Source organism: Mangifera indica, chromosome 2 (genome assembly GCF_011075055.1).
Source record: "Mangifera indica cultivar Alphonso chromosome 2, CATAS_Mindica_2.1, whole genome shotgun sequence".
NCBI lineage: Eukaryota > Viridiplantae > Streptophyta > Magnoliopsida > Sapindales > Anacardiaceae > Mangifera > Mangifera indica.
The window spans coordinates 14,411,705-14,475,976 of NC_058138.1; the positions used below are offsets into that span (position 1 = coordinate 14,411,705).

General features: G+C 31.7%; 4 protein-coding genes across 11 annotated transcripts in view; 2 read left to right on the top strand and 2 right to left on the bottom strand.

The window, feature by feature from the left end:
• LOC123208579 (putative disease resistance RPP13-like protein 2) overlaps window positions 1-2,899 on the top strand; it is a 4,421-nt gene extending 1,522 nt beyond the window's left edge. Inside the window, exons 1-2 of the mRNA XM_044626115.1 lie at window positions 1-1,033; window positions 2,428-2,899. The exon at window positions 1-1,033 is cut by the window's left edge and continues 1,522 nt beyond it. Of these exons, the coding sequence (XP_044482050.1) occupies window positions 1-1,033; window positions 2,428-2,899 (1,505 nt within the window). The remainder of the gene's footprint in view (window positions 1,034-2,427) is intronic.
• A 32,796-nt stretch (window positions 2,900-35,695) lies between these two features.
• On the top strand, window positions 35,696-44,233 carry LOC123209080 (NAD(H) kinase 1-like). 4 transcript variants are annotated; one of them, XM_044626828.1, is made up of 13 exons: window positions 35,696-35,911; window positions 37,374-37,542; window positions 37,648-37,767; window positions 38,787-38,924; window positions 40,307-40,506; window positions 40,963-41,076; window positions 41,244-41,338; window positions 41,766-41,872; window positions 42,567-42,640; window positions 43,050-43,128; window positions 43,254-43,561; window positions 43,692-44,014; window positions 44,147-44,233. In XM_044626828.1, exons 1-12 carry the CDS (start codon window positions 35,885-35,887, stop codon window positions 43,998-44,000), a joined length of 1,740 nt encoding a protein of 579 aa, XP_044482763.1. In that variant the 5' UTR covers window positions 35,696-35,884; the 3' UTR covers window positions 44,001-44,014; window positions 44,147-44,233. The 4 variants fall into 4 exon arrangements, with proteins under 4 accessions (XP_044482763.1, XP_044482762.1, XP_044482764.1 ...); XM_044626827.1 differs by having other exon boundaries at window positions 35,697-35,911; window positions 43,692-44,233; XM_044626829.1 differs by lacking the exon at window positions 38,787-38,924 and having other exon boundaries at window positions 35,698-35,911; window positions 43,692-44,233.
• A 575-nt stretch (window positions 44,234-44,808) lies between these two features.
• Window positions 44,809-47,735, bottom strand: LOC123208580. The gene is given in 5 exon segments (XM_044626116.1): window positions 44,809-44,907; window positions 45,274-45,405; window positions 45,837-46,244; window positions 46,896-47,526; window positions 47,662-47,735. Coding segments are annotated over 5 exon segments (1,344 nt in total).
• A 7,515-nt stretch (window positions 47,736-55,250) lies between these two features.
• On the bottom strand, window positions 55,251-60,571 carry LOC123209469 (protein RETICULATA-RELATED 4, chloroplastic-like). 5 transcript variants are annotated; one of them, XR_006501071.1, is made up of 10 exons: window positions 59,884-60,571; window positions 58,845-58,913; window positions 57,962-58,093; window positions 57,833-57,886; window positions 57,688-57,732; window positions 56,771-56,910; window positions 56,140-56,265; window positions 55,936-56,051; window positions 55,632-55,728; window positions 55,251-55,548 (listed from the first exon to the last, which is right to left on the bottom strand). XR_006501071.1 is itself a non-coding variant. In XM_044627543.1 (9 exons), the coding sequence occupies exons 1-8, from the start codon at window positions 60,403-60,405 to the stop codon at window positions 55,967-55,969; spliced, it is 1,173 nt and encodes a 390-aa protein (XP_044483478.1). In that variant the 5' UTR covers window positions 60,406-60,571; the 3' UTR covers window positions 55,251-55,548; window positions 55,936-55,966. The 5 variants fall into 5 exon arrangements, 4 of the variants coding, with proteins under 4 accessions (XP_044483478.1, XP_044483479.1, XP_044483477.1 ...); XM_044627543.1 differs by lacking the exon at window positions 55,632-55,728; XM_044627544.1 differs by having other exon boundaries at window positions 55,251-55,648.
• Window positions 60,572-64,272: the final 3,701 nt, after the last annotated feature.

Consider the following 64,272-nt stretch of genomic DNA (forward strand, 5'->3'; position numbering starts at 1 on the left):
TTGTTTACAATTGCAATGAAATTGCTCATTCAAATGGCTTTTCAACCAGTCCATCATGCCGGCGACTCTCTTGTAAAAATTTGCCGCTTTTGTTTAATCGACTCTCCAATGTGCGTTCAATTTTTCTGTCAGATGGAGGATTTGATTTTCTCACTGGAGCAAATTGCAGAGGTTTTAGGTTGCTAAGAGTGCTGTCAATTCAGTATTACGAAGCAACGCCAATAGATGACGATAGCTTTCCTGAAGAGACAACAAAATTGATTCACCTTAAGTATTTGGGCATCAGGAATGCTAGTGTCACTTGTCTTCCACCTTCAATCTCGCATTTGCAGAGCCTACAAACCCTGGATTTTTCCAGTTTTAAATCTTCTGTCGACCTACCAATTGAACTTTCTAAATTACAAGATTTGAGACATCTGATCGGAAGATTCCAAGGCCCTTTACCGATTGAGAATTTGACAAACCTTCAGACTCTGAAGTTCGCAAGTATTCAGAGCTGGGCTAAAGTTAATCCTGAAAAGTTAATTAAACTTCGAGAGCTGCGCATTTATTCTCATTCGCCTGAATATGAAGACGAGTTCAACTTCGATTCTATTGCCAAACTTAAAAGCATACGAATTTTATGCGTTAGATTGTTCGATGGAGAATTTTTTGATTCCCTAGAGCCACTATCTCATTGTCCATCTCTGTTGGACCTGAAATTAAATGGGAAGATGAAGAGATTACCAAGAGACATGCATGAAGTTGTGCCAAATCTTGAATGCCTTTGTTTAAAGAATACAGGCTTAGAGGATGATCCAATGCCTAAGTTGGAGAAGTTGCGGAGTCTCGTATTTCTTGAATTACTATCCAAATCTTATGGTGGAAATAAGATGGTATGCACATCAAAGGGTTTTCCTCGGCTTGCACATTTAGAGATTGATTTGGACGGATTGGAGGAGTTGCAAGTAGAACAAGGAGCTATGAAGATGCTTGTAAGTGTGAAGATAAGTGAAGCAATGACTTCGAACCTGAGAATTCCAGAGAGATTGAGGTCAGTCTGCGTCACAACCAAGTTCTTTTGAGATGTCATTATGGATTATTGTCGTATTTGTTTGTTTCATTAATTTGATACTAAAAGCAACTGAATTCACTATTGTTTGCAATTTACTGATTCTTACTGTTGGATTAAAGTTTTCATTAACTATCAAATTGGCGAGAAAAGCTTACCTAAACAGCAGTTTCACTATCTTACTCTATGATCCCAGTGAAGTGTTCCAATAAAACAATACAAGTACCTCCTATTTTGAGGTTAATTGGGAGAATATATAATAAGAACAAAACATATGTCGTTTACGCAATTTGGTGTGTTTAAATCAATCAAAGTCCGTTATTTGAAATACGTCCAAAATTTACTATATTAATTAAGAGAGGTTTTAGTGACATGCCTTCAATAAATTAGAGAAATCCCATTTTAAAAATATTTTATATAATCACAAATTTATTTTTTATACTTTATATGTAATGTCTTCCTTTGTATAAACACTTATGACATCCCATATTTTACATAAATCCTAAATCCTTTTATTAGTAATTCAAATTATACCTTCATATAAAATCATTTTGGAAATTAAATAAAAATTAAGAAAACATAATACGCGTTTTGAACAATATTATAAAACTATAAATTTTGTAATTGTTGCTTCTTTTTAAAATATATATATATATATATATATAAAATCTGCATATTACAGTTGCCTATTCTTATAATTTTAGTTAAATTTATGTAATGTGCATGTAAAATTATTTATAAAAATGTTTTGTTTTTCGATTCACAATTTTAGTGATTAAAATTGTGACACAAATTTAGAAACAAATATTCCAAATGAAAAATGAAAGTTTCAATATCAGAACGTAAGTTTTGGTGAGCGGATATTCCACTTAAAATATCAATTTTGTATAGAACTCTAAAATAAGTTATTTCATTAAATTAAACAGCTGTTTCATCTAGAATGAGTTTTCTATCAAATGGATTGATTGTTTTATCATAATATAAATATGTTTTATTCGTGGATTTAAGTTTTTTAAGAAAGAGGGTTTAGCAAGTAGCTACCAATATATCGTTTTCTCTTCGTAAATAAACTCCGCTAAGGTGAATTTTCCCATAATCTCTTTGTAAATATATCGTTTTCACGTATTTTTTTATATTATTTATAGTTTATCTTACAAAAACTTGAGGAAATGTAATAAAATTTTAATTTTTTAATATTTTTTCATATAACATTTTTATCTTTAATAATAAAATTTAACAAAATTTGAATGATGAGTGAGTAAATTGGATGGGAGTTTGGGAATGGAATAAGCCTTAGGTGGGAATAAGTATGTTGGAATAAAGAAATAGATCAGAGGGACAGTCAATATCTTGAAATTCTTGCATTTTCATTTCAGCTTCGATTCTATTGCCAAACTTAAAAGCATAAGAATGTTACGCGTTCAATTGTTCAATCAAGGCTTTTTTGGTTCGCTGGAGCCACTCTCTCATTGTCCATCTCTGTTGGACCTGAGGTTAGATGGGAAGATGAAGAGATTACCAAGAGATATGCATGAAGTTGTGCCAAATCTTGAAAGCCTTTGTTTAAAGAATACAGGCTTAGAGGATGATCCAATGCCTAAGTTGGAGAAGTTGCGGAGTCTAGTATTTCTTGAATTACTATACAAATCTTATGGTGGAAAGAAGATGGTATGCACATCAAAGGGTTTTCCTCGGCTTGAAAATTTAGAGATTAATTTGGATGGATTGAAGGAGTTGCAAGTAGATGAAGGAGCTATGAAGAAGCTTAAAAGTGTGGAGATAGGCAAGGCAATGAATTCCAAGCTCAGAATTCCAGAGAGATTGAGATCAGTCGCGTCAGCATATTGACTTTGAATGTTGTGAGCAAGGTTCCGAGAAGTCAAGTCTATTTTTGTACGCAATAAAAAAATAGACCTCTCACACGCTATATTTTTGTTAAGTAAAAAAGTAGTAGACCTCTCGCCTGCTCTCGGATGACATGAATATTTGTGTGAATGCCGCATAGCACTTAAAAAAAAAATCGTATTAATGAAAAAATAATTAACGGATAGATAATATCTGTTCATTATAAATATTTTTATATAATTTTATCAATCAATTATTTATATTCTTATTAAAACAAAATAAATTTTTTATTTTAATCATCTAAATATAGTAATTAAAAATCTATTTTTTGTAATTAAAAAATTAGAATTAAAGAATCCCTTTGTATTTTCCATAAAAATCCCCTTATTAAAAAAATTATTTTTTTAGTGTAGTGGTCAATGATAAAATTCAATGAATATTGACGGCTTCTTTCATTCTAAACTCGCAGCAATTTCCCAGTGGAAACATTATCTATTTAATTTACTCTAAAATTCAGAAGTCAGTATCTTGAAATCCTTGCAATTTCACTTCACATTATCTATTGCTCAAAATTCGGTTCACTCCTTCTCAAAGATCAGATCCATTATTATCAAAGAAAAAAATTGTGAAGCATGGTTGATGCGGTAATTTCATTTGTGCTACAAAAGCTTGGAGCTTATATCATCCAAGAACCAGCGTTCTTACGAGAAGAGATGAAGTGCAGTTGCTAAAGAATGAGTTGGAATGGATGCAGTGTTTCATCATGGATGCTGAAGAAAACAAGTTGAAGATGCTGTGATTAGCAAGTGGGTGTCTGATATCAGAGACATTGCTTATGATACCGAGGAAGTCTTGGATAAATTTATGCTCAAGATCCATAAGGAAAAGACGCTGAATCAAAAGCCCTAAAAATGAGTGTTAAATTGAGTATTAAAATGATATATATAATTATATGATTAAATATTATTTTATTTTTTAAATACAATTATTTAAAAAATACAGATTTAAAGAATAATCCCATGTTGAAGAAATTGTGAGAGTCCGATAACATGTAAATATTATCCAAATCTTATGAGAAAAAGAAAATGGTATACACGTCAAGGGTTTTTCTCCGCTTTGAAAATTTAGAATTTGAATTTGAGGAATTGCAGGAATGGTAAGAGGAAAAAAAGCTATGAGATGATCTTCTTCAATTTTTCCATTATATTTTAGAGGACTTGAAAAGTACAGGGTCCAAAAATATTTCAACGTTTCATACTGCTTTGACTATAAAATTATTGGATCCGGTCCACCCATCTCTGTCGGACCTGAAGTTAGATGGGAAGATGAAGAGATTACCAAGAGACATGCATGAAGTTGTGCCAAATCTTGAATGCCTTTCTTTACAGAATACAGGTTTAGAGGATGATCCAATGCCTAAGTTGGAGAAGTTGCAGAATCTCGTATTTCTTGAATTACTATGGTGGAAAGAAGATGGTATGCACATCAAAGGGTTTTCCTCGGCTTGAAAATTTAGAGATTGATTTGGATGGATTGGAGGAGTTGCAAGTAGAAGAAGGAGCTATAAAGATGCTTAAACGTTTCGAGATAAGCAAGGCAATGACTTCGAACCAGAGAATTCCAGAGAGATTGAGATCAGTCTCTGTCACTGTTGAATGAATACACCGACTACAAATTTCTCTCTCCAGAAATTTCTCCACAAGCAAAAGCACCGCCTCCCACATGCAAGTTGTTGCCACCTCTCCAAGAAACATGCAACCACCTCTCTGGATTCTTCCAAGCAGAAATTGTTTCAGCCACAACTTGGGACAAGCCAACCAAGCATCCAATATTTTCCGCCATTCAAGAGAATTGTAGAAGTATTAAAGGCGGTTAATCAACCGCCATCAAACTAGTATACATAGGCTTATGTGTTTGTCATTTGTGTGTGCAATTAGGAAGCAACGAAGTGAGTGCGTGCAAAGGTTAGAGAGCTGGGAGTGTCCAGCAAACAAAGTGTGAGTGTGTGGGTGCTGTGTGTAGAAGTGTGAGCGTGAGTTTATTAAGTAAAGTTGTATTTTAAGCACCACTTTTGTTCAACAGGCACAAACCACGGGATAATTGATTCACAAACCAGGAAATAATTGATTCAATGCTTGCAACGCTCTTTTGAGATGTCATTATGGATTATTGTTGTATTTGTTTGTTTGTTTCATTAATTTGATACTAAAAACAATTGAATTCATAATTGTTTGCAATTTACTGACTCTTACTGTTGGATTAAAGTTTTCATCAGCTATCAAATTGGCGACAAAAACTTACCTAAGACAACAGACTCACTGTTTTACTTTATCGACCCAGTGAAGTAGCCCAAGAAAACAATACTAGTACCTTCTATTTTGAGGTTAATTGAGAGAATATTTAATAAGAATAAAACATATTTCGTTTACGCAATCTGGTGTGTTTTTTTATCCAAAGTCTGTTATTTGAAACATGTCTAAAATTTACTATATTAATTAAGAGAGGTAATTATTGACATGCCTTTAACAAATTAGAGAAATCCCATTTTTAAAATATTTTTTTATAATCACAAATTTATTGTTTATACTTTATATTTAATTTCATCTTTTTGATAAACACTTATGGCATCTTATATTTAACATAAATCCTAAATCCTTCAATTAGTAATTCGAATTATAACTTCATATAAAATCATTTTGGAAATTAAATAAAACATAATAGGTTTTGAACAATATTATAAAACTATAAATTTTGTAATTGTTTCTCTATTTTCTTAAAAAAAAAAAAAAATCTGCATACTACAGTTGCTTATTCTTATAATTTCAGTTAAATTTAAGTAATGTGCATATAAAATTATTTATAAAAATTTTCTTCTTTTCGATTCACAATTTTAGTGATTAAAATTGTGACCCAAATTTAGAGACAAACTTTCCAAATGAAAAATGAAAGTTTCAATATCAGAAAGCTTTGAGATTATATTATCCAAGAAGCAGTGTTCTTACAAGAATTAAGAGATGAAGTGCAGTTGCCAAAGAATGGGTTGGAATGGATGCAATGTTTTATCAATGATGCTGAGCAAAAACAAGTTGAAGATGCTATGATTAGCAAGTGGGTGCCTAATGTTAGAGACATTGCTCACGATATCGAGGTTGTCTTGGATAAACTTATGCTCAAAATCAATAATGGAAAGACTTGAAATCGAAAGCGATCGGCTCTCTTTGCTTCGATCAGGAAGAGTTTTTGCATATTTGATATAGGCAAGAAAATCCATTTGTATGGCATAGGCAAAGAGTTTGAATCACTTCAAAAGAGGATCATAAACGGGAATTGTATCGCCCTGAAGATATTGGTAATAGGAGGGGAGGAAAGAGAAAGAATCTTGAGTGGTTGAAAGATTTAAGAAGAGTCACTTCCTTTGCTGTTGATGAGAACATTGTTGGCTTTGAGGATGATGCTAAACTGTTGTTGGGTAAACTTCTTCAAGATGAGCCACAACTGTTGGTAGTTACTATCTTTGGCATGGGAGGTTTGGGCAAAACCACTCTCACAAAAAATCTTTACCATAACATTGATGTCTTGAATAAATTCAAATTTTGAGCTTCAGTGTTTGTCTCTCAAGATTACAAAACTGAAGATCTTCTCCGATGAATTGTAAAGTCTTTTGAAATCAAAATTAATGGAATGGAATTAGAGAAGATGAGTGAAAAAGCCTTCCGAACAAGAAAATTAGGGCCTGATGAGTCTTAGAAGCTATTTTGCAAGAAAGCCTTCCGAAAATCATATGCGAACAAAGAATTGGGGAAGCTAGGAAGAGAAATGGTGGAAAAACGCAGCGGTCTACCACTTGCCATCGTTGTATTAGGTGAGCTTTTGTTTACAAAGAAACCACGAAAGTGGCAGGTGGTGAAGTTGTATGCAAGGTGGAAACAAGCTGAGGTGGTAGCTATTTTTGAAGTAAAAAAGGTTTAGTTGGATGGTCAGTTTCAACTATAATACTGGTGGCAAATCTTGCTAAATTTTAGTTTGTTTTGTTTATGTAATGCTATGATAATGTAAGCCATGCTTTGGTTAGTTGTCAAGAAAGAATTAGGGATGGCCTTAATGTAATGTAATAGTGCCTATTATGTTTCTGTCATAGATCCACTTTTTATGCAAAAAGAATGGATTAAAGTTGTTATGTAATATATATTATTGTTGAATGAAAGAAGTAATTAGTTTATGGCAATCTCAAAAAACTTCTTCCGAAAAACTTCTTTTTATGTTTTCTTTCTGAATTCTATTCTAAACATAAGTAGCTTGGTTGCAAAATAACAAAGGTGGTATCAGAGCCTTCATCCTTGCAAGGCCTATGAATTAAAGAGAAGCAGAATCAAAGTAGAGAAGTGAGAAAAAGAAGGAAAAACTTAGCTAGAGGAGATGACCTCGAGCAATTTTAATGGAAGACAGGTACTAGTCTTTAATGGTGAGAACTATGCTTCATGGTCAGTGACGATGAGACCATATTTGAGAGCCTTTGATTTATGGGAGGTTGTTGATCCAGGAAAGGATCCAACACCTTTACTTGATAACCCTACAATCAATCAAATCAAGTATCACTCGAAAGAGGTGGCTAAGAGGTATAAAGGACTATCTTGTATTCATTCAATAGTAATTGAGGTCATTTTTAGCAAAATTATGGCCTCTGAAACTGCTAAACAAGCATGGGACAAACTGAGACTTGAGTTCCATGGCAGTAAGAAATCCAGACAGTTGCAAGTGTTCAATCTCAAGAGAGAATTTGCTCTATTGAGAATGAAAGAAACAAAACTATTTAAAGACTATATAGATAAACTTATGAAGATTGCAAATCAGCTCACATTATTTGGAGAAGAATTTACTGAAACCAAAATCATTGAACAGGTTCTGATAAGTTTACTAGAAAAGTCTAAGGCAAAAATCTCCTTACATAAAGACTCAAAGGCTTGTAAAAAATGACATTTCAAGAGCTCTCTAGTTCCCTACAAGTTGTAAAGCAAAGGAAAGCATACAGAGATAAAGTTGGAAATAATAGTGAAAAAGCATTTGTTACCAATCAAAAAGGGAAGAGCTATGTTGCTGGAAACTCAAATAAGCAACAATACTGCAAGAAGGAAAAGAGAGAAGGTGGTGACAACAAGCAAAAATCCAGAAAAGGAAAATTTCCTTAATGTAGTCATTACAAGAAATCTAGTCATGTAGAAAAGTATTGTTAATTTAGGCTTGACATACAATGCAGATCATGCAAGGAATTTAGACACATGGAGAAGGTGTGTAAGAATAAAAGCAACTAGAATCAACCATAAGCTCAAGTAGTGGAATAACAACAACAAGACACTCAACAATAGGAAAAACAAATTTTTACTGCAAACTGTCATGTTTTACTTGTTGATGATCAGGAGTGGTTACTTGATAGTAGGTGCTCGAATCACATGTAAACAAATAGGAGATTATTTGTTAGCATGAAAAAGAGTGATGTTGCTAAGGTGAGGATTGGCAATTGACAACTAATACTAGTCAAAGGAATAGGCATAGTTGTAGTGCATACACCAATCTCATCAAGAAACTTTCATATACTAAGAGAATTATGCAAGAGAAATACTTAACAAGTTTGGCATGCAAAATTCAAAAGGTCTAGATAATCCATTAGCATAGATTGAGAAGTTATGTAAAGAAGACGAAGTTGAATCAATTGATGTTTCAATGTATATAAGTCTGATAGGTTGTCTACTTTACTTAACAACAACAACACCAGATATAATGTATGCAACAAGTCTCCTTTCTAGGTTCATGCAGAAACCTAGTGAAGTTCATTTTAAAGAAACAAAGAGGGTTCTTAGATACGTCAAGCAAATATAGAGTTTGGAGTAATGAATAAGCAGAAAAAGGAAGCTAACTTGATTAGCTGTGTTGATAGTAATTGGGGAGGTTCAGTGGATGACCTTAGGATCATTACAAGTTATGTCTTTACACTAGGATCAAGTGCAATCTACTAAAACTCCATGAAATAGGAAGTGGTTGCTCAATCTACTGTAGAGGTTGAATATGTTGCAACAACCTCTGTAGTGAACCAAGCCATTTGGCTAAGAAAAATTCTTGGTGATTTGCTTCAAATTTAGACTAAAGCCACCACCATATATTGTGATAACAAGTCAGCTGTTGCAATTGCCAAGAATCATGTCTTTCATGGCAGGACAAAGCACATAAAAATTAAATTTCATTCCCTAAGGCAAGCTGAAAAAGAAGGTGAGACGTTGCTAGTTCACTATTCTTTAGAGCATCAATTGGCAGACATATTTACTAAACCTTTGAATCCAAAAAGGTTTGTGACGCTAAGAAAAATGCTTGGGGTAATTAGTAAGAGAGTGAAGTTGTATGCAAGGTGGAAATAAGCTAAGGTGGCAGCTGTTTTTGGAAGTCAAAGAAGTTTAGTTGGATGGTCAACTTCAACTATAATACTAGTGACAAATCTTGCTAAATTTTAGTATGTTTTGTTTATGTAATGTTTTGATAATATAAGCCATGTTTTGGTTAGTTTTTAGGTAAGAATTAAATTGCAATGTATGGCATTAATGTAATGTAATGTAACAATGCCTGTTATAGGGTTGTTTTAATGTTTCTATCATAGATCCACTTTTTATGCAAAAAATATGGATTAAAGTTGTTTATGTAATAAATATTGTTGTTGAATGAAAGAAGTAATTAGTTTATAGCAACCTCAAAATACTCTTTCTTTCTATGTTTTCTTTCTGAATCCTATTCCAAACATAAGCAACTTGATTGCAAAATAACAACAAGCAGTATGTGATCACATTTGGCAACATTTGAGGAATGATTCAATTCATGTATCTTATTTAATAATTTTAAGATTCAATAATTTGTCTTATCAATTGAAGTTATGCTTTTTTAATCTTGGAATCTTCCCCTAGGATTTTGAGTTTTTTATAAAGAAATAAATTCGATTATTAGTAGCTAAACACATCAATGTGCTAGGTCAGACCCTAGGTTCATACAATAATGCGCTTTTGGGCCGAGCTGACCCACGGATTTTTAAAGGCCCAAGACTTAACCTTATATATATAGGGTCAGGTTGGGCCTTAAACGGGTTGGCCCATAGGCTTTAATTTGGTCGGCCGATTTAAACAATTTTTTAAAAATTTTAATTAAAACTTTTAAACATAAATTATTTTTCAATTATTAAAACCGAAGATAATACCTTAAACATTTTATTTATAATTTTTCACTTGTGAAGGAGGAATACTGTAGTTATATGATCAAAAATATTATAAGTTTATAAAATAGTACAAATAAATTAATTTACATATTGTATAATTACAAACATAAATAAAATATATATATCATACCATTTATTTACTTGTTCTCAACATCCAAATTTCTGAATTTATTGGACATTGAATCTATTTGTAATATTTTGTAATAATAAAATTGAAATGAAAAATGAAATCATAAACACAAAGAATTATTATTTACAAATTCAGACAGTTTCCAAAAGAGAGTTGATAAGAGAAAATGAGATTGAGAATATAATAAAAGAATTAAGATTAAGAGATTTGTAAATAAAATTGGAAATAAAAAGAATTTGACTTAGTTTATATAGAAAAACTAAAAAAAAGAATAACTACTACAAGCACAAGCCAGAACAGAAGCAATGAAAGCTTTTACTTTTTTTTTTTATATTTTGTAAAGAATATTGGATCGGATCAGACCAACCCATGAGCCTAATATTAAAGTTTACAGTCTAATTGGGAAGACCCATAGGATGGGCCCATGGTGTTATCGTGCTAGGTCGAGCCTTCATTTTGTGCGACCCAATTGACATGTCTATTAATAGCAGAAGGTTTTATACAAGAAAATGATGATCAAGTAATGGAAGAAGTGGCGAAAAGTAACCTGGAAGAGTTATTCCGTAGGAGCTTGATTCAAATAGAAAGCATATATCGGGGGAGAGTTGAAACTTGCCGAATCCGTAATCTTTTGCGCGATCTGGCAATTCAAAAAGCAGATCAGGTGAATTTCCTTGACATTTACGATGGAATTCACCATCCAACTTGCTCTCCAACTCCATCGGCATCTCGCCGACTTGCTTTTTATCCTAAAGCAAGTTTCAGGTTCCCACATTGTAATTTTCTCTCACGTTCCTTCTTGTTATGCCATCGAGACTGTGACTCGTTCAATAAAATTTCAATGGCTGTTTGCACAAAACTCAGGGTTGCTAAGAGCTCTTCATGTGGAAAACTATGAAGGATCAGTTGTACTTTTTAGCTTACCGGAAGAGATAAGGCTGTTTGTCCACTTTAAGTACTTGACTATATGGATTACAAGGATAGGCAGTCTTCCACCATCCGTTGTTAACTTGCGGAGATTGCGAATCTGGATTTATACACTCATTATTGCTCCCTCAGTTTACCGAATGGAATGGGCAAATTGCAAGACTTAAGGCATCTAATTGGAAACTCTGGAGGGCCTCTGCCAATAGACAGTTTGACAAATATTCATACTCTTAAAATTCATAAGCTATGAAATGTGGATTAAAGTTCATCTTGAAAAGCTGGTTAATCTTCGAGACCAACACATTCATCATTATCTCTGAACGGCGTGAAGCATTCACATTCGACTCGATTGCCAAGCTGAAAAACATCAGAATTTTATCGGTTGAACTGTCCAGTGTCCATTCTTTCACTTCACTGCAACCACTTTCTCATTGTCCACGTCTCCAAGATTTGACATTGGATGGGAAGATAGAGGAACTACTACTAGAAATGTACACAATGTAGCCAAATCTCGAATCCTTGTCGTCAAGGAATTCAAATCTTGAGGAGGACCCAATGCCTAAGTTAGACAAGTTACCAAACCTGATAAGTCTTGAATCGCTGGTTAATTCTTACCATGGAAAGAAAATGGTATGCAGCAAAATGGGTTTTTCTCAGCTTGAAAATTTAGATATTCTTGAACTGGATGAATTGGCGCAGTGGCAAGTAGAGGAAGGCGCTATGCCTATGCTTAAGAATTTGGTGATCAATCCAGGAACTCCAAGTTGAGAATTCCAGAAAGATTGATGCCAATGTCTGCCCCATGCAGGAGATATCTTACTCGATGCTACATTCCGTGGTGTTTTTGTCTTTAAATTGGCATTAAGTTGTTCAATAAATTTGAGCAATGGTGAACTGTGGATGAGGTATAAAGCACTCTTTCTGCAGTTGTCACACAAATAATACTATCTTTGTTCATGTATTTCTTTGCATCACCAATAGAAATATTAACTTCCAATAGAAATATTCATTGTATATGCACACGAGCAGTGGAATATGTTTCCAATTTTGAGTTCAATTAAATACTCAAATGATTTGTTAGTATTGTTAAACTTCATTCTAATCAAGCATATTTACACATACCATATAAAATACCAAATTATAAATTTAATCAAAATACAAAATCAAAATTAGGAATGTAGAAAATTTTGCGTGAAAACGTGCCTCTAAACCTGTTGAGATTTTGATAATTATTTGAAAATTATAGGTATACAATAACTAGTCTTTTGCTCTTAAAACGACGACTTTCAAAGGGAAATATTTTAACAATAGAGTTTAAAGAGGAGATCTAGTCAATTTATAAGAGATTATTAAACTCTTTCATCAAAATTCTAATAACTCAAAAAGAGTTCACACTAAACCATTTATCCAAATTTTTAGAATATATTTTATTTATCTTTATTGATCGAAACTATTAAATTATTTAGTTTTATTAAACACAAATTATAATTAATATTAATTCATATAAGAAATTTTTTTAACATAAGAAAATTTTCTAACAATTATACGAATGAGAATTATTATATATTTAATTCAAAATTATATCTGCATACATATAAAGTTCTCCTGTATTTTTTTGCTAAAAGATAAGTTTAAAAAACTAATGGATAACGAAATATTTAAATTTATTCCATAATTAACCTATTATTATTCAACTTCTATAAATGCTCAACAGCCACTGGCATATTCCATAATTAAATGGTCGCAGAAAAAGATTGGCACAAATGCAAGTTTTCAATAGGGTTATGCTATAGTTAAAAGTTGTAAGAAATATAGTGTGAATGCATTAATTAGGATGATTTAATTGATAAGAAAGTCAACTACTAATTGAATATTATTTCAACTAAAACTTTTATAAAATTTTACAATCGCACAACTTGAGCATAAAGTTAAATACTTTAAATATTATCGATAAGGAACCAAGTAGATAAACTTTTAAGTTTAGTGGTGAATCCTATCACCACTGAAAATATATTATAAAAAGATATTTGAATTTATACAAATGATAGTTTATTTTATCACTTAAATTATTTTTAGAAAATATATTTTAAATATTGATATTAAACAAAATTATATATACCTAAAAATAAATATTAAATTGAGTATTAAAATAATTTATATTAACATGTAATTAAATATTATTTTATCTTTTAAATATCTTTTTTTAAAGAAAATTGGGTTAAAAAATGAACCCATGTCGGAGAAATTATGAGAGCTTCATGTTGCTTAAATTACTATCCAAATCTTATGGTGAAAAGAAGATGGCAAGCACATCAAAGGGTTTTCCCTGGCTTGAAAATCTAGAATTTGAATGGGATGAATTGGAGGAGTGGTAAGCAGAAGAAGGAGCTATGATGATGTTAAAAGTCAGGTGATAATTAAGGCAATGAATTCCCAAGTTGAGAATTCCAGAAAGATAGATATCAATCTCTATCACTGCCAGGAGGTCAATGACTCAATCCATATTGGCAATTTGTCATGTTTCATTAAGTTTTTTGATTATTTATAATACTATTTACTTCAATGTTGCTATTATTATATTTTAAAAGACTAGAAAAGTACATTGGTCAAAAAATATTCCAACATTTCATACTGCTTGACTACAAAATATTCCAAATCAAAATTCAAGTAGGTTGTTGATGAAAGTGGGATGTAAGTTGCATCAGGGGAGGAAATTTATTTTCCAATAAAATTATATATATATATATATATAATTTTAAGTACATAAATAATATATTATTATATGATTAAATGATTTTAAATTAAAAATAAAATAATACTCAATAACATGATAACATATTATTTGTATATTAAAATTATATACAAAAAAATATATAAACATAATATTACTCTTTATTTTATACATAAATAAAACTAGTTAGAAAAATCTTTTAGGGTCAACAAGATAAAAATTCTTTCTTAATCTCAATTGGATTTATTCTGGTGGATAGACTAAAATTAAAATTTTTAATTATGTGTTGTATTTATTATAGATTATTATAGAATGAGTGGATTTATTGGGTAATTAATTAAAATAAGCAAATATCTTTCCGTTTATACGTTTTTAGGCCAACTAACAAATGCTTTACCAAAATAAGCAAACCAATATTTTTTTTCCACTAATACCCTTTTCTCATTTCACATAACTAATCTACTTGCGCAGCTTTCATCTTATTTCATCGTCGTCTCCTCTCTCAACGTTATTCTTCTATCAACACTTCAACGACAACAAATTTTATGTGTGCTCTCTCTGACATTCATCATCATCATATATCAAGTAAGTTTCTTTTGCATTTCCTTTACATAAATAATAATCTGTATTCCGAAAACTGTCAAACTCAAATATTTAAAGTTTAAAACTGTAATCAGCACCTCTTAACTGCTTAAATCTTTTTGTAAATATTCACATTTTTGCATTCAATAGTTTTATTAGCCAGATCTAAGTAAAAATGGAAATCGTAGTACATTCTTGTTAATTGCGTGGTATGCGTTTTGCATGGTTTGCGGTTTACGCAGATGCGCGGTTTGCGAAGTATGCGCGGTTTGCGTTGCGCGGTTTGCATTTTGCGTGTTTTGCGTTTTGCTTTTAGCGTTTTGTGTTTTGCGTTTTGCATGTCTGCTTATCTCTTTTACAATTTCTTTGGTGCAAAAATATGGGTAATCTAATATATTTGCTTGGATATGGTGGACATTGGGTTAACCAAGGTGATAATAGTTTGAAATACGTTGGTGGAGTTCAAACATTTGTATCAGTTAGTAAAAAATTAAATTTTGATGGATTTGTAGAAGCAGTTTGTTCTCGTTTAGGCATTAATCAAAGTTGCAATATTGTAAAAATTTACATGCAAAATCCGTCCACTTACAGTGATTTACCGTATTTGTTGAAGGATGATTTTGATATACGGATTATGATGAGATTATCAAAGACACATAAAAGGGATTCGTTATTTCTTACAATGTTTACAAGGCCTACAGAAGTCATAACCAATATGCAACAACAGCAAACTGAACCTATGGATGATGTAATTAACTATATGGATAATATATATTGTGAGACAATTTCTTTGGTGCAAAAATATGGGTAATCTAATATATTTGCTTGGATATGGTGGACATTGGGTTAACCAAGGTGATAATAGTTTGAAATACGTTGGTGGAGTTCAAACATTTGTATCAGTTAGTAAAAAATTAAATTTTGATGGATTTGTAGAAGCAGTTTGTTCTCGTTTAAGCATTAATCAAAGTTGCAATATTGTAAAAATTTACATGCAAAATCCGTCCACTTATAGTGATTTACCGTATTTGTTGAAGGATGATTTTGATATACGGATTATGATAAGATTATCAAAGACACATAAAAGGGATCCGTTATTTCTTACAATGTTTACAAGGCCTACAGAAGTCATAACCAATATGCAACAACAGCAAACTGAACCTATAGATGATGTAATTAACTATATGGATAATATATATTGTGAGACACAACCAGAAGGTATGCCTGAAGGTGATGGGGTTGAGGTTATGATACATGATGAAATAAGAAGGCAGCAAGGCCCTTTACGGGGTACAACAGATAGATGTGATGAGATGGGTACTATTCTGATAGAAAATTTTCAATCGAATAAGGAAGAATATGGTGGTTATAATGATTGGGATAATAGGGGTGATGATTTTGGGGATAACAGAAGTGGTAATGATAATGGTGGTGATGAGGAATGTGATGGTGCCGGTGATGATAATGATGAAAATAGAGGTCATAATGGGGGTGGTCATGAAGCAGGAGTTGGTCCAAGTAGATTAGCTGAGGGAAGTTTGTTTCATAACACTTCAACAATGCATGACCAACCCCTTCCTTTAAACGTAAAAGTTACAAATCCTTTTTTCGGTGGTCCTGATCCTTACAGGGATGTAGAAAATGAAGGTATTGCATTACATTCAGTTTTACCACGAGATGGGAGAATCAAAGTGAATGATCAGTTTACATCTAAACAGGTGTTGATAGATACAATGTATAGGGATGCCTTAGAAAAAGGCTATCAGATCAAGATGGCTAGTTCGAACAAAAAAAGATAGGATATCAAATGTGCACACGCTTAATGTAAATGGAAGGCAAGGGGAGTTAAATTACAGAACACAGATATTTTTGTATTACGAAAGTTAGAAACTCACACATGTCCTCAGGATGTGATAATGCCTCACCACAGACAATCAGGTAAACGGACACTTGGAAAAATATTACAATCTGTGTTTACCACTTCTAACCAAATCTATAGGCCGAAAGACATTATAACGGATGTTGCAGATAGGTACAAAATAGATATCTCTTATACTCAAGCTTGGCGTGCTAAGAATTGGGCGTTGAATGAGATTAGAGGTTCTCCTGAAGAGTCATTCAGACAATTACCTGTATATTGTTACAATTTGAAACAAAAAAACCCTGGCACCGTTACACACATTGACACTGATATGGATAATCGGTTTCGTTTTGTCTTTATGGCCTTAGGTTGCTCAATTAGAGCATTTCGAGAATATTGTCGTCCTGTTATTTGTATTGATGAATCTTTTTTAAAAGGACATTATTGGGATACACTGTTTGTTGCTGTGGGTAAAGATGGAAACAACCAAATTTATCCTTTGGCATTTTGTGTGGGGGGAAAGGAAGAAACGATGACTTGGACCCTTTTTCTGAGAGCATTACATAGGTGTATAGGTGATAATCCAAATTTGGCCATTATTTCGGATAGACATCATGCTATCATTCACTTCGTGCGAGAAGTGTTCCTAAATGCACACCACGGTTGGTGTAACTATCATATAAAAGGTAATATGCGAAGCAAGTATAAACAAACAAAGCATATAGATGGGTTGTTTTGGCGAGCAGCGAAAGCTTATTGAATACCAGATTTTGAGGATACAATGCGAATGATTAATGATGAAAATCCTTCAGCAGGTGCATATTTACAGGGTATAGACCATAGACTGTGGGCCTGTGCTTATTTCTCAGGTATTCGCTATAATATAATGACAACAAATATTACTGAGTCATTTAATGCCTTAGCACGGCACACACGAAAATTACCGGTTATGATGCTACTTGAGTTTTTGCGTTCCACCATTCAGAAATGGTTTTACTCTCGGTGCACTATGGCAGGTTTGTATAATTTTTTACTATTTTTGTGTATGATGTTTGAATGTACACTTATAATATATATTTATAATCATGTAGAGACTTCTACTAAAAAACTCACTCCGTGGGCTGAGGAGAAAATAGCAGGTCATATCCTAAAATCAGCTAACATGGTTGTCAAACCAATAAGTATGCACCGATATGAAGTCCATGGTGTGGCCCAATCGATCGCTATAGTGGATCTATGTGCGCAGGAGTGTAGTTGTAAGAAATTTCAATTGTCACATATTCCGTGTACACACGTTGTAGCCGTGGCCAGGTTTCAGAATCTCTCTGATTGTTATCAATGGGTTAGTAAATACTATTCAACCAAATATTGGCAAGCAGTATATAGAAAGTGTTGAACCACTAGGAGATCCTTCTGAATGGTTACGTTCGGAGAATCTTCCCATGATCCAGCCACCTGTAATGTAGAATCGATGTTCAGGTCGACCATCGGAACAAAGAAGGAGACCATCTCAGGGGGAGGAAGTACGTCAACCTGTTTGTAGTCGGTGTCACGAGCGTGGGCATACTAGAATTACTTGTACGAACCCTATATAAAAGGCAACGCGAAGTATCTAATTGCTTGTACGTCCAGGTATCAAATTGCTATATATTACATTTACTAGGGCTGGATTCGAGCCGAGCCGAGCTCGGCTCGCAGCCAGCTCGGGCTCGGCTCGGCTTTTTGAGTGTCGGCTCGAGTTCGGCTCGTTTTCAGTTCGGCTCGGCTCATTTTTTATATCAAAACGACACCGTTTTGTATATATATATGAATCAAAACGACGCCGTTTTGTATAAAAAAATTTTTAAAAAAATATACCGAGCCAGCTCGGGCTCGGCTCGAGCTCGATCGAGCCGAGCTGAGCCCGGCTCGTTTCGGGCTCGAACCGAGCCGAGCCGAGCTCGAGCTCGAGCTGGCTCGGCTCGAATCCAGCCCTAACATTTACATTTCAAGTTTTTTTTTTTATTAACTATAATGTTTTGTATTGTTCTGTTGCAGATGTTTAGGATGTGCAATTTGAGGTGAATGGGCAGTACAATGTATATCTCCAAATGTTTGGAACTGTGGGAAATTGCTTTTTTTTTTGGAACATTCACTTTGTCCATTAAACTATAATGTTATTTTTTCTTAATTCTTTTTTTTAAAACATTCACTTTCTCCAGATGCTATCTTATTTTTGGAACATTCACTTTCTCTGTTTTGTATTAATAGATGGTAATTTCTATAAAGTGTATTATTGCTTAGATGTGTTTTAACATAAGGGATGATAAAAGAATATTAAAAGTATTTTGATATCATGCCTATAATAGGTAAACTATATAAAAGGTAATATTTTAAAAAAATTTTGGCAGAGTCTCCCTTATATTATTGCCATTATCCAAATCTTCTTCGTCCTGTTTACATTTTATCCAAAAATGCACTTCAATATCAATCCAATCAATCCAACCAAACTTCGTACCAAATCATGAATCATATGAAACATCAATAAATTACTATCATGCTAAGCACATAACATAATAATAAATATATATTGACTATTTACACATACAACCCAAAAAATTTATAAATATACATAACTATGAAACAATATCAACAAGTGCGCCCGTGAGCAAAAATCTTAGACGCGATCATCCTGCGCAAAGAAATAGTGTCAGAAGATGTATAGTCAAATGTCCGACCAGTGGCTAAATACTCTATCATCAAAAGTGTGAATACTCCACAATCACCAGAGGCTTTGCCTTGTTGTGGAACATCGGTATATCACATCAACGTGAATGGCTCCAAGTTAGGGTTATCACCCCTAACCTCCCAGTATCTAGTGGCATTAATGATAGCCGGAAGGTGTTGATATCATGCCATCATGTTAATGAATTTATCCGTGGAAGATATGAAGTTAGTTGAAGAGTCGTATACGATAAAAGTTCACGCTTTGAGATCAATTTCCCTACATGCCCAATGTTGACAATCATAATTGATAGGAATGTATACCTGTAAAAGCAATAACAAAAATTTAGTAAATAACAGAACATAATCTTAATTTTAAAACACTCTAATATATAACATTTTAAATACTTTGTCAACTTTCGCCCATGCAACGTATCTCATATCCCTTTCCTGTTGTACAAGCTGTGGACTGATCCCTTCGATAGGATCTAGTAATAGTCGAGGCCATTGAAAGTTGTCAACATCAACCACTTCTCGATCTTGTAAAATACGTGGTATCCAACCATCCCAAAACGTATCAACACATGTCCAATTAGCAGTGGGATACGAATGACGCAACATCACTAAGTAATTATCTATATGCTGAAAAAACATAAATTATTATTACTTTGTTTATAGTAATGAAATCGTATAAATATAAAAATATATTAATAATTAAGCACCTCATCCGTTAACCACTTGTTTTCAGTGCAAATGTCGTCCCACCAGTCAAGCTTCTTACAAGGCCCATGCAAATAAGTCAAAGTTGTATCGTTATTGCCAGCATTATCATACCATTGGTCAAAATCAATATTTATTTGTTGGTTCCCTTCTCGTGATCGGCGTTGTCTCATAGGATCAGTAAAAAGGCTGAGTAGTGCCCGCCCCTTCTTGATAATTCTTCCCCGTAATGTCCTCCGGGTATTCGACAGAGGTTGAAGTGGTGTTTCCGTTGGCCTACACTCAGTAACTATCTCAGAATAATCAGGTGGACAAATATCATCATCCTAGGCCACCTCAAAAATGACCTCAGCTGACTCATCCTGTGTTATCATAAAAGATTATAATTATCATCGTCTCATTTTAAATATAAAACATATGATTTTGACATTTATACTAACCTCATCTCCAGGGGTGGCATAAAACATACGTTGCATATTAGCAACTTTTGTTTCAATTGATGTTTGTCGCTCTTCAAAGTGTCTAAAACGTTCTTCCAATGTTTCCATAAATCCACGTAGCATTTCCTCAATACGAACATATTTAGTAGAAGATGTGGATGCAGTATATGTAACACCAGGGGATCTTCTTATAGTCTAGCAAGGTGACATTGATGTTTGATGTGTGGATTGATGCTCCGACCTAGTAACCGGTGGTGGAGTCCATCCAGACCTTACTAGACTATGTACAGGTGTGCTTTGACGTGTAGGGTGAGGAGATTGGATTGCACCACTAGATTGAATAGGGATACGATCATCATCAGATTCTTCTGTGTACCCCATGTAATCCATAACTTTTTTAAACCAATTAGATTGCTTCTTCTCAACAGATGGAATCAAGACAAGAGTGACAACATCCTAATAAATATTTTAATAGATGTATCAATTTTTTATATATAACAAATTAACTTATTTTTTAATATAAAAAATATATTAATATACCTGAGAAGTTTCAAATAGGCTATTAACAAGATCCTACCCTGGTCGCTCAAGTGACTTCCATCTCAACATATGAGGAATTCTATCTATAGACTTGCAAGCTGTGAAACCCCCCAAGTTACTGAGAGTTTCATATATCCATAACTGCATCCCATATAAAGATAAAATTTTTGAAATAAATAACTTAAGCATCAAAAGAGTAAAAATAATATAAATCATATTTAAAATGAAGGATACCTGAAATGCAACTGTAAATCTCATTAATGCATAACATTGCACTGGAATATCTGGATCGTATGCTTGATGATCATTCATAACTTCTTCATATCGTTTCTCTACTGCTCGACTCATTGATTCTGCAGTCAACTTCCAAACCATAGTCCCCCACGGAAATCTATTGAAACTATCTCAATCATCTACTAACTATAATATATATTCTAATACTACTCTTCGATTATCTGCTCCTAATAATCCATAATGTATCAGATATAATACAGCCATCTTCACAGCATCTTTATCATTGTTTCCCCACGCCTTAGACATGAAACTTTTACCTAGATCCCTATAAGTCACTGATTTATCACTTCAAAAGTATTTGTTTTTAAAATTCAATGAATCTGTAGTTATGTATTCAATCATATCTGATTTTGTACTAAACCTTAACCCAATAATCATAGCAAACTTAATCGAACTAAATCTACAATCAATCACATTTAATCGAAACCAAAACACTTCTCCCAACTCATCCTTATTCACTTGTCGAAATAATACATTATGTAATAAAGTTGAATTATATCCATGCACTTCAAGATCCAAAAAGTGCCCAAAATATGTTTGTCTAAATAATATTTTCTGCTGTGAATTTAATTTTGCTCTTATATGATGTACCATATCCTTGTGACTTCGAATATTAATAGTAACTCTAAAATCATGCGCATTATGAAATCGTCTCTCGCCCACTTGATTATTAATTGGAAATTTATGAAAAAAACACGTTAAAAATGAAATGATATGAGTTTGATTCAATAAATTTTAAATTTAAACAATTGCAAAGGTGATATCGCAGTCCAGAACGTAGTTTGCGCAGCTACAGCAGTTTGTGGCATTGCAAATCGGCGTCGCTTTCGTCTTCCAACGGCTACACTTCCATCTATTACCATTCCAAACATTCTCAAAACGTAGTTCGGCAGATTTAGGGTTTTACTTTGCAAACCCTGGCCACCGTCGTAACCATTATAACTACCATTATATCCACCGTAAACCTCCGTAAATCGACGCACATTTTCATATTCAATCAATAACATCCCAACATTAACATCCCAATATTAAGCAATACCCACAATAAATTATTTACAACCGATCAATGTAGATTACATCAACCAAATAAATAAAATAAATATAAATGGTAACTAACCTGTGAAGCCATTGTTGATATATATTACCACTTCGCCAGATTTTGGCTGTTTTTATTGTTTTTACAATATTCGCCGGTGATTTTTGCTCTGTATTTTCAGATTTCAGATTTCGGCGTTCTCTTTTCCGTTTTTGGCAAAGTAACTTTCAAAATATTTCACTTTTGGATTTTACTAGGGTTTTTAACGTAAGGGTAAAACAGGTAAAAAATTATCGATTTGCTTATATTGGTAAAACATTTGTTCGCTGCCTAAAAACGTATAAATGGAAAATTTTTTGCCTATTTTAATTAATATCCCAGATTTATTGGCATCCTAAAGAAACTTCAGTTTTTAATAAATACAATAACAAAAATTTTATCTATTTATTAAGTTATTAAAATTAATTTTAATTTTTTATTCTTTACAAATACTTTTGGCGTCCCACTATCATCTTTAAAGATGACAATTTTGATCCAAATTTAAAGTTTTTGACTCTTTCTAACTTTAATAGATAAGGAATTCCTTGATAGAAAGAAAAAAGATGATCGAAAATATCCCTGCAATCAGGAATAGAAACACAAATGTCCCCTCTCCAAATTGCTCTCATCCCCATCCCTGTCTCTATCTCTACCATTTTATATTAATATTTTTACTTAAAATACTAACATATCCTTATAAATTTAGATTATTTATGTTTTTCAAATTTATTTATATTTTTATTATGCATATTAAAGTTGTTAATATATGATATTTATGACATTTGAAATAATTTATTGTTTTCAATTTTAGTTAATTTTTGTTATTTAATATATTTATATTATGTTTAAAGAGTACGAAGATAGAGAGTGGATGAGAAGGAGATTTTTTTTACAAGAAGAGGACAATGAATCATTATTATCCCTGTAATAGAGATAGAATAAAGACAAGGATTGAGATCCCCTCCCTACCCCTCCTCGTTGACATCCCTAATAATCTTGTAAAACTTAATTTTTTAATGGTTCTCGCACCTTTCTTAGAATAGAAAGATAATTTTATTAACAAAGAGAATTTGCAAATATATTTACAAGCAATACAAAATTATAAGTTCTTTATCCCTTCACATATAAATTTATCATTATTATTTAAATTTGTATCTATATACTTCATTACTTTTTGATACAAAAATTTAATAATTTAAAAACTCAAATAATCCCTCAATCTAAGAGGATAATGGCAAAACCAGAGATTTGGTGACTTGGGCTACAAGTTACTCATGGCAACTTTCTGAAATAAAATTATTATTTAATATAGATTATGTTGTCACATGAAAGATTAGGTTCTTAACATATTATTATTTTATTTTTTTACATTTATGAAATTAGCCATATTTTTATAGTGGGTCAAATAAGTATTTATTAATCTTTAAAAGTTGAAGAGCTCATTTATTTATCAATAAAAAAATATTTCACCCCATGTGCTAAAGAATATTATGATAGAAAATACTTTATTTTATACTTTCAAAGATTAAAAATTATTTTAAGAATATTAATATTCATTGTTAATCGTTCGTGAATATATTCAAAGCACGATTTCTCTTTTTAATTTATTGGTTTTTGTTCTATTGTGGTCACCATAATTGATTTAATCGATCTCCAGTCACTCTAGCCAAACATGAAGTATTAAATTGTGATTATTCATAAAAGCCTAGTTAATTAAATGTACAAAAAGGCCTTAAATCATTTTGATAGGATTAGATTCAAATTAAGCTGGCTCAAATACGAATTTAAATTTGATTTGAATGATTTTAAAATGAGTTTAATTCAAGTAAGTTTAAGTTTGAATTCGAATTTAAAAGTTTAATATTTTCGAGTTCGAACTTTAGGGATGTTCAGTTCATAAAACTCATAAACTTGAAAATTTTGATACAAATTAATTAAAACAATATTATTTTAACCAATATATATTAAAAAAATGTTATTTTATTATTAAATCAAGTTTTGAGCTTGAACTCAAATCAAACTCTAATTTGACTCCTCTAAAAAGAGATGAGCTTAAATATCTTTGAAGTGAATTTAGGTTTGGCTCTATTGAAATAAACTCAAAGTCAGTTCAGCTTAAATTTAACCCCATATTATGGCTGTGAAGTATGGCCTTAGTAAGTTCTTATCCTTGTCAGGGAATTGTGAATTCTAAATTACCCTTAATCTGTTAATTTTTTTTTCTCATAATTAATGGATTTTTTCTTTATTTTTTACCAGATTGATAACTTTTACAAATGCCATCTTAAAAGAACCTAAATGTTGTTATCAGATTTTACTGGGGTTTAAGTTACTTAGACCGAACCTCAAGGACAAAGAAAAATTAACGCGTATAAAAAGTGAAATTGGAAATCAACTTTAAGCGGCTGTGAAAAATAATGAAATAAAACAAAAAGTAAACAAGAAAAATACAAAAAGAGATTTTGACTTGACATCCATGTGTTAGAATTTCACAACAATCCTCTATTACATAATTGCAGCGGTCACAGCTGACAGCACACCACCGTTTATTCAAGGCTAAATTACTTAACCCCTCATAAGTTTAAAGAAAAGTCTTACACTACGTAAGTTTGAAAAGGATTAAGGCCTTACCAGTAATTTTAGGAATGAAATAAAAAGGATTTCGGACAATTCAAAAGTGCACCTTATAAGAGGCCAAAAGACTTAGTCCCACCCAAGGTTTAGTGAAATTCCATAGTCTCACCCATTAACTTTCAAAAGCCTAAATATTTATTATTCTATTAAAATTTGTTGTTAAGGTTAAGGGTGAAAAAATCGTTTAGCAAAAATATTTTTAAAAACTAAAAATTTATCACATTCTTTCTTTTTTTAGGTTTAAAAATTTAACAATTTTCTGTAATCAAAGTTTGAAAAAAGACTATTTTGCCCTAGGGTTTTTGTTCCTCTTCTTTGATGACAACTCCATTGGCTGACAATTGACCTTCCCACCCATCCTCTTCTCTGGTCGGTAGTCAACAATTCCAAATGAACCAAAGCGCAACGACAACGACGACAATGATGAAGATCAGGGGACTCTCAGGATTGGTGTCTCCATCTGAACATGAATTTTCCTCTTGCTCTCGAGCGACGATGCTTCATCTAGGCTTCTCCCGATGGGTGCTTTAGTTCTCTGGGCGTCTGCCAATGGATGAATCTTCTCTGGCTACTTTTATTTGTATGGAATTGTTGGCTATTGGTTATACAAGAGGATGCGTGGAAAGGTTTATTGTCGACCAACAAAGTTGTTGCTAGAGAAGGAGAACAAAAACCCTAAAGAAAATAATCATTTTTTAAACTTTGAGTGATGATAAATTATTGAACTTTTAAATATAGTGGGAAAATATAATAAATCTTTAATTTTTTAAAATATTTTCACTGAATAACATTTTTATTTTTAATCTTAATAGTAAATTTTAATAAAAAAATAAATTTTTAAATTTTTAAAAAGTTAACGAATAAAACTTTGAGATTTCATGGGTGGGAATAAGTCATTTGGCCTTTTTAACAACTACATATCCTGTCTAATTAAAGCATGGTAGATGGAAGTAGACAAGTCAGTCAAGTGTATTGTTGCAAGTTTTCATTAAAAGTAAATAAGCTGATTTTATACCTGAATTTGTAATTTGACTTATTTCACAAAGAATTTCCCTATTTTAGAATGCTAGCTACCGTTCATCGAGGCTCGGGTACGTGAACAACTTTTCCATAACCACACCATCGGCTTTCTTTCTTGACCTTTCATTTTCAGGATTTACGTGGGTATCAACCTCTATATATGGAATTATAGCTTTGTAAAGAAAAGGGTTTTTTCAGCAAATATTCGCTAATCGCAATAATATTATCACAAGTTCGTATAAATGTGTCTATTGTCTGACAAAGAATTTTGATTAGGTATTACTGTTATATGATCAAGACATTTTGTTTAAAATCAACTCTAAATAGTTGTTTTTGTGGATAAATCTCTCATGACCAATGATATCCAATAACCAACAATTTAAGAGAAACGGCTTCAAAATCTAAAAAGTAAAAAATTTTAAGAGTCACATCAAAGTGATTGGCAATTCAATCTCTGCAAATACATTAGTTTCTTGTGATTATAGACTCACTTTTCTATGAAGTAATAACACCATGCACGTAGGTACATAGAAAAACATTTTAATCAAGCCATGTAAAAATTACTTGTCTCATCTTTCTCAAATTCTATCAATATGCTTAAAGCCAAATTCTAACAATTCTTCTCGTTGATATGATTTTCAAAATCAACAATTTAAAACTAGAAGGAACACCTTCACAAGCTTTCTTTATTCTTTTAATTGTCTTTCTCTTTTCAAGGGTTATTTCAGTCTCAATAGTATCATCAAATAGAAGAATTGCTCAATCAGTGATTACTAGTTAATTGTGCTAATAACGAAGGCTATAGTCATGGCTTACCAACTCCATCACTCTCGAAAAACCAGCTTAACCTTATGATAGGGTGCAAAACTGAGTTCGGAGGATCGAAAGATCTTAAAAATCACACTAAACTTAAAGTACTACAGCCGTTGGAAAGATCACTCCAACTCGTCTTGGAGTGGGAGAGTACTACAGCCGTTGGGCTATGTCAAGCATTGGGCACTTATCTGGATAAAAAGGTGTAAAACTCTCAAGTGTTCACATTATAATGCAATTGGGATTGTTTATTTTCCCTTGTTTTGAAGTCCATCTCAGTGTTCATATGGAAATCTGGTTAATGTGACTTTTGTCTAAGATTTTTTATCCTTGTTTACGGCTTAATGGTGTAGGCTAGACAAAAGCTATATATGATATATTATTAGCTTAGCAATGGTATCTTTAATTGCTTTAGATCTTCCAAGCTCTTTTTAGTATTCATAGATACAGCATCCCTCTTTCAGATTGTTGAGTTTGGAGTCAATACTAACATGCCTTTCGTCTTTCTATTTGAATGCATAATTCCTTGAAGAGTTTAAAACTGTCTTTGAATTCATTTGGAACAATGATACAGTCACTAGTCAGTCTTAGAGCAACAGAGCAAGCCATGTTTCAAAAGCATGCTATTGATGAGAAAATCTTACAAAACGAAGATTACTTTCGGTATCTGAGTGGTTATGGAGAACAGTTTTCTAATATTTCCTTGGCCAAAGCAAAGTTGTAACTTGGTATTTCGTTGAGCTAACCTATTTAATTTTTAAAAAATTGTGGTTTGTCCACTTCTCTTTCTGCACACGTCATTAATTTCCTTTGTCTCATGGACAATCAATAAGATCACTGCTTATGTGTAATTTCCACTAGTTCAAACTTCTTTGGTTGTTACTATTTGAGGAAAATCTAAGAGACAGCAGCATGTGCTTCTAATTTACCTTACATGTTGATGCGTTTCTTATCGTAGTACAGGCCTTCGATGGTCTGTTTCATCATTTCCTGTTTTTTGCAATAGTTAACTAACCAAGTGTCTGTGCTCCTTTGTTGCTGAAATTAAAAGCCGTGGTAATGTTTCTGAATTTCAGACGTTGCTGAACTTTCTCATATGGAATTCATGTCAAGTAAAACTAGAATTTGCTTCTGGACACAAACTAAATCACTTTTAACACCAATTAATTTACCTAAAAGAATTATATCACCCTTAAGAGTGGAAGCCCATAAAAAATTCTTCCATATAATGATCATTATAATGAGCAAAACTGGAAATTTTGTGATTGGCAGGGATCAGGCGGTTTTATATTTTTCTAGTTTATATAAACCTACTGGTTTACCATTATATTCAGCTGATGAAGCTTTCTTTATGGTTGGATACTTTTCTTCAATTCTGCAGTAATGCTAGAGAAATTTAAATCATTACAGTGATTGTGATGTTGCAAAAATTTTGAGTTCTGACTAGCTGCTTTCTTTTACTTTATATTGGCATTTTGTAAGGTTTAACCCGTGGCATTTTTCCTGGTTCTGATGTTAGGTTGCTACCTGCATTTGTCAACCATCACGAGGACTGACCTTTGGAATCAAAGGGGGTGCAGCAGGTGGTGGTTTCAGTCAAGTGATCCCAATGGATGAGTTCAGTCTTTATTTAATAGGAGACATTCATGCTATGACAGCTGCAATCAATGTTCTTGCATCTTCCATTGACACCAGGATCTTGCATGAGTCAGCACAATCAGATAAGGCTCTCTTGAACTGATTGTGCCCACCAAGCAAAGAAGGGAAACGTGGCTTTAGCAATATAATTTTTAGACGACTAAAGAAGCCCAATATCTTCAAGACCAAGCCTGAGGATCATACACCGCAAAAATTTAAAAATTTGCTAGGCTTGATATTGACCTAGATTGCATCACACGGAAGAGAGTCATTGATGTGAATGACAGGTTATTAAGAAAGATTGATGTCAGCCAGGGGGCCAGAAGAAAAGGGGATGACAAGGGAAACAGAATTTGATATTTCAGTGGCTAGTGAGACAACGGCAGTTTTGGCCCTTACAACAGCTCTAGCTGATATGAGAGAGATGCTTGGAAAATGGCGAACAGGCTCGTTTGAGTGAGCTCGAGGCGAGCTTGCGAGTCATTCTGCTCTTGAGTGAGCTGAGTTTGAGTATTAAATTTTTTTGTTTGCCGAGTCTAAGGTCAGAATCGAGCTCGTTTTAACAGTAACCAAGTCTAGTTTAAGTTTGGTTGAGTTTGAATTCAGTTTGATTCAGTTCAAATCTAATCTTATTTTTAAAACTAATTTTTTGCAAAAGGATAAGTTTAAAAAACTAATGAATATCGAAATATTTAAATTTATTCCATAATTAACCTATTATTATTCAATTTTTATAAATGCTCAATAGCCACTAGCATATAAATTATATAATCCCAGAAAAAGATTGGCACGGATGCGAGTTTCCAATTGGGTCATGTTGTAGTAAAAAAGTTGCAAGAAATATAGTGTGAATGCATTAAATTATGATAATTTACTTGGTAGGAAAGTCAACTATCAATTGAATTTTATTTCAACAAAAACTTATATAAAATCTTACAATCACACCATTTCTGGGTAACGGTAAATATTTTAAACATTATTGGTAAGAAACCATATAGCATAAACTTTAATTTAGTGGCCGATTTTATAATTATTAAATTTTAATATATTATCAAATAAGATTTGAATTTATATAAGTTACTTTTTAAAAATATACTTTAAATATTTATATTAAACAAAATTATATATATCTAAAAATGAATGTTAAATTAGTTAATAAAATAATATTAATCTTTTTAATATTTTTTTTCAAAGAATATAAGTTAAAAAATGAACCCATATGGGAGAAATTATGATAGCTTCATATTACTTAAATTACTATCCAAATTTTATGGTGAAAAGAAGATGGTATGCACGTCAATGGGTTTTCCTCAGCTTGAAAATCTAGAATTTGAATGGGAAGAATGGAAGGACCGGCAAGTTGAAGAAGGAGCTACGATGATGCTTAAAAGTCAGGTGATAATTAAGGCAATGTATTCCCAAGTTGAAAATTCCCAAAAGGTAGATATCAATGTCTATCAATCCCTATCCCAATTTACTATCCAAATGACAAGCTTTGTCAGTCAAATCGAAGCTGCCATCGGCATTTTCTGTCAAATATACTCTAGAGAGGACAAGTGACACCATTAACTTCTCGACGAATTCCTTGTTTTTCGTCGATCAACTTCGTGGAAGATGAATCTTGCTAATCAACTCTATTTTTGCCACTTGGATTTTTTATTTTCATCGACAACGCTAATCTCTTTGTGGGTTTACCATAGTAGGCAAGATCAAACTATTTTTCTTTGGTTGGCAATGCTAATCTCTTTGTGGGTTTACCACAGTAGGCAAGATTAAGCTATTTTTCCTTGATTGTCTTCATCGTTTAGAGATGAATGAAGAAGTCGCTGGAGATGAAGAGAAAAAATAGTGAAAGACAGGGATGCAACTATGACATTTCTAAACTTTTGGAGAGGATAAAATAAAAATTTTTCAAAAATGATAACACCCTACGATAGGGGAAAATATCATTTTTCTAAATAATATACTATTTTTAAAATTTTTATTTTTATTTTTATTTTGTATGTATTCATAAATATGAAAGAGAGTAAAATGATAAATTACAATAAAATTGACTTTTTTAATTTATTTTAATACTTAATAGACGGATATTAAAATTTAAAAAAATTAATATGTGAAAAATTGAGATACACTAAACATTGGTGGAAAAAAGTGTTTTGGCCAATTTTTTTAATTTTTTGTCATACTATTTACTTCAATGTTACCATTATATTTTAGAAGACTAGAAAAGTACATTGGTCAAAAAATATTCCAACATTTCATAATGCTTGACTATAAAATATTACAAATCAAAATTCGAGTGGGTTGTTGATGAAAGTGGGATGTAAGTTGCATCAGGGGAGGAAATTTATTTTTCAATAAAATTACACATGCATATTTTTTTATATAATTTTAAATACATAAATAATATATTATTATATAATTAAATGATTTAAATTAAAAGTAAAATAATATTCAATCATACGAGAATAAATTATTTATATATCTAAATTGTATAAAAAAAAGGTAAACATAATATTACTTTTTATTTTATACAAAATTAAAACTAGTTAGAGATATCTTTTAGGGTCCAACAAGATGAAAAATCTTTCTTAATCTCTATTAGATTTATTCCTGTCAATAGACTAAAATTAAAATTTTTAATTATTTGATTTATTATAGATTACTATAGAATGAGGGGATTTATTGGCACCCAAAGAAACTTCACTTTTTAATATATACATTAACAAAAAATTTATCTATTTATTAAGTTATTAAAATTAATTTTAATTTCTTATTCTTTATACATATTTTTGGCATCCCATTATCATCGTTAGAGATGATAATTTCGATTTGAATTAAAGTTTTCAACCCTCTCCAATCCTAATAGGGAGAAATCTTTTTGATAAAAATGAAAAAGACAACAAAAAATATTCTTATAATCGAGGACGGACATACATATGTTTTCTCCCCTTACCACCCCCTATCTATATCTCCATTCCCACCTCTTTAAATTAATGTTTTTACTTAAAATACTAACATATTCTTATAGTTTTAAATTAGTTAAAGTGACTAATATATGATATTTGTGACATTTGAAATAATATGTTGTTTTTAATTTTAGTTAATTTTATTATTTAATATATTTATATTATGTTTAAAGGGTACAAAAAAGGAAAAAAGATGAGAAGGAAACTTTTTTTTTGCAGGGAGAGAACAAAAAATTTTTGTTATCCTCATAATAGAGACGAGACGAAAATAGGGATTGCAATCCTCTCCTTACCCTTCCCCATTGTCATCCCTAATCCTCTTGTAAAGTTTAATTTTTTTAATGGTTCTCACATCTTTCTTAGAATAGAAAGATAATTTAATGAACAAAGAGAATTTGTAAATATATTTACAAGCAATACAAAATTATAAGTTCTTTATCCCTTCATATATAAATTTATCATTATTATTTAAATTTGTATCTATATACTTCATTACTTTTTGATACAAAAATTTAATAATTTAAAAACTCAAATAATCCCTCAATCTAAGAGGATAATGGCAAAACCAGAGATTTGGTGACTTGCGCTACAAGTTACTCATGGCAACTTTCTGAAATAAAATTATTATTTAATATAGATTATGTTGTCACATGAAAGATTAGGTTCTTAACATATTATTATTTTATTTTTTTACATTTATGAAATTAGCAATATTTTTTTAGTGGGTCAAATAAGTATTTATTAATCTTTAAAAGTTGAAGAGCTCATTTATTTATCAATAAAAAAATATTTTACCCCATGTGCTAAAGAATATAATGATAGAAAATACTTTATTTTATACTTTCAAAGATTAAAAATTATTTTAAGAGTATTAATATTCATCGTTAATGGTTTGTGAATATATTCAAAGCACGATTTCTCTTTTTAATTTATTGGTTTTTGTTCTATTGTGGTCACCATAATTGATTTAATCGATCTCCAGTCACTTTAGCCAAACATGAAGTATTAAATTGTGATTATTTATAAAAGCCTAGTTAATTAAATGTAGAAAAAGGCCTTAAATCATTTTGATAGGATTAAATTCAAACTGAGCTAGTTTAAACATGAATTCAAACTTGATTTGAATGATTTTAAAATGGGCTCAATTTAAGTTTAAGTTTGAATTCGAGTTTAAAAGTTTAATATTTTTGAGTTCGAATTTTAGGGATATTCAGTTTATAAAACTCATAAATTTAAAAATTTTGATACAAATTAATTAAAATAATATTATTTTAATCAATACATATTAAAAAATGTTATTTTATTATTAAATCAAGTTTTGAGCTTGAAATCAAATCAAACTCTAATTTGACTCCTCTCAATAGAGATGAACTTAAATATCTTTGAAATGAATTTAAGTTTGGCTCTACTGATAATAAATTTGAACTCAGTTTAGTTTAAATTTAACCCTATATTATGGCCGTGAAGTGTGGCCTTAGTAAGTTCTTATACTTGTCAAGGAATTGTGAATTCTAAATTACCCTTAATCTGTTTTTTTTTTTTTTTTTCTCATAATTAGTGGAATTTTTCTTTATTTTTTACCGGATTGATAACTTTTACAAAGAAGCCATCTTAAAATAACCTAAATGTTGTAATCAGATTTTGCTGGGGTTTAAGGTACTTAGACCGAACCTCAAGGACTAAGAAAAATTAACGCCTATAAAAAGTGAAATTGGAAATCTAAAGCGGCTGTGAAAAATAATGAAATAAAACAAAAAGTAAACAAGAAAAATACAACAAAGAGATTTTGACTTGACATCCGTGTGTTAGACTCTCACAACAATCCTCTATTACATAATTGCTGCGGTCACAGCTGACAGCACACCACCGTTTACACTACGTAAGTTTGAAAAGGACTAAGGCCTTATCAGTAATTTCAGGAATGAAATAAAAAGAATTTCGGACAACTCAAAAAGGGCACCTTATAAAAGGCCAAAAGAATCAGCCCCACCCAAGGTTTAGTGAAATTTTCGGTCTCACCCATTAACTTTCAAAAGCCTAAATATTCATCATTAAAATTCGTTGTTAAAATTAAGGATAAGAAAATCATTTAACAAAAATATTTTAAAAAATTAAAAATTTATCACATTCTCTCTCTCTCTCTTCAGATTTAAAAATCTAATAATTTTCTTTAAGCAAAGTTTGAAAAAAGACTATTTCCCCCTAGGGTTTTTGTTTCTCTTCTTTGATGACAACTCCATTGGCTGACAATTGACCTTCCCACCCATCCTCTTCTCTACTCGATAGTCAGTGATTCCAAATGAACCAAAGAGCAATGATAACGACGACAATGATGAAGATTGGGGGATTCTCAAGATTAGTGTCTCCATCTAAACATGAATTTTCATCATGCTCCCGAGCAACGATGCTTCATCTAGGCATCTCCCGATGGGTGCTTTAGTTCTCTGGGCGTCTCCCAATGGATGAATCTTCTCTGGCTACTTTTGTTTGTCTGGAATTGTTGGCTATCAGTTAGAGAAGAGGATGCGTGGAAAGCTCTACTGTTGACCAACGAAGTTGTTGCTGGAGAAGGAGAACAAAAACCCTAGAGAAAATAGTTATTTTTCAAATTTTGAGTGAAGATAAATTATTAGATTTTTAAATAAAGCGGGAAAATATAATAAATTTTTTATTTTTTTAAATATTTTTACTAAATAACATTTTACTTTTAACTTTAATAGTAAATTTTAATAAAAAAATAAGTATTTAAAATTTAAAAAGTTAACGAAAAAAACTTTGAGATTTGACGGGTGGGAATAAGTCATTTGGCCTTTTTAACAACCTCATATCCTGCCTAATTAAAGCATGGTAGATGGAAGTAGACAAGTTAGTCAAGTGTATTGTTGCAAGTTTTCATTAAAAGTAAATAAGCTGATTTTATACCTGAATTTGTAATTTGACTTATTTCACAAAGAATTTCCCTATTTTAGAATGCTAGCTATCATTCACCGAGGCTCGGCTTTCTATAACCACACCATCGACCTTCTTTCTTGACCTTTCATTTTTGGCATTTTTGTGGGTATCAACCTCTATATATGGAATTATAGCTTTGTAAAGAAAAGTGTTTTTTCGGGAAATATTCGCTAATAGGCATAATATTATCATAGGTTCGTATAAATGTGTTTATTATCGGATAAAGAATTTTGATTAAGTATTACTATTATAAGATTAAGATATTAATTTAAAATCAACTTTTAAAAGTCGTTTTTGTGGGTATAGCTCTCATGACTAATGATATCCAATAACCAATAACTTAACACTAGAATGAAAACTTTCATAAGCTTTCTTTTATTCTTTTGATCGTTTTTCTCCTTTCATTGGTTATTTTAGTCTCAATACTATCATCCAATAGAAGAATCACTCAATCAATAATTACTAATTAATTGTGCCAATAACAAAGGCTATAGTCGTGGCTCATCAACTCCATCACTCTTGAAAAACTAGCTTAACCTTACGATAGGGTGCAAATTTGAGTTTAGAGGATCAAAAGATCTTAAAAATCACATTAAACTCACAACCTCCATAACGTCAGTTTCCTTTTATTATGAACCAATTTTCTTAGAATTCAATAACGAATAGATGAAAGTTTATTCATTCTTCTAGTAATTCAAAAAATACTATCTTATAATTATTTTTAATTATTGTATTAATTCAATCAAATTTATCACTATATAAACAGAGGACAATTTTATAATAAAAGAAGAATGAAATAAAATTTTCTTGTGATTTCTCTTTTTACATGTCAATAGTTACACTGTAAACATAAGTATATACAAGATATATATTTCAAGTGAATTACGTAAAAATCACTCATCTCATCTTTCTCGAATTCTAATAATATAGTTACACCTATATAAATAATTTATCATCACATAATAAATATTATTTTATTTTTAATTTAAAAATATTTAATTATATAATAATATATTATTTATATACTTAATTTATATATTTAAAATAAATACGGTTGATTTATTGCAATAGTTAATAGTCCTTGTGACTCCCTCCATGAGAATGTACCCAGCTCCCAAAATGAGGGCTATTTTGTCAGTTAAATAAAAACAAATGTCTTGCGGTGCCAAGTATTCATCATACTCATTTAAGGAGGAAATATATTAATTATTTTTAATAAAATACATTGAAATAATAATTAGAAAATTAGGTATTAGATAATTTATATTTAGTGATCAAATGTAATAATTTTGACAATTAAAGATGGTTAGGTAATGACGGCAGGAGAACTTTAAAACATTTTCGAAACGTTATAGGGTTGAACGAATTATCCTGAAACCAAAGGGGGCACACAGATTTCATCCTACATGAAATTCTTCAGCTTCAGATGGCCACCACGCGTTCAGTAGACCCCACCTAAATCTCTCTGACTTAACTTGCTTACCTAATCTGAAAAGTAAATAAATAAATAATAACTCTAAAGAATTTACAATCTCCACCCTTCACCTTCCTCCCCTCACAACTAAATAACGACTAATAATATTTTCAATTTATGTATATATAATGAGTTTCCGAGTCGTTGTTGTCCCAGATGTGAGCAAGTTTTGAAGAAGAAGAAGAAGACTCGGCCCAGAGATCTCTGTCTCTTTCTTCGTCTCCAATTACTCAGGCATGTCTCCGAGCAAGTTCGAGTCCGCCGTACGTCTCCTGTTTTCGACTGTATTTCGTTTAATTTTTTCTATTTATATTCCATTTTTGTTTGACTTTGATTGCCTTCTTTGCTTATATAGTTTGGAGGACTTTGGGTTTAGAAAGGAAGCTAATTTTAGTAGTTTTGGTTGATCAAGGAAATTATTCGAAATTATAAATTTATTAGTGGATTTTTTTGAAATATTGGTGTTTCCCATGTTTTTATATATATATATAAATTTTGGTCGAAGTTTTTATTTGATAAATTATCCATGCCTGTGAATGTTAAAGGCTCTGTTTTTTATTTTGTTTGGATATTTTTTGGGTGCATTTTCTAGTTTTAATATCTATTTTTGGTGCGGTTAATAGTTTATAGAGTACACTGATCTCATTAGTTTTGATTTATTAGTAAAATTACTTTAATTTAAGGAAACTTTAGTGGAATTGTTAAAATATTGGTGTTTCTCAATTCTCAATGTAAATATCAAACGTAAAGGAATTTTTATTTCTTGAAAATATTTCATTTGGAATTGAAGGGTTTATTTTAGTTTTTTATTTCTATTTTTGGTATGGTTTTTAGTTTGCAGAGTAAGCTAATTGTAGTAATGATTTGGTTAATCACTGAATTGAAGGTGGAGGTCTGTTTTAAGCTTTATATCTGGAGTTGTTAGAAGTATCGGTGGTTCTTATGTGAATATTTAAGAAAAGGAATTATAATTGGGCATATAAATGGGGTAAATATTGTTGATGTTTGCATTTAAGCGATTATGTGTGTCTGCACACTGCACAGGTCGCTGTGATCCAAAGTTCTGTCTGCTTGTGATGCTATGGGGAGGTGCCTATGATAGACCTTGATCTTCTGTTGTTTATGCAAGCATTTTGAGAAATTAAGTTGGTGGTAATTTGCCTTCAGTATTTGGAGACTGAGAAAGCATCTTTGGCTTCTTTTAATTACATGGGTTTTTAAATTTGTTTGAGGAAATATGGAGGAAAGCGATTATGTGATATCTAGATTTTGTAAAATAAAAGTATTTGCAATTAAATATGGAAGTTATGTTATGCTCTTCAAAACTATGCTTCCTTTAGTGTGTCTGTCTTTTCAGCTTCAAGGGTAGGTGAATTAAGAAAAGTCGTTACTCTTTGTTGACTTTACATTTCCTGTTGACCATATATATACGGTTTTGATAGAGTTGGAAAATTGTTAAACACCAACATTAAAGCTGACATTAAATTAACCGGCAATGGTGTCAAAGTCATCAATGCCACTATTTACTTGACAGAATTTAGTTGATAGACTTCTCGCATGGATCTAAACACAAAACTATCTTATTTTTTTTTATAATTTAGTTGGAAAATGATGGAATTTGAGAACGTAGCTTATTTTCTTACCTTGCATAGTATCTTTGATTATTTTGTCTTGTGTAGATGCTTGTTTTTTGTGTCAAGTATTTGTATGTGTCTTGTCTGATAGGCTTCCTATGGAAATGGGGATGCAAGTGTTTCGTGCTCTCACACAGAGAACGGTTTTGTCGATTCACTTCCTCTCATCCAAACAGAGAAGGCAGTGGAGGAACTTCTTCAACAGACTCCTGTTCAGGGAACAGATGAACATCTTATTGAGTTTTCTGAGGCCCTGAGAAGTACTTTCCTTATTTTTAAGTAGATTCTGTCTTAATTAAAGCATCTGCCTTCCTGTAATCTCAATTTGAAATTTGATACTTATTTCATTTTCGACACAATTTTAGCTGTTGCAAAGGCATTAAGGCGGGCTGCAGAAGGAAAGGCTGCTGCTCAAGCTGAGGCTGCTGAATGGAAACGTAGATATGAACTGGAGAGAACACGAAATCTGCAGATGGAACGCAAAGGTTCTTAATGATTGAGTATTATAGATAAATTATACATTCTATGACTTTTGAATTTCTGTGCAAAATTTTGAAACTTGTTTTATCAAATCTCATTTCAATTATGTGATGTTAGCTAAACCAATCTGCTTTTGCATTCAAATCCTATGATAGGTTATTTTTCAGTGAAACTGTAGTTGCATTCCCCTTACAGCTTCTTTTCAGCCTTTTTCCACCTTTGTTCTGGTTTTATACTTACTAGAATGCTACTCTCTAGTATTGATACAATGGTTAATATTTCCTGATCATGGTTGATCCCTTGTAGTTAATTGGTTTAGATTTTATTTATGCAACCATGAGCTTCTTATTTAGGTATCAATCATTTGTGTTTCTTGACCTCTTCCATTTCATGACCCTTATTTTATGGAGAGTTCATCTCTATTATGTACCACCATGGTCATATGGCTATTTTATATAATATGTAACTCTCAAATGGGTGATAGAATATGGTCAACTTCACACTAATTGTGGAATTTTGTTCTAACCTGATTAGATAGACAAATAGGGTAACATGAATATCTGCTTCTCTTGAGTACATATCCCTGGCTATACCAGAAAGGATAAAAAAATCATGTACGTCTGAAAATTTCCAGATTCATGATGCAGATTTGGGTTACAAGAGGTACCTTTGTGATTTGGCTGCTCTGTATCTAAAATTTACAATATATTACTTCTGAAGTTTATACAAGGGACCTTTAAAGACTGGTCTGTTTTTCACTGGTATATGAAAAAAATAATATCTCTGGCTCATAAAAATTCTTGTTTACATAGTTTTGAATATTAGGTCGGCACATTTTTTCATTGAATAGTTAATGGCACTACTTTCGCCATCTCTGCAGTCAAAAGGAATTTTAATTGCTTTCTTCTTGATTAAGAATGCTGTTTCACTAAGTAGTGAAAGAGTAGGATCTTGTATGTCTTTGGTGAGAGTGCTAATCAGGTTTAGACTCATTATCATCAGATTATGGCTATTCTACTGTCAGGCAATCTTATCTGTGAAATACTTCAAAGTTGGTGGACTCGGACATCCCTGTATGATGCAATGGGACTGATAAATTTTTTACTTCCATGTCTTGTCTGCTGGGAAGTTTGGAAAGAACAGAATAGACAACTATCTGAAGGTAGTTGCTTCAATCCTACTTAGAATTGTTAGGTGAATGGATGCTTCTATTGAAGAAGTTTCTCAAACTCTTTTGATTGCTACATGCTTTCTAGTAGTTGGAATCAATTACCCCAGAAAACCTTATGCCATCGCAAAACTGCCCTGTGCATATCATCTATCGCTGATAAATCTCTTAACAAATGATGTAGATGTGAGCATCTAGTTTGTGCAAGGTTTAAACAATGAATTAGAGGTTGACTTCATGTTTTATGGGTGTGCTCTTTCCGGTAGCTATCAAAGGGCTTTGAAGGCTTAAGGCATTCTCTGTATACTGAAATGGACAGAGAATAGGCAAAGTAACATACTCCTCTAAGTGAATACTGACACTTAAAAGAGAGGGGCAAGTAGTTGGCCATTAATAAGTTATTACCATATGAAGTTTCGCAAGAGTGTACTAGTCCCTGACTAAAATTGGCTCTTCTTTGCTGTGTTTTAAATTCATCATTGTGCCAGCTCTCACTCATTTTGAGACCCTTTCATCCCTATTTAAGTTGACTAGCCCTCTTATCATATTTATCATTGATTTTTCATTCTAATTTTCAATGTAAATTTTTAAATTCTATATTTCACACAAAATCACACATAATTAGGTATCTGTATATATGTTGATGCACGTTTATGAGACAGTTGTAACGGACTGTAAAGTTTGTAGCTGGCTTCAGAAATTTTCTGAAGCGCCAATACTGTAGCTCAGTTGACAACTAATTTGTAAGAGTAGTAACAACAAAAATTATTTTTTCACATGCACATTTTACTTTCATAATCATACACACACAGAGACATTGATGAGTCAGCTTTAATGGGCTGAAGGGATTCTTGTAGCTGACTTAAAAAGCTTCATTAAGTACTAATATTTTGGTTCAGTGAAGAAATGACTATCAAAGGAGGGGACTGTCAGTCAAGGATTTGATTGCTTATATAATGGAAACCCTAACAACTCAGTTGATATTATGTTGTTATTAGATTCTTATATCTTGGTCACTTTTTTTTCCTTTTGCATTGAATTTAATTCCTAAAGGGTTATCTTCAAATTGAAGTTTGCTGTTATGGTCAAGTTTTTGAGTGGTCCACTGCAGCTGAACCTCTCGAGGTTTTTGAACTTCTGGTTTTCATAGATGCAAGTTGCCATAATCACACATTTCTGTATGCAAATACATGCTATTTTGTGTGTCTGATTTTGGTCCATTGCCCTTCTTCTACAGTGGATCAACTCCTCTTATGACTCAAGTTGTCTATATATAGAATTCATTTGCATATAATCTCTCCATCATTTCCTTCAATCCAACTTCATTTTTTTATTATAAATTTCTGGATGAACAAATACTTTGGTTTATATTGCAGAACAGTTTCTTGGAAAGGGTAATGGCTATTGTCATGCAGAAAGGCTTGAAAACTCAACCAGCAATATTGTGCCTCACAATCAATCTGAGGAGCATTCCAGAGTAGGTTCTTTGGAGCATGGGATCTGCTCCCATGAGGTTCTTCAGGATGCAGAGTCTGACTTTGATTCTGATGCAGTTCATAATAAGATGATGAGAAAGGTACACTTTTATTAACTTTATCTTTTGTCTCCCACAACAAACTCCACCCCCCCCCCCCCCCCCCCTTCCCTTCCAAATACTAGGAGGTAGTGGCTCAGTCTGGTGAGCTGCTTTTTTATAAATGCTTGTGTTTGATCTATGTTCAATTGCTATATGCTTGGTCATTGAGCAAATAGTCTAATTCATATTTGTGAACTTTTTTATAAGTTCCAGATGATATATATCTAATTAATGTTGTGAACAATAATTACTGAAAGCTTTTAACCATTTTAAAGAATAAATTGTGGGAAAGCCTTTTCTTCTTGTTATAGACTTTTTTAACATACTGAATAGGAGAGATGTAGCTTCATATTTACATTAAGTTATAGCAATTGACATAATAGCATTCATGTCAGGAAAGCATTATTTATACAAGCTCCTATGTAACCCTTATTGTATTTTTGTTTCCTGAGTTAGGCATCATTTAAACTATCATGGAGATGTAATGGTGAAAATAGTGATCAGCACAAACATGACATTGTCTATTTTGAAAGAGGAAATATAACAACAGCAGAGCGCAGCAGTAGACAGGTACTGCTTCTGTAAAGATGAAAATAACACAGCACAAACCTTTTGTTATCTATTCTGATGCTTTATTTGTAATTTCTTTCCTTCTCATTCATCTTATCTAGCTGTCTAAATCAATTTTGTCATGGCTTCCGTACATTGTCTAATTCATAAACTCTTCTTTGTTTCAGATTTCTCTGAAGTGGGAATCGCAACCACAGACTGTGCTTATTTTCACCAAACCAAATTCAATTTCTGTTCGAATTTTATGTGCACAAATGGTCAGGTGTGGATCTGATAAGGATTCTTTCTCAAATATGCTTATTTAAACTGTGTTTTTGCAAATTAAAGTATTCAAAGCAACCACAGACTGTGCTTATTTTAACCAAGCCAAATTCAATTTCTGTTCGAATTTTATGTGCGCAAATGGGCAGGTGTGGATCTGATAATGCTACTTTCTCAAATATGCTTATTTAAACTGTGTTTTTGTAAATTGAAGTATCCAAGAAGAGAACTTTTAGTAATCCATGTGAAGAAGAGAACTTTATTAAACTGTCATTATAGTTGCTTTATGCTTTTTAACGTTAAAGGGAAGAATTGAGTTTAGTGGCTAGTGTTGAGTAACAAGAACTGCTTGATGTGGAGTGGTATTTGTGTTTTCTGATGGCTGTATCAGTTTATATGCTTGCCTCATTCAAATTTTCTGTTGACAGATGGTTAAGAGAGCAGAGAAAGTTGAACGTTTATGTGGAGCCTCAAGTGAAAGCTGAACTTCTAGCTGAATCATCTGACTTCAACTATGTACAAACTTGGAAAGATGGTAGGCAGATTACCGGAAATTTAACAAGATATATTTTCAGTACAACTTATAACCTTAATTCCAACTATTTTTCATGTCTCAAACAGTACATAATATACAAGACAATTTATTATAAGGCATTTCAATTGTTTGCTTTGCTTCATAAATTTAAAGTGACTAGCGTATCCACTTCCTTACCCAGCTCCTAGTTAAACTAAGGAAGTTGTTCCGTGTAAATTGGTTAAATATTTGTCTGTGTCATGCTCTGTCTCCTGCCGCTTCTTAAATTTAAAGTGAGTTATGAATCTACTCCAGTGATGCTATAATTCCGTGTCAAGTTCTTAGTTGAACTGAGGAGATTTTTCCTACCTAAATTGGTGAAAATACTGTTTGTGTCATGTTCAGTCGCCTGGTCAAAGTTCAGCATAATCTGATCACCCTTCTTGGATAAAACTCAATGTAGAAGTTATAGCAAGCACTGTATAGTTCTGATGTGATAGGGTTTTGTAATTTTAAATGTGTCTCATGCATCCATTCATATTCGTTTTTTTCCCCTCTTGGCTGACATGATACCATATTTCTCATGATTGAAATTCTTTCTGATCATAGGCTGTAATTTAATTAGTCAGACTCCTGTACCATGCGAACTTCTTATACCCTTGCCTTCATTATATTAATGAAGTGCCACTGACGAGTTGATTATGTTGATTTTCAGACAAAGAAATTTTGCACCTGCACACAAAAGTTGACATTGTGGTAACTCTTGGTGGAGATGGAACTGTCCTTTGGGTATGCCCGCTTAATTTTACCATAACTGTATTTGAAATGGCATGAGATAATGAGAATTATATATCAAATTTGGTTGGTTTTATGTGTTGATCAGATTTACTCTTATCACAAGAACTCTTGTCTAGCTTTGGTCTGTTTCTGCTATATTTTCCTAAGTGATATTCATTAATGTCTGTTTATGCCCTTTTGGTGACTGATTTATAGAAGCGATAAGGAGCATTAATCACCTATTCCTTGACAATTCTGTTACTTTTAAAATTTTGAACTCATTATTACTTATTTTTTTTGAAATAAAACATAATCTGTTTCTTTGAGAAGAAAAAAGGGAAAAATGTTTGCCATTTTATTTTAAAGGTTGATTCTTTTGCATTGATACTTAAGGAGGAATTGTCTTCTACTTATTTTGCAGGCAGCATCACTATTCAAAGGACCAGTTCCCCCTATTGTACCATTTTCTTTAGGGTCTCTGGGCTTCATGACCTCTTTTCGTATCCTCCATGTTTCTTATAGGAACTTATTTTTTTCAATCAAATAAACTTGATGATTGAATTTACTTACTGTAGTTTCTGGCTTTTAAAAAGTAATATTTAGTAGGTTCTTTAACAATTTTTAGACAGTGAACACTACAGAGATTGCCTTGATTCGGTTCTAAAGGGTCCAATCAGCATAACATTACGGAACCGGTTGCAGTGTCATATTATCAGAGATGCTGCTAAACACGAGTATGAAGTCGATGAGCCTATACTTGTCTTGAATGAGGTTACTATTGACCGTGGCATATCCTCATTCCTCACAAATTTGGAGTGTTACTGTGACAACTCTTTTGTCACATGTGTTCAAGGAGACGGACTGATTTTATCAACAACATCTGGTAGCACTGCATATTCCTTGGCAGCTGGAGGATCAATGGTTCATCCACAGGTATGTTTCTGCTTATGGCAACAATCAAAAAACTCTGGCATCTTATTGTTTTTATCTGTCTTTAATTGCAATATGACATCCTGATTATAAGACTAACATCGAAAATTCTGATGCATTTTTGTGAATTGAGGTTCCGGGCATCCTTTTTACACCGATTTGTCCCCATTCTTTATCCTTCCGGCCTCTTATACTACCAGAGCACGTAACATTGAGAGTGCAAGTCCCTTTCAACAGCAGAAGCCCAGCTTGGGTATCATTTGACGGCAAGGACAGGAAACAGTTAGCAGCCGGAGATGCGCTTGTTTGCAGTATGGCAACTTGGCCTGTTCCGACAGCCTGTCAAGTTGATTCCACAGATGACTTTCTTCGCAGCATCCATGACGGTCTCCACTGGAATCTGAGAAAGACTCAGTTATTTGATGGCCCTCGAGACTTATAACTTGTATTTCATAGGTTAGTTTTCCAAATTAGATAAAGCAAGTCTATCAGAATCCGACTCCTTACATATTTTGAGAGTTGTTATCGACACCTGGGTGAAGCTTTTGAACTGTCGGTAATAAGTATGCACTACTAATTTCTCCCCAGGTGCGGAGTAGCTCTTCAGCTGATGATGATCATGAAAATTCATAGGCGATTATCGTTTAAGGAATGCAACCAAGACATCTCTATTTAGCTTGTTATTTTATTATAAGAGTAGTGTTATATGTATAATTTTTATGCACGAACAATAGCATGTTATTATGTGATTGGATAGTTAAAAAATAAAAATAAAACAACCTCCAATCACATTATGACACACTGTTATTTGTGTATAAAAGTTATGCATATAGTTTTGTTGTATTAGTGAAACCTAAAATAATTATCAGAGGTTTATAATATGATGCCAGTCGTTATAACATGTTCATAAAAGTTGCTTCAAACAAGCATCCACAATAAACTGAAATTTTGTTCAAGGTCAGTGGGAGCATTCGCCCCCACTCATTCCTCAGTGGCTCCATCCCTCTGTTTTAAGTGCCGAATTTCATAACCATGGCGATCATACATAATTTTAAAATGATTAAATTTCTTATATTATGTTTAAAGAAATGTTTCAATTTTAGATCTTTAAAATGCTGAAATAGCATTAACTATGTATGATATTTCAATATGTATGTGTCCTTGTTACTTAAGCAGGAGTGCATATATGTGAATGTATCGACATTTAATCACTACATGCAGCATTAACTGGGGTATACATAAATGTGGATTCAAGCCACAATTTCACCTTTCATGCAAGGCCTTAACTTGACATTTGCAGAGTCATTGCCACTCACATATTCGACATCGCAGCATTCAATTCTCCCTGCCTGAAAAGTAAAAATCCAAAAGCAATATACTTCAATTATTCGTATGAATATTGCCCCAGTAACATGAATACATGCTTGCTTATCAAACTGAACTAGTTCATGGGACACTGTTATGTATACTTTTGTAAACGTTGTAAGATTTTTTCGTTCAAAGTTCCCCAACACTCAATTACCTAAAGAACAATATTACGGATCTCTATCTTGAGTATATAAATGGATACATATTTGAAATGATGATAATTTTGAATTAAAAATAAAATAATCTCAATCACATAATAACAAATATATATCCATCAGTATTTTCAAAGTAGGTATGTATAGTTTTATTATTATCTAAAATATAAACTTTGATAGTAGAAGACACACCTCTTTTCGTATAGTTGCGGGCGTAAACACTTGAATTCTGGAGATGTGATCGGCAGAGTGGTTGCCATTCACTGAACAAGGCGGCAGATTACGTGACGAGCTTCGAATATAATTAGTAACAACTTCTCCATCCTGATACGAACCTTAGGAGAACCACACCTCAAAAGCTAGCTATTGAGATGGGAGAGTCCAAGGCCATATAAACCCCAGATTAGTTGCCCATACTTTCCAATGTGGGAACCAAGTCCCATACCTTGCATTTAGGATCATAACATACCACCACGCTCCACAGTCCCGGCGCCCACGCGGGCTGGCTATGCGCTAGCTCCCTGCTAGCCCCGGGCGAACACTGCAATGCCGGCTTCACCACCCGCGCCGCACGATTGCAACTGAGAGACATGGTGATGGCTCTGATACCAAATGATACGAACCTTAGGAGAATCACACCTTAAAAGCTAGCTATTGAGATGGGAGAGCCCAAGGCCATATAAACCCCACATTAGTTGCCCATACTTTCCAATGTGGGATCCAAGTCCTATACCTTGCATTTAGGATCGTAACACATCCGCACTCCCAACACTCTCTAGGAAAAATTGATGGGGAGCTTCACAGGGATCACTGTACGGAGGCCATCTAGTGTTGAACATGTACAACGGAGGCCGGACATTTTTCCATGGCCGAAATGTCTCCAGAGGTCTTTTCAGAAAGCTTCTGGGGAATAAGCTTTCGTATATATGAGCAGAGTAGCCCCAGGAGACGGAGAACGACCAGTTGGTTTCCCTGTGGTAGCATATCGTTTGTTGTAGGAGACGAGATTGATCGACATTTGCAGCTTTCATGAGATGGTTGATGGACTCGTGGCGGTCCTTGGCGGGGAAGATTGGATCCACTACGTCGAAATGATGGAGAGAGAGGAGAGGAAACCTGGGATGAGACGATAAGAGCCCTGAAATGTCGCCTCGCAAATCGATCTGCAAGTCACAATTTATATATCTCAATGGGTTGATTCTCTAGCTATCAAGAAGCACACATTGTGCATGCGGATAAAAAATGATTTGGTTTCATTTCGGTTTGGAACAAAATTAAGGGTAATTTGAGTTTTACTTAAATAAAAAATGATTCGATTTAGTTCAATTTAAATTGATCATTCGAATTTGTGACTCAGTTTGATTCAAATTCATAATTCGAATCGATAATCTGAGTTTATAACTTGTATTCATCGTTTTTGATAAAATGATGTTATTTTACTGAAATAATATATAAAATAATCAATTCAAGTCATGAATTAGAGTAGCACTGAGCTGCGAATTCGAACCATCAATTCAAACTATGAATTTAAGTTTATCTGAACCACAGATTCAAAAGAAATCAAGCCACCAATTAGAACAACCAATTCGAGCTATAAATTCGAACTGGACATCTCTTAACTCAAGTTCAATTTAGTTTAAAAAAAAAAAAGAAAACCAAATCTTTCAGTGCAAATTCAAATCAAATAAATTCGAATTGAGTTAAACAAATCAAGCGAACTTTTAAGACCAAGTCAACTTAATTCGAATCCATCCTTAACTAGAACTTAGCATAAATCCAAAATAACATATTTAACATCAATAATCAATTTCTACCTGGTGAATCCCCTTTTCGATAGTTAAATCAACTCCTAGATCAGCTGAACATGAAGCTGACAAAATGTCACTTGTTCGAAAGTATGGATATCTCTCAATGCATTCATCAATTCTTGTTGCCAGTGCTTCCACTAGACTATAACTCAAAGCATATCCACCTCCTCCAAATCCCATCTCAAAAGAGAAATCAAAATTAGAATTAATACTCTCCGAATTTGCTCCAATATAATAATACTTACTATGATCATATTTCCCAAGCACCTCCACCAAATTATCCACAAAAAAAACTGTGTCATCGTCCCCCATCACATACCATCTCACATCTTTATCATCTCTTATTATAAATGTCTCTAGAATAGAGCGATATATCCTAACGTCGTTAGGGCTTACTAGTTTAGGGTATACCCTCAACTTGGTTATGTCTTCGTTGACCTGAAAACGGGGAGAAGAAGAAGGCCATGGGAGAAAGTCTTGTGGAGGAGCAAAATCCAACCAAATGTTTCCTCTAGTTATATTTTCTCTCCACCATGATTCAATGTAAGGTCTTCTGAATTTCCATAATCTTGTTGAACCCACTAACACAAACATAATATGGGTGATGTTGGTGGGAGAATTTGTAACGTCGGACGATGGCAATTTGTGGATAAATTGGACATTGAAGGGTTGATTATATAAGATTAAGACATAGAACAAGAAGATGATTGAGGAAAACATAGTGAAAGATTTGTATAAAGTTTCAAGAGAAAGATAATGAAACTTTTGTTTAAGTGAAATGGAGTTGAAAGAAGACATGTTTGAAGGAGAGAATTAAAGATCAAAAGGGCATTAGATGGAATTCATAGCAATAGTGAAGTTTAATATGATTTTAAGATTGAATTTGAAAGGGTTTAATTGTAGATCCATAATTCTTGGCCAAGTTGGATAATCATGTGATGTTTCCTCCTATGTTAGTCAAATTGAATCTCTTTTTAAACCAATTTTATGTAAGTAATGAATTGATTATGATTAGTGCTAGTCCTAGAGAGCTTGCTAGTTGAGGTTTGAATGGAGTAATTTATTTATTAATTAATTCACCAATTAATTATTAATTAGACTTGGGATAAAAAGCAAGATTGCACCTTGTCTATTATATAGATCAAATTGCACTAGAAAAGATGATTATTAAAGGTGGGAATGCACCTGACAAGATCACACGTTTTAAAGCCCTCACTTTAGCCTTGTTCTTTGGAACATAAAGCACAAAGTGAAGTTATCGATAGCACCAGAACACAATGGAAGTGTTCGTGTCTTCATCAACCTTCAACTTAACCAATCTCCCTAAATTATCTTACTATCATCATTATAATAAGGCCAAGAAACTTGTTCTCACCCAAAGTTTGGTGTATTTCTAGACTCTTACTCATAAGGTTTCAAAAACTAAAATACCTACTTTTTTGTTAAAATTTTATATTAAGATTAAGGATAAAACAGTTATTTAAAAAAAATCTAAAAAACTAAAATTTTATCTTATTTCCTCTTTTAATTTAAAAAATTAATAATTTCTCTCGTTCAAAGTTTGAAAAGTTAACTTTTCCCTTCTAAGGTTTTTTTTCCTCCTTCTCCAACGACTATCTCTGTTTTGACCAGCAACCAACCCTTCACCAACTTCTTCTTCTGTCAACCAACTACTATCTCTGCTTCATTTTTTGTTAGACAAAGATAATGAATCATCTTTGTCCGATAAAGAGATGAAGATGATTCGTCATCTTTATCTCTTCAAATCGGATAAAGATGATTTGTCTTCGTTCAGCCATAAAGATCATCAATATTAAAATTTTATTAAAAAATTTACAAATAAAATTTACAATTTTGTAAATTTATTACTTTTTGAGCAAATTGTTATTATAAGAAATTTTATTAACTGATTGAATATATGAATAAAATAATAACTTTTCAAACTTAAAGAGTAGTTTATCAAAGTTCAGATGAGAAATACTGATTCCACGATAATTGTTCTAGGAGACTGCATTTACACTACCTGGGGGCAAGGGTTCCAGGCCGACGCCACCCTAGTGTCGGCATAGTTCATTTGTCACTGTTGGCTCTCAGTGAAATCTGACGGTGATTATAGTCTTGGAGCCCTGGATTTCAATATCTCATATGAATTTTTAAATGGATCTTTTCCAATATTATACAATAATTTCTTAGTTACATAACTGACATCAATCTAATATACGATTTTTCTGATTAAACCTTAACAAAATACCTAGTTTTATTTGTAAATTTTAATTAAAATAAGCTTATCCCCATAATGATCAACCTGTCATAATTATATAGTGGCCTTTTTTCTAGAGCAAAGATGATATAAAGATATATTAGTTGTAGCATGCATGCTTGTAATGGTGAGACGTAAGAATTTATATTTTAATGAATTTGGACAAAGTTTGCAACAAATACACGCAAAACTAAGGTATTCCTTGGAGATTAAAGCTTGTTTTGACTCGTGAATAGGAAGGAATCTCTCTCAATTTGAAATTTATGGTTGAAAATATCTCTAGCTTTTTTCCTTCCTATGTTAGGATCAACTTGGAGTTTCATTTTGTTCAAATTTATATTTTTTAGAGATTTAACCAGTTAGCATGCATTGATTTACGAGTCGGGTGATTTATACTTAAGAGTTTAGATTAAAAATGATTCTAATGTTGTGGATCAAAAGATGATTTATACTTAAATAAGAGTTTTGAGATTTAACTAGCTAGCATGCATTGATGTTTAGGTTAAGAATTTCATTATTCCCAGTTATTTAGGGCTGAAAATATATATACTTACATATGTAGCTCTTAGCATAATATTATGTGGATTATTACTTAGTGTATTTTGTCCTCATTATATACATATATATATAAACTTACACAAATAGATACACACTTATTTATGTTATCATATGATTAAGTGATTTTAAATTAAGGATAAATTAAAACTAAACCACGTGATAACGCATATAAATGTTTATCTATTTGTGTATTCAAAATAAATACGCATAATATATATATATATAATTTGAAAGAAAATAATCTGAGAATGAAATTTAATTACTATATTTTTGAATGTATATATAATATTATTAAATTTTGATCATATTTAGCTATGCTTAAATAAGAAAAAATTAATTGAATCCAAGAGATTTCTAATTTTAAGAAATTTATATCTTAATTCACATAGAACAATATTATATGTATTTATAACAAATATCAATTTAGATAATAATGATAATATATTATTATATAATTAATTATTATTTTATTTTTAATTTAAATTCATTCAAGAGATGATAATATATTACTAAACTTAAATTGTTGCATTGAAGAAAATGGATGAGAAATGTTGCATGTCATTTAATTTCTTATCGTTATTGTAATTGGTTTTTAAAATTAATTTTATTATGGATTTTACATGTATAAACGGTTTTTTTTTTAATCTAACAATGACATATAAAATATTAACGGTGGGAAATATGAAAGAATTAAAAAAAACTTTTTGAAAATTTAATTATAATTTAAAATTTATATTATAGATGATTTGTTAACCTTTATGTAAATAAATTTCAATTATAATCATTTTTGCTTATTTAAAATTTATTATGATTTGAAATTTATATAATGGCTTATTTGTTAGCTATCAAAATGGTCAAATCTTAATGTAAATAAATATTAAAATTATGAACATATCTAATAATTTGATTTTTATTGTAATTTAAAATTTATATTATATATGATTTGTTAGTCACCAAAGTGACTAAATCTTAATATAAATAAATTTTAAATTATAAATATTTGCAATGATTTGAAAGTTATTTTAATTTGAATTTTATATTATAGATGAGTTGTTAATAATCAAAGTGACCAAATCTGAATGTAAATAAATTTTAAATTATATATATTTGTAATGATTTGAAAGTTATTATAATTTGAATTTTATATTATAAATAATTTGTTAGTCACCGAAGTGATCAAATTTTAATAAAAATAAATTTCAAATTGTAACTATTTTAAATGAGTTGTAATTTATTATAATTTAAAATTTTTATTATGAATGATTTGTTAGTCATCAAAGTAATCAAATCTTAATGTAAATAAATTTTAAATCATAATTTATTCCATTATTTCAATTTACCCACAAACTTTTATATTTAAAGATAAAATTAAAATTGTCCAATAATGTTTGTTTAAGGGTAAATTGAAATTTGCACTATGAGACATTTCAGGATTAACCCAAAAATTAATTATTTGTCCTCATAATTAATAAATATGATTGTGATTATTAGTATGTTCTGTTAGTTTTACTTTATATATCCAAACATAGCAAATTGATTTAATTAGTGCATATATGATTATTAATTATTGTTTATATTTGTATACCATTGTATCACCCAAAGGTGAACTTTGATGTGTTTTATGTTATATTTTAAATCTAAATTTATGTGAAAGATTAATGTATGAGCATTTATTTGCAAGTATCTGTATCATGTCACTTTAATCATAAACTTCCTTTGTTCGTTTATTTAATTGATTGAATTTCTCTTATTGGACTGAACAAATCCAAATTTACTTAGGTATTTTGAATTTTGATTTGGCATTCTAAAAGAAAGTTGTTGCTATTATTGATGAAAAGTCAAAAGACTTATTCCCCCCAAAAGTATATTATTTTCTTAATTTTCCCCTTCTAACTTTAAAAATCTCAAATATCTACCCATGACTAGTTAAAATAATAGTTTTATGGGCAAAATTATTATGTTATTTGTAATATTAAAAATAAATTAAAATATAATCTACTTTTTCTCTCATAAACTTTAAAAACTGAAAGTTTTCCTCTAATCCAAGTTTTAAAAAATGGTAATTCCCCCTTAGTATTTAGTTTCCAGAACTTCAACGTCATCTCCAACGCCATTGTCGATGGCCTTTCCTTCCCAAAGCTTCCTCTCCCTCCGACGGTCTCTCTCCACTCAGTTGGATGTCCGATTAATGTCCGATGAAGTTTAAAAAACGAAGGGCTTCATCAAAAAGACGAAGCTCTTTATCTTCCTAGACAAAGATGAAGATCCCGTCTTCATCTTCAAAGCTTTGTTGGATGTCGATCGAGTGTTCAACTGAGTGGAGAGAGACCACCAGAGGGAGAGAAAACTTTAGGAGGGAGAGGCTGTCGACAATGGCGTTGGAGATTTGGAAACTAAACTCTAAAGGGGAATTGTCATTTTTTAAAACTTGGGTTAGAGAGAAACTTTTAGTTTTTAAAGTTTGAGGGGGGGAGGGGGGAAGAGATACAATTTTAAGGAGTTAAGATTCCATTAATTTTAACCGCCCATAGGTGGGTAAGAACTTGAGATTAGAGGATACTTTGGGTGGAAAATAGTCCTTTGGCCTTGATGAAAATAGTGATGATGAAAAAGTTGTACATATAGTTTGGGAAAGATTCGAACAAGCTAAGTTTAATGTTTATGCGAATGACAACTACAAATAACTTAAGTCAACTTTTCTAAAACTAATGATGTCAAGAAATTTAAAAACATTCTCAAATTACTAAAAAGTCACTTGCCGGTACATTAATAAGTACTTTGACAACCATGAAATATGATGGTTCATGTACCATGTGCATGAACATGTTCTTGAGACGAGGAACTTAACAATAAAATTAAAGATCTCTTGAAACTAGTATTTTAAGTTTAACAGTGCCATAACTTCTTTTGGTTTTCAAGAAACTATTGTTGATTAGTGCATATATGAAGGTTGGTGGGAGCAATTTTTTACTTTTTAATTTTGTATGTTGATGACAAACTGCTAATGAGTTTGGTTTATTATATGAAACCAAGAAATATCTCTCTAAGAATTTTGAAATGAAAGCTATGAGAGAGATAACTTATACGATTAGAATAGAAATACTCAGTAAAGATAATTCCAATTTAGAATGGAGATAAATTTAACTTTGTGTAATGTTTGAAAGATGAATTGGAATAAGAGCAAATAAAATTATTCCTTATGCATCAATTATTAGGAGTTTAATGTATGTTTAAACTTATTCTAGTCGAGTCATTAGTTTTGCTTGATAGGTATAAAAGTAATCCAAGTTTTGCTCATGCGAAAGTTGCAAAGAAAGTTCTAAAATATTTGCAAGGAACAAAAGATCATATGTTCACTTATAACAAATTCAATCATCTTAAAATGATTGGATATTCAGATACATATTATGTTAGATGTGTTGATAAAAGAATTATTGAATCTAGAGATGTTAGATTCATTGAAAATGGTAACATTAGTGGGAGTGAAAGAATGCATGATGTTAACATTTAAAAAGTTAAGATGGAAGATGTTACACCCAAAACTTCTACAATTGTTATTTCTCGCTATTCATGGATTATGGCTGCAATACTTTATTTTAGGACCTGGGATTATCGATAGTATTGTCAAGTCATTGAAAATTAATTTTTTCCGTAGTTTTCTTCTCTAAAAACAACAAATATTCTAAAAGTCTTAAATATATGGACATAAAATATTTTGTCATTAAAGAGGAACTTTAGAAACAAAGAGTGTCAAATTGAATACATTAGCACTAATTTTATGGTTATGAATCCTTTAGCATAAGGATTATCTCCCAAAACATTTAATAAATATGTGGAAAGAATGGGAATTATTGGATGTTATTAATGATATTGCATTATGTTTATATTAAGTTTATGTATTTGATATTCTGAGCTCATTTATGTGTTTCTGATGTTTCCTATTTTCTATTTGTATACATAATTGTTATAGAATAATGTTGATAGAAATAATCTTATAATAAAGATATTAAAGATGGACTATTATGATCATTTTTATTAAAGATCATGTTAAGTTGAGAGTTGGTGTTTTGATACATGGAAGAGACTGTATCAAGAAAAAATGACATATAACTGGCATGACTCGTGTTAATATTTCAACTTAATAATGATATAATGTTATAGTTAATATAAGAAAGATTTTGGTATAAAAAATTTTGTGCACATTATGTTTTTTTATTAAATTATAAAAGTAATATCATATAAGTCAAGTGGGAGAATGTAAGAATTTTTATTGTTCATATGACATTAAAATTTTATTTTATCGAGTATAATAGTATTTATTTGATAAAATAAATTAATATAAGAGTTTCGATATCGAAATTCTATTCGCTAATATAAATATGTAACTTCTTATAATAAAAAAAATATGACTTTTTATGATGAAAAAAGATAATTCTTTATGATGAAAAAACGTATCTTTTTGCTAATGAAAATATATAATTTTTGATAGGAAGTCACCATTAAGTCTATAAATAAGAGTTGGTTTTTTCTCTATCCCTTACACATTTTTTCACAACACTTATATTACAACACATTTATAGATTTTACTATACATCCAACCCATTAATAGTAACAACTTATATATAAAAAAATTGTAAGTTGTTTTTATACATCATTATATCAAAAGGTTAAGTGAGAAAAATCAATATCCTTTAAATTTTTGCATAAATTCTCTTTATAATTGATACGTTATAAAATACAATGGAATTAAGGTGTATTTTTATTTAATGTGAAAAACATGAAATTTAAGATTTATAGACATGATATTTGTTTCTTTACGAATGTAAGAATGACTTATATCATACACATAATTAATTTTTTTTATGCATATAATAATAACTTACATTATGAATGTAATAATTTAATATTTAATTATTTTTTCTTAATATAATTATTATTTATATTATGATAATTCAATATCATAAGTATAATTATGATTTATATAAATTATAGTTTGATGTTTAATTATTTTCGTTTTAACATAATTATTAATAACTTCAATAACAATATAATTATTCCACTATTCTAATATCTAAACTAAAACAAACAAAAAAATCATATTTATTAATTAGCTCTAATATGTTATAATTTTCAGAGCTTTTTTTCCCATTTTGAACCTTCAATAAAACAATTTTTTAAATAAATTAAAATTTAAATACTGGTCACCAACCATTTGACTAGAAAATCTCACCTGATTAGAGTTGCTTTTAGTCTCCGGGCATGTTGCATAATGATCTTTTGCATTTTCCAGGAGGGAAAAATTAAATGATGTGACATCGAAGAGACCAATGAGATCAGCGTTAATAACATTATTATCAATATCTTACTATAAACCATATATATTATATGACAGAGTATAAATAAAAAATAATTTATATTATAAAATATAATAAATTAATATAATATAATAAGCATATTTTATAATATAATAAAATAATGATATAATATAAATGTATATAAAAATTTCAAAATTTTAAAAGTGTTTATAATATTTTCTAAAATAATTACATGTTAAATAATTTTTTTATTATTATTTTATTTTTTAAAAGTCATATCATACACTCTGATACTTAATACACAATATAAAAAATTAAGCATTTAATATACCATACAACATGCAATTGACTACCATGGTTACTAATATCAAGTTAAGGGGCAAGCAGGGAAGATGAAACACTTAAATTTTCTTAAGTTTGACTCAAATTTTGTATGCTCCGCCCTGGTGCATTTCCAGAAAGTGTTGTTCACATGCCATCTTCAAGTTCCTTCATGTCAGAAGGTTCTCGGCGAATTTTCAAGCAGCTTCTTGCAAGAAAAGAAATGACACAAACTTTGATAATCTTCAGTATTGTGATTTATAGTAATTTTAAATTACTGCTTCATACCGAACAACGATAAGAGCCTAAAAGGGAATAATCAGAAAGCAAATGGCACCAAACAGAAGCAACTCCAGAATTCCAATAGAATGCAGATAGTATCCAACTGTTGACAAATGAAGAAACAAATTGCAGAAAAATAGAATAATTTTATGAAATTTTTTTGAGTTAAATCCACACAAATTAATGTCAACTAATTGGGTGTGAGGGGGAAGGAAGAAGGGGATACATCACATAACTTTACCATGACTAATTCCAAATTTTCAAAATGTATAGAAAATTCCCATGAATCCAATTGGCATCTTGTACCTACCTACTTTTTAAGCCAACAATAACTTGAGACATCAAAGTTCATCATTGACAGCAGGCAACTCTTTTTCCTCCTCGTGAGCCTTTTGAACTCCTATCAGACGAGCATAGTCCACCCACCTGCCATGGCAAATTGAATGTTGGTAACGGACAAAAGAGTGAATTATACTCGCTACACATATTTGGGAGGATAGAAACAGTAACTTACAATAATGAACCCACGTATGTATTGCCAGTTCGGGCAGCAAAACAAAGTGCGCCGAGTATGAGCTTGTGCTTGTGCAGTAAGGGCTCCAAAATCCGTTGTTCAATTACTCCCGCCAGCACTTGGTACCTGTCAAACACAAGTATAGCTCAAGTAAAATGTTCCTATGCCAGGTAGCCTTCATTTATTTAGTCCATCAGATAGCACAATTTAAAGGGACTAGATGGTATTAGCTTGAAATTTTGAGAAATTATGTCAAGTAAATTAGAAATGGATGCTTCAACAAAAAAATAATATATGCCTTCCAATCAATCATATGTAGACATTTATGAGCCTTCTACAGCCAAACTCAAATTTCATCTTGCTACCGGACAATAATTATTGATAACTTGATTGCAAGCCAGCTACTGAATATCCTTATGGTGCATTTGCAAGATTAGGAAGAAATAAAAAAATGGAACTGCCAGAAATTCTATGAGACTTTATACCATTTTGTAAAGATATTTAATATAGCATTGTGGCATATAAAATATGTATCATCAAAATCACAGAAAAAACGAATGAGAAAAGCAGTTCCAGAAACAGTAGCAAAACCAGGATCTGAACAAAGTGATATGTATTTGAACCTAGATACCTGAGGTTGCTAGAAACTGCCATATAAACACCATAGGCAGCACTTGTGGAAAATATGGGCACATTTTCGACTTCACCAGCAGCATTCTTATCTACAGCCTTCCGTGCATTAATCGCGGCATTTGTCACAGCTGTACCAACCTATAACAACAAAATTGCTTTAATATGCATGCATGTTCAAATTTCAGATGCTAAACTGAAGAACCAAATCTCAAAGACAACAATATTCGGTAGCAAATTTAATAACCACTCAAGAACTTTGTGTTGCACCGTAATTTAAACCCATCAAAAAAGGGGCTAACATATGCATAATTTAAAAGTAAAGAAACCTGTAGGAATATCCAAAGAAGAGCAGAACCCGACACCTCTTGGTTGAACAAGAGGGGCCTTATCACTCAATCCAACCTTTGAAGTCAGCAACTAATTTACGACAGGAAAGATGCTACTTGAGAAAAAGCAACAGAAGAATACCTTTTCCCATTAATCTTCAACCTTTTTATACCAAATATAGGGTACAGAAAAGTTTATTTTTTACTACCAACATGAAGATTTAAAGCAACCATATTCGTCTAATTAAAGCCTCCAATCCAATTCTATTATATGCTTTATGAACATACTATATTAATCAGAATTGATTCTCTGCAGTGGGACTGTGGGTTGTGGGTGAAAAAGCTCTGTTTATTACTTAAAAAGCTCTCAATCACAGTAACACAGCAAACGACCCATACACCAAATGACTTCAAAGGAATCATGATTCATAGTTTATTCCTTTATAAAATGTCACATTCTTGTAAATCCTCGTAGATAATGGAAATTATTATCGAGGTCAAAAAGAGAACATTAAAATATTTAAAACAAAAAAAAAGGGAGAGAAAGAGAAGCATGTGGCTAAATCCTATAAGGAAAATAGTAACTGACCAGTGACGAAGTGGCACCAACTGCAAAAAGCTTTGCCCCATTTCGCTACAAAATAAATATAATAACACAAAATGAAAAGTTTCACTCTGCAAAAGAAAATTGAAATTGAAATCAAATATAGAAAAATACAATAATATTTTCTTACCACTACGGCACCTAATCTCTGCAAAAATGAATATGAAGTTCCGGCAAGAGCAACCTGCACAGAAAATTTAAGAATCAGGTAGTAGTTCATATTTTTCAGAAACTTTCCAGTATTTTAATAGTATGGAACCTGAAATGCATTGTCTGGACAGTTGTGGAAGAACTTGGCAATAGGTCCAGCACTAGCTGCAACAGACGATCGAAGAGATACAGTAGGAGCAGGAAGATAAACAAGCATGAAATCTGCAATTATGGCCATGACCTAAGAGAAAAATGAATCGAAACCTTAAATGATAGAGATTACACATAAAATCCAAGGCATAGACATCATGCATTATTGACTTCAAATACAAGCTTTGAGATGAGAATTGTATTTTGGTCATAGTAGCAACGAATTACAGAAGATAATACTTGTTCCAACTAAGAAAAAAAAGTCAATCCCCAAAAATACAATGTTGTTATCAACGCAAAAATGAATTGAAAGCTTAAATGAATAAAGATTACACACAAAATGCAAGGCATAGACATCACGCATTATTGACTTCAAATACAGGCTTTGAGATGAGAATTGTATTTTGGTCATAGTAGCAGTGAATTACAGAAGATAATACTTGTTCCAACTAAGAAACAAAAGTCGATCCCCAGAAATACAATATTGTTATCAACGCAAAGATTCTATGGATCACACATACATAACAAATTTCGAACTTTACATCCTACAAACCATTTAATTTTTCAATTTAGTGTATATTTTATAGCCAATAGGACAAATCTAAAAAACACTGAACATCAATTCAATTATATCTGCAACATTTCAGAGAAACTGCCATAGGTGAACATCAATTTTGAGCACCTATAATGAGAGCAACCCAGCTGCTTAATAAAAAGCAACCCTTTTTAAAAGATGACCTGAATCAAATCACAGTTTTTGCCAAGAAACACTGACCTTGAAGCGAAAGCAACAGTAATCTGAAAATTCTATAGCAATTGTTCATGAATGAAGAGAACCATACCACATCTGCAATAACGATTTCCAACTCCTTGAAAAAATTTTCTCTGCGCCGGTCATATTCTGCTGCAGTCTGCATAATTGAAGAAAAAGACAAATATTTGAGAGATTTGGGTTCTTGATCAGAACATACTACTAAGTAATGGTGAGCAAGTGAGAACTGTCAAGCATCCAGAAAAGCCAAGCTTTTCTTATAGATTTTGTGATTTACTATCTAATGCAAACTGAAATAACATGGCAAACAAATCAATAGAAACAATGGAAAACATAGCACCAAGTGATCACATATTGAAACCAAATTACACTGCTCCAAATATATTCAATATGTTCACTCTTACTTGACTGACCAACATGGAAGAAACAAGACTGGCCTTACAGAACTCATAATTAAAAATGCAATTCAATTTAATTTTTTACAACCCGTCAGTCAGAGGAAATTTAAGATGCATTCTGGCGTAACTCCTTCCTCCATTGGTAAACAGTCCGTTTAACACCTTCCATCTTTATGTTCCCATAATTTTATACTCAAAATCCAAAACTTTAGAACTTAAAACAAGCCACGCTTTCAACATAACCAATATGTCTCATCATTAGTAATTTCACAACTATCAGAGTACTTCTTTACCATGTTCTATCTTCATTCAGAAAAGACGCGACATTAAGTTCTCAACTAGGCCCCAAAAGAAACTCACCATCTTCAGAAAACCAGACACTCAGATCAACCTGAATTGAACTAGACAGTTTTTGGGAGCAAACCTCCTACTATTCAACCAGCACCTCAGATTAACAATTTGGTTCAATTGCTGGACTTGAGCAGCATATCAGAATTGAAATTAATTCAATGTTCTCTTTCTTTCTAGTATCCTCTGTTTTTAATACCCATAACTAAGAAAATTAAACAAATTTCACTCCTCGATCAATCAGTCTTCATAAAAATCAAGACTTTAACGTTCATTTCATTCACACACAGACAAAAACACAAACAAACAAACATGCAAGCCTAAAAGCTAAAATTACCCAGCCAAACAAGGTGAAAAACAAACCTTGGTGAAGATCCCAACACCGCACTCCATAAAAACTTTAGCCAAGAAAAGATCATCAGCCAATAACCTCTCTTTGAACCCACCAAACTGCATCAACCAACGAAACAAACCAGACGTTTCAAGCTCAAAATACCTCGTTAAAACCGCCCCAGGTATCCTTCCATCTCGGATCGCCGCCGCCAAGTCCTTGGGAAGACTTTCCAAAGACTTCTTAGCCTCCACCAACACCATCATCGCCTCCTTCCTGTTCTTGTCCCCTGCATTATCTCCTTCGCCGTCACCATTGCCACCATTGCCACCGTTATTGTTATTACTATTGTTGTTATCGTCGCCGCCAGAGGAGAAGACAAGAAAAGGGGAGATGCGTTTGGAGGAAGAGGTGATGCTGGTGGAGGGGAGGTGGACGTGGCGGTGGAGGAGGAGGGGAGATCGGCAGTGGAGGTTAAGTTTTGGGATGGAATTGTTGACGTTGTTGTTAGGCAGGTAAAGAGAGGGAGCAAAGAAGCACGTAGCAATGGACATTGATTTTGTTGTTGTTGGTGGTAGTGGCGGTTGAAATGGCGGTAGAGGAGATGGAGGTGGTGGCTGTTCTGACAGAAGACAGACGTTAAGAATGAGGTGCAATTTGTGAAAGTTTGAAGTCGAGTTTGGTGGGCGTTGTTGTTAGTTGAGTTGTTAAATAGGGAGAGGGGTTTTGGTTTGGTGACTTCGGTCTGGTCTGTCTTGTTTTCCCCATTCCCTAAGTTCTTGTCGTGGACGCACTCTCCATTTTCTTCTTTTTGACTTTTCTTTTTTTAATTGGAAGTTAAGGGTGGGAAATTAAATTAATTACCCTAAACATTAGAGGTTTAAGTGAAATTATTCTATTTTTTGGACTTGAACAAAAATATTCTTTTTATTTAAAATTACCAAAATATCCTCATGTAAAAAGCAAAAAAAAATTTATAATCTTAGCCAAAAATTTCCCTGCTCAATTGTGTATAAAACCAAAATCCATAGGTCTCTCACGACGATGCAATTTTTGACTTTTAAATGAAATATTTTATGTTTTCCGAAAACGAAAGTGATGAAGAAGGTGAGTAAATTGTTATTTATCTTGTTTGAATCATTTTTATGTTTAGATTTGATAGATTTAGAGTTAAATTTGTGAGATTTTTGTTTAGGGTTTTCGGATTTGAAAAATTGCTTTTGTGGCTTAATTCTTGATTGTTTTTATTGAATTAGTTTAGGGTTATTGTGCTTAAGTAGATGTAAAATCATTTTTTTATTGAAATGGTAGCCAAAAACTGTATTTTTGGTGGAAGAATTAGCCGATTTTGAAGTCTGCACTCACCCTGAGGGGTATTCGCAAGCCCGAGGAATCCCAAGTTTGAAAAATATCCCCCAAGCTGAATCGATGACACTAGGGAGGGGAAAAAAATGTGAGTTTTTAAACAATACTTATACCAAGAGAGATACGGGGGAACACCGGGGAAAGGGAAAATTATAAGTTTTGGAATAGTTTCCCCCCATAAGAGCACGAGGAAACCACAGGAAAGCAGGGAAATATTGATTTTTAAAACAGTGACACACTTGTGGGAACCCCCGAAGGTGGAATTGCGAGTTTTTAAACAATTTAGACATGTGGGAGAGAGGGAAATTTATAAGGGGCAAATTGATATTTTATAAATATTTAGGACCTTTAGGAGAATGAGAAAATGTTAGGGGGTAAATTGATATTACTCTAAAATTTTAGTACTTGTTGGAGAATTAGAAAATGTTAAGGGGGGAAACAAATGTTTGTTTAAATATAGGGTTTTTTTTACCTGTAATTATCGAATTTTATTTCCGTATTTCTTATTTTAGGGTTTTTTGACATGTAGATTTTGAATTTCAACTTTGTTTTTTTATTTTTCTGATTCATAGAGTTTTCAAATTTCAGATTAATTTTTCAATATTTATCATTATAGGTAATTGGAGAGGTAGTTTTCGAATATTCAATTTGTTTTTTTATATTTGCTATTTTAGGGTTTTTAGACGTGTAGTTTTTAATATTATGTGTTTTTTTTTTTTTGTGTTTTCATTATATGATTTTCAAATGTGCTATTTTCGAATTTCAGATTTGTTTTTCGATATTTGTTATTTTAGGGTTTTTAGACGTGTAGTTTTTGAATTTTGTATCTGTTTTTTTATGTTTTCATTATATGATTTTCAGATGTGTTGTTTTCAAATTTTAAAATGATTTTTTGATTTTTGTCATTTTAGGGTTTTCTGAAGTGCACTTTTCGAATTTCAGGTCTATTTTTTTTTATATTTTTCATATTTGGGTTTTTTGATATGTAGTTTTCAAATTTGAGCTCAATTTTTTTATTTTTGTGATTCTGGGATATTTCGACATGTATTTTATGAATTTCATATCGATTTTTGGTTTTTATCATTCTTAGGGATTTCAACATTTAATTTTCGAATTTCAATTCCATTTTTCAATATATTCATCATTCTAGGATATTTCGACATATAATTTTAAAATTTTATTTTGATTTTTGATTTTATATTTTGTCTACTTTTATAATACCTCCTATATTTATTTAAAATTTCATTTTACCCCTTAAAATATTGTATTGTATCGATATGTCCTATATTTTATCAAAATATCTATATATATTTCTAACATTTCATTTAAAATATTCATACTATGTTTAATATCAAAATACTCTCATATATATATTTTTAACATTTCATTTAACTTTCTATAATTATCTAAAATTTCATTTAATACTCTCATTTGTTATCTTGTATCGAAATGTCTCTATATATTTCTAACATTTTATTTAAAATCTTCTTACAATGTTTAATATCAAAATACTCTCATATTTTTTTATCACTTCATTTAACCCCTATAATTATCTAATATTTTATTTAACACCATCATATGTTGTTTTGTTTCAAAATACATCTATTTATTTCTAACATTTCATTTAAAACCTTCTCTCAATGTTTAATATTAAAATACATATATATTTTTCTAACATTTTATTTAACCCTCTATAATTATTTAATATTTTATTTAACACTCTCATATGTTGACTTGTATCAAAATATTCTTATATGTTTATAATGTTTCATTTAAAACCTTCATACATTGTTTACTATCAAAATATATTTATATTTTTCTAATATTTTTTAACCCCCTTAAATATTATCAAATATACAAATACCCTCTTTATATAACATGCGAACTAGATTTAACAAATTAAATTAAATTTTGAGTTAAGATTCGTATAAATACATTTTTCTCACGAATTAATTTTTTCAATTTGAATTCAAAAATACGAATTTTTTCTTTCGAACAAACCCACAATATCAAATATTGAATAAAAATGAAATGAGAGTGAGAGTTTGAATGATGTGAGAAATGTATATAAGTAAGCGTTTATATTAAAATGTATATAAGTAAACGTTTATATAGAAATGGTAAAGGGTAATTTTGGTATTTTAAAAAAAAATTAGACATTTTTACTTGAAAGTTTGAAAAGTGGGCACTTTTGCTTAGAAATATGAAAAGAGGACATTTTTGCTTAAAGGTGGGTAAAATGGGTATTTATTTTAATTTCCCTTACAAATTTTAGGCCAATAGACTTCTCCCCACCCTACGGTTGGTGTACTTCTAGCTTTAAACTTTGAAGTTTCAAAAACTCAAATATTGACCTTTTTGTTAAAATTTTTTATTAAAATTAAAGTTAAAATTATCATTTAACAAAAAATATTGAAAAAAACTAAAATTTTATCTCATTTATCCTCTTTTAATTGAAAAAATTAACAATTTCTCTCATCCAAAACTTTGAAAAGTTTACTTTTCCTTTTAGAGTTTTTTCTTCTTTCTTCAGCAACTAGAATCCAGTCAACCGACTATTTTTCCCCTCATGTGTTGGTCAGCTCTCTCTTTCTCAATCTTTAATTTCATTTTGTTAAATTGGGCCAAACCGAACGGTGCTCGGTCGCTCCCAATTCAAACACGTTCATCTAATTGTAATTCAGATAGTGTTTGTTTGCTCCTAATTTGAACGACATTCATCTAGTCTCGATTTGGATGACGTTTTTCTACTATTTGGTTTTGGCTTTGGCCAACTTTGACAGAAGCAGACATCCGACAATTTGTCTCTTCGATCTTGGCTTCGACCTTGGTCTCTTTGTAATAGTCTTTGTCTAATTATTTTGGCTAAAGATCTGCATGCTTCAATGGAACAAGAGGAGTTCTGGAAAAGTCGACCGTCCAAGATGGTCGTCGGAGAAATAAAACAAATCCTAAGAGAGAAATGATTACTTTTCAAATGTTAGGTGGGAAAAATTTTGTTAACTTTTTTAACTAAGGAGGGAAATGTGATGAAATTTTAAGTTTTTAATATTTTT

Bases quoted from the DNA above. Each gene is read 5' to 3' on its own strand.
- LOC123209080 (XM_044626828.1), top strand. From the start codon at position 35,885: ATGTCTCCGAGCAAGTTCGAGTCCGCC. The intron at 37,768-38,786 runs GTTCTTAATGAT...TTCTACTGTCAG, and splicing joins TCTGCAGATGGAACGCAAAG to GCAATCTTATCTGTGAAATA. The intron at 41,339-41,765 runs GTGTGGATCTGA...TTCTGTTGACAG, and splicing joins TTATGTGCACAAATGGTCAG to ATGGTTAAGAGAGCAGAGAA.
- LOC123209469 (XM_044627543.1), bottom strand. From the start codon at position 60,405: ATGTCCATTGCTACGTGCTTCTTTGCTCCCTCTCTTTACCTGCCTAAC. The intron at 58,914-59,883 runs GTTTGTTTTTCA...TCAATTATGCAG, and splicing joins GTGTTGGGATCTTCACCAAG to ACTGCAGCAGAATATGACCG. The intron at 56,266-56,770 runs GTATCTAGGTTC...TGTGTTTGACAG, and splicing joins GCAGTTTCTAGCAACCTCAG to GTACCAAGTGCTGGCGGGAG.